Source organism: Humulus lupulus, chromosome 3, assembly GCF_963169125.1.
Source record: "Humulus lupulus chromosome 3, drHumLupu1.1, whole genome shotgun sequence".
NCBI classification, from domain to species: Eukaryota; Viridiplantae; Streptophyta; class Magnoliopsida; order Rosales; family Cannabaceae; genus Humulus; species Humulus lupulus.
The window spans coordinates 246,860,576-246,932,664 of NC_084795.1; the positions used below are offsets into that span (position 1 = coordinate 246,860,576).

Consider the following 72,089-nt stretch of genomic DNA (forward strand, 5'->3'; position numbering starts at 1 on the left):
GGTCAAGCGGACGAATATGCACACGTCGCCACCTAAGCTCTCCAACTCATGGCTGGTCCAACTACCCTTTCCCCTTACCTGCACCACATAGCACCCATGAGCCAAGTCCCAACAAGAAAACTTAAACATGCTCATAAGCAGTGAATAACATGTTATCAAATCATAATAAGCATGTCCAACAATAATAACCCTACTCATGCATGCATACCATTCATATAAATGACTACAGTGTCATATGGGGCCAGCCACCCTAAATAAAATTATTAACTGAATCATATCGGGGCTCGTTGCCCATGTTACATGATTAATAAATCATACTGGGGCTCAGTGCCCTAGGATATGGGACTAATAAGTCACCCTGGGGTCCATTTCCTTATCCTCTGTATAACCAGCTTTAGAGCCGGCCCAACGTACGTGGCGCTTAATTTTCTAGGACCATTGGGTCGGACAAGCGTATAATGCGCTTTTGATTAGGTCTAACCAAAACAACCAGCACTCAGCGCACTATTGCTGCCCTTGACTCATAATTAATGCTTCTCGACCAGCACTCAGTGCTATTGCCGTCCTTGGCTCATAAGCCAATGCTTTTTGACCAGCGCTTAGCACTATTGTTGTCCTTGACTCATAAGTCAAGTCTTTCTCAGTTATATAATGCTAATGGGCATTCATCATATATCAAATATCCATATATAGAGCATTCAGCATGCTTAATCAATAATTCACAGGCATAATCATAATTATGCACATTTACAAGGGTCCAAGCCCTAATCAAATCTATATTCAACATTCGGGCCAAACCCTAATCATGCACATCACATATTGGGTGCAGTTTTCTTACCTCAGGTCCAAGTGTAATGTAAAATAAGAACGAACATCGAGCACGATCTTGATCCCGAGCCCCTAGCAATAACCTCTGATTAAGTCATTTTCCAATTAAATCCTCCAGCTATCAAGCTTCTAATCTTCCCTGTAATCATTACGACTCTAACCTTGCTTGAATTCGAGCCCTAAAACTCGAGTTTCCTTCGAAAATGCAACGAGCATTTAAAGGAGAACATGAGAAAGAGAGAAAGTGTTTGAAAGTATTTCTGTTTCTATCATGTTACTTCAAGCCCAGGTAACCTTAAGTAAATCCCAAGACTTAGGGTCCCAAAAACACCCTCGAGGGTAAAATAGTCAAAATCCCCAAAATTTCCTCCTGATCTCACTAACTTCCAATATATCCTCGAATATTCATTCCCATTACCCAATATCCCAGTAATGTATTAAATACCCAAAACACCCCTTGACTCACCCCGAGTCAAGTATTGGTCCCGTTGTGACTTCCCCGCTAACTTGTTCCCTAGGATCGTCTTGTTCTAGTAACCCAAATATATCCACATAATAATGTGGTCCCACACATATATCACATATATGCCAAATATACCCATAACCAGCCAAATTATGATAGTTTCCCTTCTGATAAGAAACGGGACCACATGCAGGTTTAATACACTTAAACATGCATATTAAGTCATATTATAATATAACTCATATAATCATATAATAACACCCATATATATCACATAAACACGTAATTTCCATCATTTTCCATTATGGCCCCCTAATCAAGGCCCTAAGCCTTATCAGGTAATTTGGGATGTTACAGCCACTCTGGCGGCTCAAGGGCTGCGAGTGGATCTACATGGCAAAGTACCATCTAGGCAGCTAGCCATGTTCCACCCATGCACCAAGCAGAAGTGCCACTTGTTAACACAGCAGGTGTGCCTCCCAAGCACCCCACTGATGTGGCGTAAGATCCACCACCTAGTGTGCCACCTGCGCACCCAGCTGAAGCTGGAGCCCCACCTGCACAACAAGAGCGTGGCAAGGGTAGAGTCGATGATAACCCTGCTCCAGGGCAGAAGAAGGTTCGTCAAGTCCCTGAACACATCAAGGCCCCAAGGCCATCAAGCAAGAAGAAGGGGCAAGAGGCCCAAGGACATCACCAGGCCGCCAACGCTCGTGAATTCACAAGCGTTCCTCCTAGATGCACCAAGATAGGCCACGCTAAGCCTGGATGAGATGTCCCCTCAGCACCTCGCCAACCTTGAAGAACCCCTAGCCCAGGGGCCAACCAGAGGAATGTCTCCATTAGCCTATAGCAAGGCTTCATCGTCTTAGTTAATAACAAAAACATCGAGTCTGATGGGGAGACCAAAGAAGGATATCCCAAGGATGGTGGTTGCCACCAAGGTCAAACAGATCTACGAGATGGCTTAAACACTCGTAGGGGTATAACTGCTTGCCGGAGCAACCCCGGTGAGAAAGGTCAGCCAGACCTCGGAGACAATCTTAATGGTCGGAAGAGAGAACACCCAGCATAGTGTGCTAAACAAGACCGCGAAACTCTCCGCACAGAATTGGAGAGCTTAAAAAGATTATGCTCAACATGGCTCGAAGACAAGGCCAGGACTACGAATCAGAGCATGAGAATGGGAAGTTGTGTGCTCTCCACATAGTGGAAGCCCCGTTTCCACGAAGCTTCAAGATGCCTCCCATCACGTCTTATGATAGCTGCAGTGATCCCATCGACCATCTGTAAAAATTCAACCGATTGATGTCGATGCCACGTGTTCCTGTTGACCTTGATGGGTCCAGTGGTTGAGTGGTTCAAGAATCACAAACCAGGGTCCATTCACTTGTGGCACCAGCTCTCCTTCTCATTTTGAAGACATTTCATAGTGGCTAGAAAGGTGAGCTTTGAGGTCAACGCCTTGGCCAACATAAAGCAAGGACCCCTCGAGACCCTCAAGGCCTACATCAAGTGCTTGAAAGATGAAGTTGCTAGGACCAAGATGGTTGACGACAGCCATAAGTTGTTGGCCTTGCAAGTAGGCATCCGAGAATGATTTCCTTTGTGGGATGACCTCCAGCAAAGGGGATGCCCTAGGCTCGATGACTTCATTCATCGAGCACAATAGTACATAAACTGGGAGGATGCCCAGATTGGGGCATTTGGCAGACCTATCGCTTTCCCTGCTCCGTTAGTTCCGAGCCCAGTGGCTCCGGGGACCCAATACCATCCTTACACTACCGTTCAATAGAGTGTGGTGGGTACCACACAGTTCAGTCTGGTTGTCCAGTCAGATGGCTTTAGTGTCATGCCTCCTGCTGGCTTCAGCACCACTCCGACAGGATATGGAGTCGTGTCCACTAGATACAGTGCTTTTCATCATGCGTTCAGTGCTGGAACTGTGGCTCTAGCCTAGTCAGTTGCACCAAGCAGGACCCCCAGTGAAAGTAAGCGTGGGGCCAGAGGCAAGGGTAGAAAAGCTCAAGGGAACTGGGCAGAATCGGGAGGACAAGGAATGACCCCGGAGGATAAGTATGTCTCGCAGTACTCCAAGTATACGGACTTGGTGGAGTCTTGGGAGAACATCTTCCTAGCCACGGAGTATCACGCCGACTACCAGAAACCACAACCCATCCGGAGGGACAGGGAGACTAAAGATCCCAACAAATTTTGTCGATTCCATAATGACGTGGGGCACCACACTAAGGAGTGTCGACAACTCAAGGATAATATTGAAAACCTCATCAATCTAGGGCATCTGCATCAGTATGCTTGGAGTAGAGCATGTCTGGTTCAGGCCCCGGCCCTCGGAAGTGCTCCCACATCAGGCAACTCCCTAGGATCCAAAAACAGTACCCGCAGCCCCACAACAGAAAATAGTCCATGGGCCTCCCCCAGTGTCTGGGAGAGTGGGAACTATCTCTGGAAGACCTCACTTTGGGGGAAAATTCTGTGGTTCACATAATAGATATGTGCGAGCCTTGAATCATGACGATGAAGTGCTAGCGTTAGTTCAACTGCCAACACAAATGCCTAGGATGATTGACCAAGTCATCACATTCTCCGAGGATGATTCTTAGAGGGTCCATTTTCCCCACCACAACTATTTGGTGGTCGAGAGCTAGATTTCCAATATGATGATGGCTCGGATCCTGGTGGATAATGAGAGTTAGGTTAACATCCTATTTAAGTCAGCCTATGAGAAGACTGGGCTGACCACAAACGACCTGTCCTTGTGCACCTCAACTCTATACGGGTTTTCAAGGGAAGGGCTCATTCCAATGGGGCAAATCAAGTTGCCTGTGACACTCGGAGAAGTGACTCTTCAGGCCTTCAAGTATTGCACCTTCATTGTAATGGATTTATCCTCGGCAAACAATGCAATCTTGGGGCATCCGGTTCTTGTAGAATTTGGAGCGGTCACGTCAATTTGCAACTTGTGCATGAAGCTCCCTATGGAGGCTGGAATCGGCACAGTCCGTGGAGACCAAAAGGAGGCCATGCAATGCTACAACGTGTCCCTTAAGCAACCAGTAATGGTGATTAAGATAGTAACCCCCGAGCAACCTCCTCTCGAGGATATGAAGGTACAAGATATTCAAGCAAAGGAGTCCAATGAGATGGACCCTCAAGTTCAAAAAGAGAGGGTTGTTGCGCCCATGGAGGAGGCCTAGGAGGTAACTCTTGATGTAACTCCCTGGATAACCAAGATCGTTACACTGTGTGTTTAATATAGTGCTTGACTTGCTAAGCAAGTCATTTGAACTTAAATGTGTAATTAAAGACTAAGTCAAGGTCAAGTATTAAAAGATTTGGTCAACAAAATGGTTCTTTTTTTCATTAAAATATTGAGTTTATACATGGGATCCCAAAGTCAGTTTATAGACTTGTAAAAGACAAATAGAATACAATTTAGCCATCCTAAGCAACAAATCAGAGTTTGACCCTAGTTCCTCCCAAGCTATCCCAACTGTGGCGATTGAGCATGCTGCATATGTAAACACCACCCCTGAAGCTCTCCAACTCATGGATGGTCCCACTAACTCTTTCCCTTACCTGTACCACGTAGCAAGCGTGAGCCAAAGCTCAACAAGAAAACTTAAACCAGCATGCACAACTACGCAACAGTATAAAAGCAGTAAATATAAATCATCAAAATCAATCAACAATAGGATATAAATAACCAACCAACAACATTATTCAACTCAGTCAAATATGTAAACCAAACTCATCAATCAATAAAAATGCTTAAGTGTGAACCACACTTCTGTTAATGGTATAGTATCCAAGCCTGACGCCCTTAGGCAAAGTTCCCTGGTCTCTTAGCCGACCTCAACACCCTTAGGCCGGGCTGCGTTCTACACGCTTTCTATCAGTCCTCAGCACCCTTAGGCCGGCCTGCAAACATATACATTTACAATACACAATGGATAGCAAGTAATCAATGGCAGCATATACAAGCATGCCCCTCCAGATATTCTCAGTTACAGAAATGTTCATATTCATAATATATTCATGTAAGGGGGTTTAATCCCCAAACACAACTCGGGTGTAGTTTTCTTACCTCAGGTCCAGAGCAGCTAGCGTATGACAACACCGAGCACGATCCCTAATCCTGAGCCCTTGCGGTATAACCTAGTCATAAAGCGATAGTGGATAACCATTAAAATTCCTAAACTAATTGAAAGCTTTGGAATGAAATACAAGCCTCTAGGACCTCTATTTCTACTAAACCTGGTAATAAAAATCATCCTGAGCGCTTAGGTTTAGATCCCCGAGCCCAAAAGCCTAATTTGGCTAAAGTTGCCTAGGCAGGCCGCGATCTGACCCTAAGGGTCGCGGCGCGCCTCTTGCTTCTGGGGGAGGTGGGCCGCGACTTGCCCCCTAGATTCGCGGCATGCCCATAAGTCAATAGCCCTCCCAGGGCCTTCTGGGGCACCCGGGCCACAGCGCCCATGAACTAGGTCGCGGCGCGCCCCCGTGAACCTAGAGTTCCCTAGGTTTCCTCAACCCTTTTTCCCAGCTACACCCTCTAAATTCCACCCAACTATACACCCATTCCAAAATCAAGTCCAGAATTCATATTATCACTTCAAAACCAACACATATAGCCTATATCACTAGTGTAATCCTCCCCAAAATACCAAATTAAGAAACCTCCCTCAAGATCCCCAACCAGATCAAGCTAGCTAGAAAATCAACAATTTAGAACCAGAAATCACACCTCAGTTAGAAGCTTTAACCCTCATAGATTACTTGCCTACTTCTAGCATCAATCTTTCAGTCCCTAAGCTACAAATTCTTAGTTGAATCCACCATCTCCAACCCCAATTCTAAGCCCTTCCTTCAAGCTTTTATGCCTTAGAGAGAGATAGAGAAAACGTGAGAGTAGGAGAGAAAGGGTGAGCTGAGGCTTCTAACACATTCTAGTTAAGCCCTGAAGGTTAATTCACTATACCCCTTAACCAAAAAGACCAAAATGCCCCTTAACCTATCCCATCTTCTTATTTGCCCTTAAAGGGAAAAATGGTCATTAATCCTGATACCCGCTAATTCCTCAAGTCATCCTACTAATTACTCCTGTCATGCCCAACTAATTACCAAACACTTACCTATTACTCGATATATCCCAAATATACATTAAACTTCCCAAAATACCCCCAGGCTCACTCTAAGCTGAGTATTGGACCCTGTTGTGACTATTCTGCTTACCCGCTCACTAGGATCGCCTCGAGCCGTATACTGCAAATATATCCACATAATGATGTGGTCTCACTCATTTACACACATATAATCACATTTATGCACGCAACGAGCCAATATTACAAATATTCCCTTACTATCAAGAATGGGCCCACATACATATTTAATACACATAAACATGCATTTAAATTCATATTATCATATAAATCATGTATGCCACGCAGTCACACATTTATTCAATTAATTCAACATGTATATCCCATTATGCCCTCCAGGCACTTAGCCTTAATGGTAAATTCGGGTCGTTACACTTGACGCCTCCCTTCCCAACAAGAAGAACAAGGTTGGGAAAAACCTCAAGGCTGAGGTCCGAGAAGTGCTTGTGAGCTTTCTTCGGGACAACCAAGATGTTTTTTCTTGGTCTCACACTGACATTATAAGCAATGACCCGAATATCCTATGCCACGCCTTGAACATCGATCCTAACGTTGCTCTGATTCTGCAAAAGGGTAGGACCATCGACCCAACCCGAGCACTGACTTTGAAGGCTGAGGTGGACAATCTTCTTGCGAATGGGTTCATCGGAGAGGCTCAGTATCCGAAATGGTTATCAAATCTAGTCCCAATGCCCAAGCCAAATGACACTTGGAGGACCTGTATAGATTTCTCCGACCTCAACAAGGCCTGCCCAAAGGATTATTTTCCTTTGCTGAAGATAGATCAGATGGTCAATGCCACCTCTAGATATGAACTCTTGTCCTTCATGGACACATACTCAGGGTACAACTAGATTTTCATGCATGTGGTGGACCAAGAGCACACCAGCTTTCAAACTAACAAAGGAGTGTACTGCTACAAAGTGCCACCTATAAAAGAATGGTAAACCATATGTTCAAAAACCAGTTGTGTTGGAACATGGAGGTTTACATGGATGACATGCTGGTTAAGTTCAGAACGGCCCCTGACCACGTAAAATACCTAGCAGAAGTGTTCTCGGTACTTCATAGGTTCAGAATGAAGTTGAATTCCAAAAGGTGCACTTTTGGAGTTGCCTCCGAGAAGTTCTTGGGTTTCATTGTCAAAGCCCGAGGAATAGAGGAAAGCCCTGAGAAGATCAAAGCTCTTGTTGAAATACCATCCCCACGCAAGCATAAATATGTTCAAAGCCTCACCGAGGGAATCACAACCCTAAGCCACTTTGTCTCCAAGGAAACTGACAAGTGCATACCATTCTTAATCATACTCCAAGGAGGTCAGAGGTTCGATTGGACGAAGGAGTGCGAACAGGCGTTCCAGCAGTTAAAGGCACACATGGCCAATCCATCGATCCTCTCAAAGTCGGTAGATGGAGAACCTCTCATCCTTTATATGGTTGTGTTAGAGAGTGCAATGAATGTCACCTTGGTGCGCAAGGAAGGCTGGGTCCAGCACATCGTATACTATACAGGTAAGAGACTCCTCTGGGCAGAGTCCAGATACACGCTTATGGAGATGTTAAACTTTTGTCTAATGGTGGCTTCTCATAAATTCAAGCTCTATTTCCAGGCACATCCCATCAAGGTCCTCACTAACCATCCCTTATGGCAAGTCCTTCAGAGGTTGGAGTCATCCGGGAGACTCCTTAAGTGGGCAATTGAACTAAGTCAGTTCAACATCACCTATCACTCGAGGACTACCATCAAGGGATAGGCACTGGTAGATTTCATCGTCGAGTGCATGGGAAATCATGAGAGACCTGGGGACACCCCAGTGGTCAAGTATATATGGAAGCTATACATAGATGGGTCTTCCAATGAGAACAGAGCCGCAACAGGTCTGATCTTGGTATCCCCCGAAGGACACAAGTTCCACAGTGATCTGAGGTTAGGGTTCGATGCTTCCAACAATGAGGTTGAGTATGAAGCACTCATTTTTGGAGCTCAAGGCTGAGGGTTTCGAGATCTTCAGCGACTCATAGTTGGTAGTCAATCAGGTGCTCGAAGAGTACCAGGCCCAAGGGACAAAGATGGCTGCTTATCTGGCCAAAGTCCAAGAAATGTTGCACAACTTCAAGAGATTTACCATACGACAAGTGCCACAGGAACATAATTCTAATGTTGATTCCCTGGCTAAGCTGGCTACCACCAAGGACACTGAGTTAATCAATGTAGTCCCTATTGACTACTTGGCTTCCCCGAGCATCTCAGCCTCAAAGAGGTAGAAGCGGTCCAGCCTCAGGATGGATGAATGGATCCCATTGTGAAGTATCTTGTATTCAAGTAGTTACCGCATGACAAGAAAGCAGCTAAGAAGCTTCTTTACCAGGCCTTTGTAATGCCCTGAAATCCCTAATGCGGTTTAATGGCTGGATTAGTAGGCCGGGAGGGCCATAATTGTTTAACTATGCCATTAAATGATTGTATGCATGTTTATGTGAATTATATTATAATATGATGTTGAATGCATGCATGTGGGTCCACATTTGATTATTAGGACATTTTGGTAAGTTGGCCGCTGAGGGCATATTTGTGTATTTTGGTGCATATTGTGATTTATGGATGAGATCCCATTATTATGGGGATATATTCAAGCTATTCAGCATGAGACGGTCTTATATTCTAGATTAGCAGTTTTGTCATAACGGGGTCAATTATTGGGATAGTGGATAATGGGAATGTTTATTTGATGATATATTGAGAGTAGTTGAGATCAGGAGGAAATTCTGGGAGTTTTGACTATTTTTTCCCCGGGGATTTTTTGGGACCCCGAGCATTAGGTTTTATTTGAGGTTACTTAAGCCTGAAGTAGTCTGTCGGAAAGAATCGTACGTTTAAAACACTTTCTCTCTCTCCCGTTAACCTTTGTGACGTTCGTGGCAATTTCGAAGGAATCTTGAGTTCTAGAGTCGGAATCAAGCGAGGATCGAGGCATTGCGATCCTAGGAAAGATTATAAGCTTCTTGACCGAAGGATTTAATGAGAAACAATCCAATCAAAGGTAATTCAAGCTTTATGTTTTGAGTTTTAGAGTTTCTAAGCTTTGACTTGGATTTTGTGTATCGATGAGTTTTTAATTCATTTGAACCTCGAGATTTGATGATTTTGGACCATTGGGAAGTTTGGGAACTTGATTTTTGGATTTGGAGGTGTTTAGATATGTTTTTGGAAGGTTTAAAATTGGAGAAAACAGAGTTATGGTAGGTTTCCCAAGTGGGGTCGCAGCCCTGTTCTTGGGCGCCACGGCCTAAGCTCGATGCTGAAGGAGGTGAGGTTTGTGTGTGCTGGGGGCCGCGGCACTGAGTAGTGGGCACCACGGCGCTTGCTCCTGGTGTGGCTGGGGGTCGCGGCTCAAGATTCTAGGGTCGTGGCTCATGGAGGTTTTTGAGGCCAATTGGGTGTTTTGATCATGGGAACTCAGTTTTAGGCCTCGGGATCATTCCTACTACCCAGATTTGTGGGAGTCGATGTCCCGGAGGCTAGATCTTGGTTCGGGAACCTTTGTTATTCAATTTATTGATGGTATCCCATATTTGGTTATGACTAGGTGACTGCTAAAGGACTTAAGGGTTGATCATTCTCAAGGGTCGTTCTTTTATTCGTTCTCGCTCAAATCAAAGGTAAGAAACTTCACCCTGTGTATATGACATTCGTGGTTGTTGTTGAGGCATGTTGGTTATTAAATGTGGACATTGAGTGCATACTAAATGCTTAGCAAGTCTTGCTTATCTCTGTATGGCACTGACTATTCAGAGTCGGCACTGGTCACGTATTACTGACTTGAGTGTCAGAATCGGCATAAGCATCTTGAACGCAAAGGCGATAAAAGATTAGATCTAATCGATACCCGTGTTGAATGACTCTAGGAGCATTAATGCTGGACCGACCCTAAGGTCGATGAAAATTATAAGCGCTTGACTAGGCTAGGACTAGTTACTCAGAGCAAGGGGCCTAGGTGACTGCTTGTCATGTGGCTAGGGAGAGGAATCCCATGGTTGTGACTCTATGGTCATGCGGTAGGTTATATTGGTGACTAGTTCATCGAGCACCTATCTTGATAAGCTAGTGAAAGGATCACTTATTTGTAAAGCCTAGGTGACCCTATCGTCACATGGCTAATGGGAATGGAACCCACTTTAGTGACTTTTCCAATTGTCACTCCTCTATTTTGGACTAAAAGTCCTGAATGATTATTATGATCATTGTTGATATTATATTCATGCAATATTGTGTTTTCTTGCTGGGCTTTGGCTCATGGGTGCTATGTGGTGTAGGTAAAGGGAAAGAAAAGCTCACCCAGCCTTGAATGGAGAGCTTAGGTGGTGTTGTGTACATATGCGGCTGCTTGACCACCACACCCAAGGAGTTCTCAGAGGAACTAGGGGGTTTACCCTATTTTTACCGCTTGGGCCGGCGGGTTGTAAATCTAAACTGTAATGACCATTTTGAGTTGTAAATAACTTGTAAACATTTTTATGGGCCCATGAACAGTTTTATGTTTTAAATAAATATATCATTTCCTTTTGATTAGTTTTCCACCTTGCCCTATTAATAACACCTAGAAGCACGTTTTTAACCAAAGAACTCAGGTAGCGAGTTAATTTCACGGTTCAACGTTCACCGTAATGGTCTTGGGGTAACCAGGGCATTACAGCCTTGGTACGTCATCATGGATAGTAAGCTGTGCAAGCGAGGAATATTCATTGCCTTTACTCCGATGTGTGTCCAAGCAAAAAGCCAGTCCTATATTCTGGGATGTACATGAAGGCTTTTGTGAGGACCACGCTGAGGGGCAGAGCCTTGCCAAGAAAGTTTTGAGACAAGGGTACTTCTAGCCCACTATGAATAGTGATGCAATGGATTACGTCAAGAAGTGTGACAAGTGCCAACACTTCGCCAACATACCCCCAGCTCCTTCGAATGAGCTCACCCAGATGACAAGTCCATGACCCTTCGCATTCTGGGGCATTAACCTTATCGAGTCCTTGCTCACAGGGAAAGGAGGAGTGAAATATGAACTTGTGGCGATCGAATACTTCACAAAGTGTGTCGAGGCTAAGCCCCTTGCTACCATCACCTCCAAGAATGTGTTGAATTATTCATCAAGAATATCCTTTGTTTCTACGAACTCCCGAGAAAGATAGCCTCCGACAATGGCCTACAGTTCGACAATGAGTTGTTCACGGATTTCTGTCGAAGGCATAGGGTGGTGAAGAGCTTCTCCTCCGTAGCTCACCCGCGGGCGAATGGGCAAGTGGAAGCAGTCAACAAGACACTTAAGGCCACCTTAAATAAAATGTTGGAACAGACAAAAGACGTTTGGCCCGAGGAGCTACCTAAGGCATTGTGGAGTTACTACACCACTGCCAGGACCTCCACCGACCACTCCTTATTCTCCATGGCCTACGGGTACGGACACATGTTCCCAGTTGAGGCAACAATCTCCACACACTGAAGAGATATGTATGATACCACCACAATCACACTTTACTTCGAGAATCTCTGGACCTCGTGGAGGAGCTCCGCGAAGCTTTTCAACTTCTAGTAGCTTCCTACCAGCGGAAAGTAGCTAGATATTTTAACTCTAAAGTGAAAGATAGAAAATTTGGGGTCAGAGATTTGGTGTTGCAAAGAGTTTTCCTAGCCACGTTAGATCCCGGTGCTAGAGTGTTGGGCCCTAACTGGTAAGCTCTGTACCAAGTTGAGAGCATTGTGTCCAGGGACTTACAAGCTTGCCAGACTGAGTGGGGAGTTAGTACCCCAAGTCTGGAATGCTGAGTGTCACCGCCGGTATTACCAGTGATTTGAGCATTGCATTTTTTTTATTATGTAATCATTTTGTAGCCTTCAGGTATAAGTAATGGAAACCGTGTAGACAAAACATGGTAGAAAATTTAAAAGAATTTGACTATATTTTATTTTTCTTTTTTATTCTATTTGTACTACTCGTAGAGCACCCGCTTGCTGGCCTGGACAAGTGAACGCAGACTAGTCTCCAATCACTTAGGGGCATTGAGGTAGGGCAGCCTCGCATAGTATAGTGTCTCGTGGAGGATGACCTAGGAAACTCAACTTGTCATGAGCGAAGTAAGCCTAGTGTCAATACCTAGATAATAGAAAAATCTAGGGCACCAAGCAAAGTCTGGGGAAGTCCATGACTTAAAGATCCTAGTAGCGTGATAACAAACTTTTGGATTATCTCCCGAGGACATTGAGCTCAAGGAGCCATGAACAAAGCCCTTAGATCTCAAGATGCGAACAGAACCCGAGTCATGTGCACTCGGGCCCGAAGCCTCGAGTTTCTAAAACTTGAGCACCGTAAGGCTAATCCTAGCACTGGGAGTCAATGGCCTAGGAACTATGCTAGTCGACGAGCGAAGCAATCTAAGTTTCATGGAACCCCTAAGCTAAGACCTGGGAAAATTCCCAACGTCAAAAAATCGAAGTTATATGAGGTTGGACCTAGGGTATTCTCCCGAAGACAGCGTGCGCCCGAGGAATGAATACCATGTCCCAATACTCGAGATGTGAACGGAGTCCCGAGTAATTTTTACTCATGCACAACCCCAAAACAATCACCCTGGCGATGTGAAATCCAAGTAACGCGAGTGCTGACTAAGGTGTGAATGGAAATCTAACATCGTGAGGCTTGGCCTAAGGACGTGAGACTCAGTTGCAAGCTCCGGGGACTTAGAGCCCATGGACAATGAGTTCATGACTTCCATGTGGCTAAGGCCTGAGTAACTATAAATGGGAGTGAGGGGGTAGGGCGGAAAGCCCAGGATAGCATCCTAGGGACAGTGTGCCCCAGGCCGTGATTACCTCAGTACAATTGACCTCCCAGAGCCTGAGTGATTGGCACTCAAGGGTGTCGGATGGGGTTAAAGTTACTCCCAAGGGTAGCGACCACAGCACTAAATGCCTAAAGCATCAGTGCTGAGATAAGAACCTTAGAACCATGTAGTGTAATAAGACCTCCTAAGGCCTGAGCTGTTGAGACTCGAGAGCGGCAAGTGTCCCACTTGACAAGGCGTTAAAGTTAATCCCGAGGACTACGTGCCTGGGAGACAACACTAAACGCCCGAAGCTTCTAAACACTAAAAAAAGAAGATCTTCAAGCTCTAAGTACAGTTGATAGCCTAGGCCCCAAGATATTGGAACTGGGGACATAGGATTGCATTAAGTGTTCCTACTTGACATCGCATTAAAATTTAGTCCTGAGGACTATGGGCTTGGGGACAACACTAAGTGCCTGAGACTATCCAAACACTAAGAGAAGTCGATAGACTCGAGTCACCAAGATTCAAGCACAATACCTAAGTCCCTATGACTTGAGGCCCACAAAATGTGGACGGGTTGAGGTTTTAGACACTCGTGGCGTTACATTACGTTGAGTACGTGAAAACCCAGCCAGATTAATAAGACCAAATTACATAATTATTAAGTGTTATCATGTTAATAAAAAAAAGAAACAATGGCAAGAAAAGTAGTGTAAGCTGTATAAAGGTTAAAAGGTATTTACAATTGAGCTCGGGGGGCTCGAGCATTTAATTGTTTGCACCCTAATAAACAAAAATGCATGCAGTCCTACTTGATCAAACAAAGAAAAGAAAATTCAAATCACTTCGGGCCTTCGCCTGGAGGAACTTTCACCACCACCTCGATGACAGGATCCATCTTGGGAGTATGACCAATCGTCGTAGCTTCCTTTTCCTGGGCTACCTTGGCCTCCTCGGCCCAAAGACACTCCTCGAGAATCATTAGTATGTTAGGCTCCTCCGTGAATGATAGATCCATGTCCCTATTGCTCTGCCATGCCACAAATAGGGTGACACCTGCCATCACATCGAGATCCCTCTCCAGCTCATCTGCTCAGAGTCGGAGGCTCTCATTCTCCCAAGCGAGGGTCTCGGCACTAGAGGTGGTGAGCACAGCTTCTTTTTTAGTCTTAGAGGCCTTCTCCTAGACTCTCCAGCTCTACGGTGCAAGTTGAGAACTCCTCACAACTCAGGCAGAGTTCCTCTTGAACAACTGTAAGCTCTGCCAATAGCTTGTCTTTGGTCTCTTCCATGGACCGGGTCTGACCCGTGGCATCTTCCAACAGCTTCGTGGAAGTTCCCTTGAGAGATGACAGCTTCGACTACTCCATGGCCAGCCAAGTCTCCATCTCTAAGGCACGGGCCTTGATATCCTCCAAGTCCTTCTAGGGAAGCGAATGCTCCGCCAATGGAACCGCAGTTTCCTTGAGTTGTGCCATCTCCTCCCAAAGCTCCTTCAACTCGAGGGACCTCATGGTCAAGATGTCTCTGAGCTGTTGGTTGAAGCTACATTCTACACCAAAACAATACTTGTTAGCTCGATGAAGATCTGAGACAAAAATAAAAAGGGGAGTTAAAGATTTTTGAGCCATACCCTCAGGGAGATATGGTGACTGGCAGCTATCAGTGAGATATCGTTGTCACTGCCACAACGAGCGAAACTGCAAAAGGGCATGTCGTACAGGGACCCCGCCAATCCCTAGTGCAGCTCCGCGGCGAGGGGGACCGTCCTTTCTCTGACTCTCCCTGCAAGGAGAGGCTTTAGCTCCTCATGGCTAGGAGGAGATACCGGACCCTACGGGTGTTGAAGTACTCAACTACACATCTATGCTTTTCTAAGTCTTCTCCATCGAAGTGCTCGGGAAAGACCACCAGGCGAGGTGTCTTGACCGAAGGACAGTCAGACACTCTAGAAGTGATTGTTTTCCCTTCCAAAAGGGCCATTCATCTCGAGGAGGGGAGACCTCGAGGTCAATGACCTCTTCGGTAACCATTGGCCTCGGAGGAGTGGCCAACGAAGCAGCTTCCGGGACTGTAAGAGCATCCGGAGGTGGAGGACCGACCATCAGAGCCAAAGGCATGGACACCGAGGGCAAGGGCACCGCGGCTGATGCCTTAGGGGTGTCTATTTGAAAGGGGCCCGTCACCCTCTGGCACTTCTACTTGACCAAGTCGGGCAGGCCTATGCTTTCCGCACAAAGAAATAGATAAGGTTAGTCTTCGAAAGAAAAGAAATGAAGTTATCCATAAAAACAACACATTCATGTAGGGCACAAAAGAAATCTCCTCGAGAGCCCCACCACGATAAGGTTCCTCCGGGTGAAGAGCAGAATGGGAAAACTCACGAATGATTCAGGCCATCTCATGTGTTGTGTTGGTTTTGTATTGACAAAACCATATCGTGTGCATGGACATCACCTCGTCCAGAGGCACAAACCATTGGAGGTGTTTCCTCCTCTTCGAATGGCAGAGAAAAACGTCAATAAGGTCTTGGTAGTCCTGATACTCCTCGTCTCTTCCTCAGGTAGTGCATTCATTTTCTTAAACCTTTCGTTGTAGGAGTCAACGAAAGGTGTGCGACGGAAGAGACCTGAAAAGAAACAATTGAGACTAAGGAGTAACTACAGGCGAAGGACTAATAAATTTAATAACCCAAGAAGTGATACTTACCAACCTTGGCGAAGTCTAGGAGAAGAGTCGGGTTGGTCTGCGTGGGGAAGCCAATTGCCCAAAAGAAGTGAATCTGGAATTTGAAACTTCATCCCCAAGTGTGTATGCTTCATCAGCGTATAGTACCCATTCTGCTGGTCCTTCCTCAGGATGGTAAGAAGCTGTAGATGTACAGTATCTTGGTTGGAGAATGAGTGGGCCATTTCTGCCTCTTGTATAGAACGTACAGCCCGGCCAGCACCTGATATCTGCTCGGGGATAACTGGAATAAAGCTACACCGATGAACTTCAAAAAGTTAACATAGTACTGGTGCAATGGCAAAGTTGCACCAGCTTGGAGAAGAGACGCACTCCAGGCCCCGAGGCCGTGGACGCTATCATGCGCTCTCTCATCCTGTTGGATTTTATGCCCTTATAAAACCATGTTAGTTATGTAACATGATTTTATATTAGTCAATATAAGAAGTAGAAATTATTTAGTCTTGTAGTCTTGAATAATGAACCTTGTAGTCTTGAATAATTAATTTAATTATTAATTATAAAAATATCATATTGACTAGTTCAATGGAAATAAATAATGTTAAATTATTTATTGATATTTTGTGAGAAAAGAAATAGAAGAAACTTTGAGGATTTTATTGCAAAGTCTCAAAAATACAGTATTATAGCCAATTGGGATAATTGTGTTAATATTGATAAATTAGTATTAATATTAATAAAATGAATTAAATAAATATCAATATTATAATTGGTTAATTTTGACAAGTATTTAATTAATTATTAAATAATTAAAATAAAATGGGAAACTAAAACCTATTTTATGTCCTAGCTAATTTCCTATATATACTAGTGTTAGAGAATGCATTAGGTTAGATGAATTTGACAAGGTAAAAATTCACTACTAATATTCTATACCTAGCTGCCCACTATCTCTTAGTTTTCTCTTTAGGAATTCTCTTCTCATGTGTTGAGACTTGCCCACACAAACACTAAGTTGTTTTAGAGAAAGACTTGGAAGACTGTGGTCTTGTTTCAAAGCGGTTTGGATTCCTTGCAATACCTAGCATTCAACAAGGGCAAGAGGTTAGGGAATCGGAAGAGTGTAATCATTGTTCCGCTACGCATCTCGTAAGTACTCTAATGGTTTTATTATTGTATTTACATGTCTCTGTAATATTCACATGCTTGTATGTTTCTATAATTTCTACTATGTATATTATTTAGAACATATATTTATAGGGAGCATGCATATAGACTTATATAAATGAGATTTTACAACTAGCTACAGAGATAGGTTGCCAGTTTATATATATATATACATGTATGTGATTTTTTGACATGTTAGATAGGTTAATTGGATGATAGCATAATTGTTTGCATGTTTAAGTTTTATGTATGTATGATGCTAAAATAACAATGTTCATGATTTTTGTATATTTATGATTGTTTATATGTATTTTATTTTGTTATATAAACCTCATAAACTCTATGCTTGAAATCAAATTTCGAAAAAAATTACACAAAATGGATTTTTTTTGTGGCTATTTGTTTTTAGTATATATATATATATTTAATTCCTTCAACCATACGTTTTTTTGTTTCTCTTTTTTGTTGTACCATATTTATTAATATGGAAGGAAATTAAAAAAAAGTCATTTATTTTGAATTTGTATCTTTAATTCCTTAAATGCTATATTTTTGTGCAAGTAAACATCTATTTTTTGGAAAAAAACAAATTTTAAAAAAAAAAAAAAAAAAGAGAATAAAGATTTTTTTTTCAAATGGGAACACTTGAATTAATTTTGATTTGATTAATATTTTGAAGATTGATTGAATTAAAATTAATTGTGATTAATTAACTTCATGAAATTTATTAATTTTTTTTAGCTATACATTTATTTTGGTAATAAATGAGTACATGCATAAATTAGTAACATGTCATATAGACTGTATGCTAGACCTATCCAATTAATTAACATGTCATGCATCATTATAATTGTCATTTTTTGCAATTTTATGCTTAGATGACGGGCTTATAGTGATAGCCCATTGTTTTAGATAATGAGAAAAAGATCAAATAAAACGGGTCACAATATTGATAGGTTTTATTTGGGCCCAATGAAACATGTAAAGTTTAAATTCATCTCTTGTGGGTGATTCCACTTGTGAAGACTCATTTACTTTGCATTACTAGATTGGGTCTAATCAATTGAATAACAATTAATAAAACGAAGATTCAAATTCCTATCTTTTTGGGCTTTGTGTGGAAGTTTGGGAGCCTTAATAGTGGGTACGACATATTGAACCCATCTCTCCTCTATGCAAGCTCAAATTATTAAGGCTCATTTACCTAAGTTTGACTTAATTGTATTAGGTTAATCTTTTAGCTGGACCTAATAATTGATTATAAATAAATTAATTATACTTGTGGATTAATTTTGAATGGTAATTTTAGAATTAATAAGAAAATTATAAACTATGGTTTATTGATTATTTTAATAATTTTGCAAACCTAAGTTGGTAATTTTCAAAAGAATAAAATACTAAAATATTTAATAATGAGTTTTAAAATTTGAATTTGATCTCCACCATTGATTTAACAAGATTAGAGTTCAGCGGGGCCTCATAGCGCTTTGATTTCGTCTCCCTACGGAAGGTGTTCACTAGACTTCTTAACATGGTTAAATTTCTTAGAATGAATGGTCATAGATAGACCTTCTATAGACTCATCCCTACAATGACTATAGGAATTAAATCTATAATAATTGAAACTGTAGGTCAAACTCATAAAGTAAGAAATATTTGTGACTCTCGCTTACCAAGACACATGAGTTTTTGTTACTTTGATCGGATGGATAGGTAGTTAATAAAGTCTAGGAAGTTTTATTAATTGAGATGTTTCTCTATTTAACTAAGTGAATATTGTGAGTCTCGCCTACCGGGACACTTGGGTTCATGGCTAGTTAAAGTACCTAAGAAATAGAAGATAAGTGTTTTAGTATTTTGCTTATTTCAAAACATTTTGTATGTTATGCTATTTCTAAAAATTTGATGAATAAATGTTTGTCAAGCAATGCGTTAATTTCTATATAGTTGATAATTGTAGCTCTAGGCTTCACACTCAATACTCTCTCTAATCTCGAAAAGGTTACTCTATGGTGAGAACCTCACGAAATGTTTGTCAAACACGAGTTCGTGATAATCAAAGATATTCCTATTTTTCTTATGCAATGATCACCAAATCCTTCAAAGAGGATTTTTGATGGTGGATCGAGCAAATGAAAGAAGGCTAATACCACCAAACATACTCAAGGAGAAGTTGTCTTAAGCTTCTTCTTCGAAGAGTAAATAAGGAAGAAATTTAAAAAAAAAAAGAACAAGAAGCTCACTGGCAAGACACCAAATGCTACAAAGCACCTTGGAGCAATGCCTGATTATAAGTACAAAAAAGGAGAGTGTTTCCAACTGCAAGGAGACTGGGAATTGAGACAAGATTACCCGGTACTCAAGGCATATGGAACCCAAGATAATGAAATTTTTGTCTTGGATGCATGTGATTTTATATGATGATTCTTCGGTTTTAGATCGTTGAATCATGATCTACTAAACATGCATGTACTTTTTTACAACTTTTAGCATTAAGAAATCCGTGAAGGATGAAAAGCTAAAGCTTGGAATCTGACAAGGGTTGTTCATATCAGACAAGACAAAAGGATAAGATTGAATGAATTTTAAAAATAAATATATTGTTTTAAGTAAATTTTATTTTATTCAAATTTTCAATGGAAATTTTAATTTTAATTTTTCCTTATTACATTAACAACAATTTGTAGTTACTTTCACAAGTAATAAAATCATATTTCTTTAAATTGATGTGAATTGTGGGATGGATGTATGGAAAACGGGCTATACCTATTGCAACCAAATGAACCTTATGTACTAAATAATGAGTTATTTAAGATAGCTAAACTTAGGACCGCTAAACGACAAAATGTCAATAACGTTAAAAATGGCGTACCTTTGGCATCTTCACTTTGGTCATATTTTCTATGATAGGATTCCAAGATTAACAAAGGCTGGGCCTTTGAGGGAACTCACCTAGGTGACCTACATGTTTGTAAATCTACTCTCGAGGGCAAAATGACAAAGTGACCATTCTCTGTGATAGGAGAAAGGGCCAAAGAACCACTAGGGCTAGTATAATCAGATGTCTGGGGACAAATGAATGTGTCAAGTGAGGGATGATTATGAGTATTTTTTCACCTTCATTGACGATTGCTCTAGGGACTCATGTAAGTACCTAAAGCATAGGGAATTCTGATAATTTATTAAGAAGTTCAAAGAATTCATTGCTATGGCTTTAAAACCAAATTAGGTAAAACGTTAACGATCTTGCGATCTGATAGGGGTGGAGGATATTTGGATAATCAGAACCAATATCATTTAATTGAACTTGGAGAATTTTCTAAAGCAACTACCCCAGGGACTCTGCAACACAGCGGTTTTGCTGAGTGGTGTGAATCGCGCGTTTATGAAAATGTGTGTTCTATGATAAGCTATTCAACTCTATCGACCTCTTACGCATATCTTTTTTGAAGACATAGTACCTAGACCGCATATGATATTTTTTAAATGTTGTGCCATCTCAAAGTTGTCTCCAAGTCACTAGATTTATGGAATGGTTGTGAACTTAGTTTGCGTCATTAGGGAATTTGGGGGTGTCATGCTCAAGGTTTTGAGGAAAAAGGTAGGAAAGCTAGAATAGTGAACTAAGGTTTGCTTGTTTGTTGGCTATCCTAAAGGTACTCAAGGTGGTCTATTTTATAGTCCAGTAGACAAGAAAGTGTTTGGCTCTACAAATGCTATTTTTCTAGATAATGATTACATAATGAATTTCAATCATAGCAAAATAGTATTAGATGAAAAACAATAAACTATTGCTCCATCCTCACCGACGCAGGTCATGAAAACAAGGTAGATTTTGAAACCACTAATCCAAGTCAAAAAGTTACGGTGTCTCGTTGTAGTGGGAGGGTTTCTCGGAACCCGGTACCTATGAGACGGATAGTGAAACCCACAAGCTGGTTGGGGACACATGTAAAAATGATTTGTTGGCCTTTATACAAGCAATGGGTAGGTCTGAAAGGGATCTTTGGCTTGAAGCCAAGTACTAGGAAATTGACTCTAAGTACTCTAAATTTATCTGATATCTTGTAGATGTGTCATTGAACTTTAGGCCCATGGGGTGCAAGTGGATCTATAAGAGTAAGAAAGAAGCTAATGGAAAGGTTGAGACATTTAAGGCTTGACTCGTGGCAGAGAGAGAAAGTTGACTTAGAGAACTTTTTCTCTGGTATCCATGTTAAAATTCATTTAGTATACTCTTATCTACAGCCACAACTCTTCATTAAGAGATAAGGAAAATGGACATCAAAGAAGCATTTTTAATGGCTATCTTGATGAGACCATTAACATGGATCAATCAGAAGGATTTAAAGTAACTGGACATGAAAGTCGGCATGTTGAGTAGGTCAATCTACAGACTTAAACAAGTTTTGCGCTCCTAGAACTTAAGGTTTAATGGAAACATTAAGACCTGTGGTTTTGAACAAAATGTAGTTGAGCCTTGTCTTTAACCAACTTAAGGAAAAAGATATTGTGGTATTCTTAATCCTTTATGTAGATGATATCTTACTCATTGGAAACAATGTCAAGAAATTATCAGACATAAAGTACTGGATGGAAATGAAATTTTAGATTTCGTTGTAATAATTTGTGTTCTTGGTATCCAGATCATCAGGGATAGAAAGAACTTAATTCTAGCTCTATCTCAAGCAACCTACTTAGGTGAGGTGCTTGGGCGTTACTCTGTAACAAATTCTGAGAAACGATGTTTAGTGTCTTGACATGGAATTTATTTTTCTAAGCAACAATCTCCACAGACTTCCCAAGAGAAAGAACAGATGAAACGAATTCTTTATGCATTTGAAATTAAACGTCTAATGCATGCTATGTTGTGTGTTGTGACTAGAGATTTGCTATGCAGTGGGAGTGGTGAGCAAGTGCCAGTGAAACCTTGGAAATGAATAATAGATAGTGGTCAATATCTTACATGGACTATAGACTATATGTTAGTCTATTCTGGTGGATCTTTGAACCTGTTAGGCTACACGGATTCAGATTTTAGACTGATGTTGATGACAGGAAGTCTACTTCTAAAAAAGGTGTTTATTGTTGGGGGTGGAGCTATGATTTGGAGAAGCAATAGGTTGTTTTCCATTTCAGTAGTTGTGATTTGGAGAAGCGTTAGGCTATTTTCCATTTCAGATTCCACCTTGGAGGCTGAGTACATAGTTGCATCTGTGGCGACTTAGGAAATAGTCAGGCTGAGAAAGTTCTATACAGATCTCGGTGTTATTCCAAAAATGGATAAACTGCTCATTTTGTCTAGTGACAATAATGAGGCAATAACGAATTCAAACGAACCTCAAAGCCATAAAAGAGTAAAGCATATAGAGAGAAAGTACCACATTATCAGAGATGTGTGGCGAAAGCGTGATGTGAAGGTGATGAGGATAGCATAGGAAGGCAATCTTTCATATCCCTTTACAAAGATATAAGTAGAGAGCATAATTGTGAAGCGTATAGAATGAATGGTATTGAGAAACATGTTCCATTTTTTTAAAAGGGCAAGTGGAAGTTTGTTGGGTTTTATGCCATTATATGTTGGGAATAGTGCCCTTAAAGAAATTTTAGTTAACAATGGTTTCAATGAAATGAATAAATGAATTGAATTATTGTGTATATGTAGTTTATGTACTATATTATTGTTAATAATATTAAGTAAATATCAGAAAATCCCCAAGTTTATCTATGTTGTCTCAATCTCATATTGGTATGAGAGGATCGAGATTGAGACAATGAACTTAAATAGTTCCCAGTATAATAAAGTGGTGGAATCTTTAGATTAATTACTGGTAGTACGGTCCACTAGTATTATGAATACATGTGACCTAGATTCGGGTTACTAGTGTAGTATGACACTTTAGTGGATGTACTCATACTGAGAGTATGTAAAATTGGACCATTTGTGATTTGATAATACTTGTTTAATAACCGTTTCGTAGTATTATAAAACACATCAACTGATGATCATATACAAATTATTCTTAATCCTGAAGTTACTATGAATTCCTATATATATCATTTGATCCTTCGATTCATGCGTTACGGTTTATCAGAATGATCAGGCTAAGAACTATTGTTTTGGGGACTCAATGATGTAAATGGCTGAGGACATAGCTTAACAAATATCGAATCTATACCTTCTTATAGATTGAATGATGGCTCCCTATTGGGTTGGCTTTTGGAACTGAAAAGGTTATTGAAGTAAAATTCATAATCACATTACGAATTAACCTTCACTAGTAAAGCCAATGGCACACTAGGAAACAAGATAAAATTAAAAGAGTAAAACGATACTTTTATTCCCACCTAATTATGAATCATCAACAAATGATTAATTTGTATGTAATGATTATATCAATGTACACTTTATGGTTACAATAAAGTACTCACTAAATACATGTCTTTAATTCTCAAGAGTACAGTCTCAGATTTATAGTGGAGTGATCATGAGATTAATAAATATGATTATTGAATCAAAGAGTTTTGGTTAATAATCTATTATTTATTGGAGCTTAGAATTATTGGTCCATAGGTCCCCGAGGTAGCTCTATCAACACTATTCAAGGTAAGAGTTGATACAATGGTCAAACTATGAATGAGCTATTTGAGAGAATATTTATTCTTCGGAATAAATATACAATTATGTGATAATTTAAGTTTCACAATTTATTATTGCATTAATCCAATTTTCAAAATTGTATAGAAATAAAAGAAATTGATTTTAATCAATTATTTTATTTAAGTGAGATAGGATAAATATGGATAGTCAAAATTGGTTTTGATTATTATATTTATTTAATTGATAATAAGATGATAATGAAAATTCAAATTTTGAATTTTGAAATTTAAGTTGTTATCTTTTCCTTAAAAAGATGATACCTTATTTGAATTTCTAATTATTAATTAATTAAAATAAATATGTATGAAAAATCAAATCCCCTTATTTTTAGGAAGTGTTACACGCATAGGGTTTTTTGGACTGTTCTATGCGTGTACCACTACTGATGGTGATTAGTTATTGGTTTTTTCTTTTATTTAATTAATTAATAAAACATTTTGAAAATAGTTTTAAAATAGAATGTAAGATTTTGTCTTCAATTATTATTTATTATTATTATTATTAAAATGATCACTATTATTTTATAATTTATAATTATTATTATAATAATACCTATATATTCTATATGATAGAAAATAGGAAAATGAGTAGTTTTTAAAGTGTCAAAAAAAGTGATCATCATTTTCTCACAAAAGAAAAACCTCTCTTTCTCTCTAAGCCTATAATCAAGAGTCTCATGTGTTGAGAATACTTTTGATTCACAAATTTGATTCTTGTTCTCTATGTGCCCACCCACATCTTGAGGTGTAGGAACATCTTGGAAGATCTTGGTGTGAGTACTCTAGCGAGGATAGGAAGATCGAATTATATATGAAAAGATTCAAGGACTCTTGATAGGCTACAAGAGGTAAATCATTTCGTATCAATTTTATGTATACATATTTTATTGATTAACATATTGCATATTAAAGGATCCTCATTTAAAGTTGTTTATATGAAAACTTTTGTTGTAAACAATGCTACCATTACCGCAATTATTGCTGCGCACTAGGAACAGTGTTAGGAGTATGTCCTAAAAGCATGTAAAAGATATTTATTATTTCGATGAATAAATAAATACAATGGTCTATTATTATTATATTTATATTATTAAATTATTGTTTGAATAATTTTGTAAATATCAGAAAAATTTCATATTCATTATTGAGGATGTTATCTTGTATTAGTACGAGAGAATTAAGATCACATGAATGAATAAAAATAGTCAACAACAACAAATTGAAGTTATGGAATTCTTTAATTGGGGTTGTAAGTACAGTTTGCTGAGTATCATGTTGATACAAATAATCTAGATTCGGATTATTGATATGGTAAGACATCTCGGTAAATGTGCTTTATATAATATGATTATATATGACATGGACCGATATGAATAAAAGTCTTTATCCAAAGACCATTTAATAATAAAGATTTGTAATTCATATCATAACTGATGATCATTTATAGATCAACCTAAATCCTGAGTGTTCATGAACTCCTGTTCATGTTTATTAAATCTTTTGATTCATTCGTTAAGGTCTCTTCATAGAATGAGACTAATGACTTTTGTTTTGGAGATTTAATATCATAAATGGCTATGAACATGTATTAACAATACGGAATCTAATCTTTCCTAACAGATCTTATATTGGTTCCCTTAAGGGTTAATTCTGGAACTGAATGATTTTGAGCTCAAATCTATAATTAGATTATACATTAATTGTTCACTAGTGAATTAATGGTACTTAAGGAATAAGAAGTAAATTAGAAAGGTAAAATGGTAATTCTTCTATTCTAATTTATGAACTAATTAATTAGAAGGTTGAACTATTGTAAGATGGTTATATCAATGGACAACTTAAAATAAGATTTCTGTAAAAGTATATCTATAACATAAAGAGTTCAATTTTAAATTTATAGTGGAGAAATATCAGAATTAATAAATTAACAATTATAATTAAAGAGTTTAATTATTTAGTTTTAATTTATTGGAGCTTAATGTTATAGGTCCATGGTCCCCGAAATGGCTCAAGCAAACACTGACAAAGATAAATACAAAAATGGGCAAAATGACTTATTTGATAAGTAAAATATTTTTCTATGCACTAAACATAATTATTCTATAATTATGTGTAATTAATTAATTATTTGATTTAACAAAAATATAATTGATTTTGAATTAATTTACTTTTGGAATTTTTGGTATTTAAATAATAATAAAAAATTGAGAAAAATCACATGCCTTCCTTGGCATGTGGTACACGTGTAGCACAGTGCACAGTCACTGTGCTACACGCACAAAAAGCTTCTAGAAGTTTCTTTGTTCTATAATTTTAGTTATTTAAATATTAAATAAATAATGAGATATTTGTAATATGGTTAAAATATTATTATTTAAACAAAATCTGAAAACTGATTAATTATTTTTAAATTGTTTAAAATAACTAATATTTTATTTTTAATATATTGGATATATTAAATATAGGAGATCAGTTTTTTAGAGTGATACTTTTCAGTGATAGAAAATATATCATGAAATCTCTCTGAGAGAAATAGAATAGTGATACAAGCATATGTCACTATTCTTCACAAACTTAGGTCCAAATTTTATCAGATCTCATGTGCTGAGAACATCTGATAAATATATTTTGCATATTGTTTTGTATAGCGAGCCCACACTCGTTCTTTGTGTGTTGAGAACATTTTGGAAGATCTTGGTGTGTGATCTCAAGGATTTTTGTCGTACAAAAAGATAGCAGCAAGGAAGGACTTGAGGTAATTTTCTATTCATCTATTTGATTCAATATATATATGTATGTGAAGAAGTAGATCTAGAAATCTTGTGGGTTAAATTAACAATTTTGATTGTTGTTCAGTTGCGTATAATATTTGATTTGATCTATTAAAACCAACAAATAATTCCTTTCAATTGGTACCAGAGCCATCTTTAATCCCTGCGTATGTTAATTACTATGTGGATATTGTATGCATTTTTTATATTATGTGAAATATATGAATGAATGGATGTTTATGTATGAATTATTAATGTTCTTAAGGGTTGGTTTTCATGGTGCTTTTGAGTCAGAAAAAGTTCTTAAATTGCTAGATATACAAAAATTGTAAGCCATTATGGGGAATATAATTTTTTTTGTAATTTATTTTATTGTATTTTAAATTATAAAAATATTGTAATCAATGGCCCGCACCGGGAGGAGACTTCACCACCGTCGGGTCCTCCTCCGTCGACCGTGGCCGTGCACAAGTGCCAAGGTCGTTCGGCCTTGGTGCTCCGTCCGCCCCTTGAGTGCATGGTGGTTTGACCACCTCTCGACCTCCTCTTACCACACGCACCCCAAGCCACGTGAGCCTGCCACCAATGGCCTGTCGTGCCCTCCTCCACCATCAGGTTCCCTTGCCGCCACCCACCATGACACACCCATTACGGTTTGTGTCATGCAAACCCTAATGGATGTGTAGTTATCCCTTTGGGCCATTTTGAGCCCAATATAATTAAAAGTGTTTTAATTATAATATTTTGAATAAATAGTGGTGAGTCCAAATTCCAATTGGGCCTCAATACCTTGTTGGGTATTAAAACCCAAAGTTTGATTATTTTAAAAATTGTTTAAAATAGTAAAAAAGTTATTTAATTCATAATGGATAATTAAAATGGTAATGGCTTAAAAACTAAAAGAGAAGGCCCAAGATCAAAGGAGTTGCTCTTCATTAGGCCTTAATTAGTTTAATTACTTTTTGTGTATTTTTTGCAAGTATTGTGATTTTCTAGAAATACCCAAAGCACCCAACCCACATTTATTTATTTATTTTCTTAACCATGATTAAATTTTTTAATATTTTATCATGCATTGTAACATGCCATATTGCCCACACATTACATATTAAGCGTGCATCTCAATTTTTTTTTTAGAAACATGCTTAGGATTAATTATATATTTGTATTTGATAACTCATATAATTAATTTAGTCTTAATTAGTTAAGATGGTAAATATAATTTAAAAGTTGTTTATTTTCTTATTTAATAAAAATGTTTTATTAAATTAAAATGGTATTCTTTTTTAAAGCAAAATAAACTTAATCTAGGGCACGATTATTTATTTTGCAAAATTAGATAAGTATTTATTAGAATATCATTTTGTAAAATTAATTTAATTAGTTTTACAACTAAATTAAAAAATATTGATTTTGAGAAAAAACACATTCTTTTAAAATAGTGAGTGGGAGAGAGAATTATGACAATAAGTCTCATGGTCTCCATTATTGGTTGAACACCGAGAGGCATAGGAAGGGTCTCGTGTCGCCTCCGTTTGCGACCTTCCTAAGGAAAGGCTTCCGAATATGTTTATTTTATCTCAAGGTTGACTTCTCCTATGATAATAAGATCAGTGATGTATTTCAAGTTTGGCTGTCCTAGCTAATTGCCTATATATACTAGCGTTATAGAATGCATTAGGTTAGATGAATTGGACAAGGTAAAAATTCACTACTAATATTCTATACCTAGCCACCCACTATCTCTTAGTTTTTTCTCTAGAAATTCTCTTCTCATGTGTTGAGACTTGCCCTCACAAGCACTAGGTGGTTTTAGAGAAAGACTTGGAAGACTGTGGTCTTGTTTCAAAGCGTTTGGATTCCTTGCAATACCTAGCATTCAACAAGGACAGAAGGTTAGGGAATCCAAATGGTGTAGTCGTTGTTCTGCTACGCATCTCATAAGTACTCTAATGGTATTATTATTGTATTTACATGTCTATGTAATATTCACATGCTTGTATGTTTCTATGCTTTCTACTATGTATATTGTTTTGAATATATATTTATAGGGAGAATGCATATGAACTTATATAAATGAGATCCTACATGTCCTTCTAAGACAGGCGCACTCATATGGCAGTGGTGTCCACCTCGTGGTGGGTTGTAATCCTATCCAAAGCTCCTCGGTGTCTGAGCTAGCTGGGGGTCACCTTTGCCTCAAAACCTGCGGCGATATGTGTTTTATCCGATGATAGAGGGCCCAAGTTCGCCTCTTCCTCTGAGAGACCGTGTCTGTTATACCCAAAAAATAGGAGAATGCATCCTAGGAGGCTAAGGAGAATGCATTCTAGGAGAGCTAAGGGGAGTGGTCCTAGGAGACCCCAAGGAGGATGTGGTCCTAGGAGACCCCAAGAGAGTGATCCTAGGAGAACCCAAGGATGAGGTCCGAGGAGAACTCAAGAAAGTGGTCTTAGGAGACCCTAAGGAGAAAGTGGTCCTAGGAGACCCCAAGGAGGATGTGGTCCTAGAAGACCCCAAGGGTGTGTTTGAGGGAAGCCTCGCAAGGTTTCCTAAGTGTTGGCTCGAACGTGTCCAAGGTAAGTAGCTAAGGAGGAGGAGTCCCATGCAAGCCAAGAATGGAGACTTAGATTTTGCCAAGGAGAGCCTACACAATGTCCGATCGGACATAGTTGGGAGATGCTAAAGGGGAGTGCCTCAGGCTTGTCCAAGGTGAGATGTCAAGGAGGATGCCTTGGACCACCTTGGTCCAAGGAGAAGGCAAGAGGAGGATGCCTCGAACCACCTTGGTCCGAGGAGAAGGCCATAAGGTCCGATCGGACCTTGATTGGAGAAGGTATGCTCGGACTTGTCCGAGGTGAGAAGCAAGGGTGTTAGCTAGGACCACCTTGGTCCGAGGAGAGCCAAGCATGCATATATCACCTTGGTCCAAGGAAAGCTTGAAGGAGTCACCAACATGCATGTGAGACTACGTCAAAATCCCCGGAACGACTCTAACAAGAATTGGTCTAGGCACCCGGGAATCTCTCATTTCTCACTCAAATTGAGGAATCAGTTGTATTTTAAACATTTATTGTAATATAAATATAAGATGAATAATAAAATATCCCTATCATAAGGGGATATCAGTTGAGGATCCCAGGCCTATAAATAGAGAGCTTATGGGATGAGAGGGGGGCTTCTTCTTTCTAGAGAGAGAAAATTGGGTCTGAGTATTCTAGAGAGAGAAAGTGCTAAAATAAGATAGAATTATTGTATTTTTGCAATCTGTACTGAAGAAACTCAGTTGGCTCAATCCATCTGATCTTGAGTATGGATCTATAAATCACAACTCTAAGTGGATTAGGCTATTACCGACAATCGGAGCTGAACCACTATAAAAATCTCCTGTGTTATTTAGTTTTCTTGTTTATACCGTCTGTTGTCGTTTATATTCTCTTGAAGACTTGTCCTATTTGACGTTCTCACGTCGTTGGCTAAAAAGACAGTCAACAGTGTTGGTGAGGCCTCTTCGCCGCCGGGGAGTTATCTTCCCTTACCATAAGAGCCCGACTACTCTCTGTAGCATCCCAAATTTGCTAATAAGGCGTGGGGCCTTGATTAGTGTGCCTGGAGAGCAATAAGTGATTTATTGTTATTATATGTGAATTTGATGAGTATGTGATTAGAAATGCATGTGTTAGGTGAATTAAATATGCATGTGGGCCCCGTTTGGTTATTAGGGGCATGTTTGTAATTTTAGCCCGTTAAGGGCATAAATGCAATATATGTGATATTTGTGATATATTTGTGATGCACGATTCGAGACAGTCTTAGGGAGCTATTTAGCTAGAAAGTCACAACGGGGTCAAATACCTGGCTCGGGAGGAGCTTAGGGATATTTCGGGGATATTATAATGTGTTCGGGAATTATTTAATAGCGGGTAGTAATTAAGTAATAGTTGGGATATGTCGGGATTAATAAGGATTTATAAGACTACTCGAGGACTTAGCGGGGTATGGAAAATGACTGAAGTACCCTTGGGTTACTAAAGGATTAGGGAAAAGTTAAAGGGCTATTTTTGTCATTTTGGATAAAGGATAGGCTTATGTTAGGCAGCTAGAATTATCCTTAGTTTATAGGCATATTCTGGAAGGGAAAGAAAGAAGTAAAAATCAGAAGGAACTCTCCTTCTCTCCCACGTATAACTCTCTCTCTCTCACTCTCTTGAGGCTTGGAAGGTTTTTGGGATTTTTGGAGGAGAAAGCTTTGAATTTAAGCTGAGAGTTGGGGAAATCAAAGCTTAGAGCAGATTATAAATAGCTAAGGGTCAAAACCATTCTTGAGGTAAGGATCTAAGCTTGAATTCTGTCTAATTTTCCTCTGTTTTGCTGAAGTTTGAGGGGTTAAAGCTCAGATAACTGAACTTGAGTTATAGTAAGATTTTGGTTGGTTTCTCTGGGCTTATGTGCTGCTTAAAGTGTATTAGGATCATTATGGGACTCAATTCTGTTGTTGGGGTGCGTTTGGGATGATTTTCAGGGGAGTTAGCTTGTAAAAATTGCATGGAATTTCTGGGTTTTAGGGTTGAGTTGCGGCTCTGCTCATTAGCGCCACGGCCCTCTTGAGTTTATAGGCTAGTGGGACTTCGAGAAATTTCCCAGGCGCCGCGGCGCAAGGTTTGGGCACCGCAACCCCTAGGCTGGCAGATGTGAGGAAATTTTGCCTCTGTTTTGGGGCGCGCCGCGACACTTAAGGGAGGCTGGGTCGCGACCCAAAAGTGGATTTTTGGCAAATGAGGGTTTTTAGCTCAAGAACTTGAACGTTAAGGCTCGGGAAGGTTTCTACAACCCAGTTTAGTAGAAACCAAGGTCCCGGAGGTTAGAATTATGTCTTGAAACTATTTAATGGATTAGAAAGTGTTGGTTGATTATCATTCATATGTTGTGACTAGGATCTCTCTTCAAGGCTCGGGTTAGAGGACTGTGCTCATGATCGCGGTGCTCGGTTAACTTGGGACACAGGTAAGAAAACTGTTGTTCCCGTAGAGCTTGTGTTGCAGGGCACGGCCCCATATGATAGTGTTGCAGGGCTCGACCCTATATGATTGTGTTGCAAGGCGTAGCCCCTTTGATTGAGTTTATACATGTTTAAGTATCTGCTTAATTATGCTATGTGTGCATATATGTGAATGAACGGCAAGAGCCGGGAACGGCGAAGGCCGAGAGCGGCAAGGCCGAGAACGGCGAAGGCCGAGAGCGGCAAGGCCGAGAACGGCAAGGGGCCGGGGGCAGCGTTTATCACGCGGAGTGCAAGTTGCCAGGGCGAGACCCTAAAGGATACCTGGGATATCCTCATGATGTGGACCGCGAACCCAGGGCCTGGGACGACATGGGCGTATGTGGTTAACCTGCTGATGGCTTGTTTATATGTTAAGTGTTTAATATGCATATGTTATCTGCTTGTGAGGGTTTTCTTGCTGGGCTTCGGCTCACGGGTGCTCTGTGGTGCAGGTAAGGGCAAGGGGAAAGTCGACCAACCATGAGTATGGAGAGCGTGAAGCGGCGCATACATGTTTGGCTTGCCTGGCTGCCACGGCCAGGGGTATTTTGGGAGACGGTTGTACTAAACCTAGATTTTTTCGTTTAGCCGACTTTAGTTATATTTTTGAGTTGTAAATATTTCCAAACAGTATTTTGGAATCCCAAATGTTAAATGCTTTATGGTTTTTCAATGAATGGAATTATTTTCACAATATAAGGCTCTATTTATGGTTTAATCACACTTTTGCTTAAAACCTCGATTAGCGAGTTAATTGCACGTCTTCAACTCACTTAGTAACGACTCTAAGGAAGTAGGGCATTACAACTCTTCGTCTGTTTTCTCTTCTTGGGAAGTCTTCATGCCTCTCGGGCCATCTCCAGTATCTTGGAGTCAAATGCATAGAATGCCTGCTGATGTAGTTGTTGAAGCTCCTCGGACATCTAAAATAAGAAACTAAACAATTAGCGTCATGACCCAAAGAAAATAGGCCAATGACGAGAACTCCTAAGACTACTGCTCAGGAAGATGAGAAGGAAAATTTCTAAAGGGACTAGAGTTTCTTCGGGGCCAAAGGATGGCCGCCAAAAAGCACCATATGAAATTATGAACATCGACAGAATCTGGAGATTTTCCAGATTCCAGTCGAATGTCCAGAAATGCGAAAAGTCACATACATAGTGTAAGCGACCATTTTGACCGTTTTTTATGTTGAAATGTGCCCAAAGTGGTCTAAAATAAGTGCAAAAAAATTCAAAATCCTAAGCATGCACCTAAAACCCTCAACAGAATTAAAAAATGTGCTCAAAGCCAAATAGGAGACAAGAGAAGTAAGACCTACTCAAAATGAAACGCTTGCAAGTTCTGAAGTGAGTCTGGACTTTGAAAAACTATTTGCTGTCTGACTAGAAGTATGATGATTCTCGCAAGTCGTCTAGGGCGTCGGGAACTCATTTATATGGGGGAAATCTGGGAAACAAGAAAGTGAAGGGAAAGAGAGGTTTTGAAGGTTTTGAATTTCGAATGCTAAAAGTGATTTCTGAGAGATGGTTTCAAAGTTTTATACTTGAACAACTTGGGGTGGAAGCAACTCCACCCCGACTGTTGATTACCTACGACATAGGCACTCAAGAGCAATCCAATGGTCAGAACTCAAGAGGCATGGATCGTGATCATTAGCATGGGACAAAGAAGCCTCAGATACAGAGTGAAAGGACACCTACGGTACAGATTAGATGTTTTGGGTAGTGGAATGGACTCCTTATTAATGGCACAGATTGATGGGCACATCAATAGGGAGTCGACACGTGGCACTACCTTTTCCTAGAGTGACGCCATGAAGAGCCCAAGCGTATTCTCTCGAAGACCTTTCAAATTACTCTTCTCAATCTAAGTCTCCACTGTCCAAAGACAAGTGAAGACTTGGGGAGCAAATGTTGTTCGTGTTTTCACTAGAGGGCACATGGCATTCATTATAGGAGTAATTAAACTCCTTGAGCGCTAGTAAAGTTTCGTACTATGATCTGACCCAACACATGTCTCCAAGTGAGGCCACGCTCCGAGGTCTGTCCTTGAGGCATGGATGTCTCAAGGTGAGGCCACTTCCCGTGGCCCATCTCCAAGGTGTGGATGTCTCCCAGTGAGGTCACGCCCCGAGAACCATTCAGATGGTCCTCGCTCTCTTCATTCTCAAATCTCCCAGGTTTAGTATTCTTGTCCTCGGAGCTGGAGTAGCTGCTTGGTGTCAGTCGTCACAGTTGTGGTCCATCAGATCATCTGACAACTTTTGGTGAGCCTCAATTGTTGGTGTTAAGTTTGTACCCTTGACAATCAGCATTTCCCACAACGTCACCTAACATGGGCGAACATGCACCGTATCCTGACACAGTCAGATACTTGTTCCCATTTTTTTTTTGTGATGGCGAAAGTACATTTTGTTAATAATTTGTTGCACTGTTAACTGTGTTTTTTTAAATTAAACTGATTCTAAAAAAAATAAAGAATAATATAGTTTTAATGATCTTTTTTATGTATGCATGGACATATTTAAATGATTTGGCATTAATCATACTATCACATGAGTGAGATTAGTGCCACATTAATAGAGGGAGATAATGAGAGCAACAAATTATTGATGGAAGATACTTTTGCCGTCACAAATTAAATTTAGGTACTTAAGTCTAACAAACGTGATAATTTAAGTATTTTTGTCGCAAATATCTCAATTTAAAAATTATGTTGAACTTTTTATTATGGGTTATGTGCTACTTGTGAAATAACAATAATAAATTTTTAATATACTGTAGCATAAATAATACATATATCGTGTTAATAATAATAAAAATAAATGACCTAATTTTGATATAATATTAACTATATAATTTTGATATATTATATTACAAAAAAATAAATATTGGGTTGGAAAATAATATACCAATAACACTTAAAAAAAATCAATATAACTTTAAAATAAAATTAATTAATTAAATTTAATATAGATATACTAATTATTAATATATTTAAAATGAAAGAATATAAATATAACTTGCTATATAAAAATTATATATTTAGTAAAAAAGTGTGTTAGGTCATTTTTTAAAATATGAATATTTATTTAATTAATGAATATTTTTGAGACTATTATGCTCCATGCCTCCGATAAACTATATAGCCCAACTTTTGGGCCCTAAATTCTGACAACTTGCGAACCAAATGCTATTTCAATATCTTATTTTTACATACATAGGTTTAGACTTTTGTAGTGGCGTCCAGAATTGATAGGGTTGTTATTTTGACTCAAAAAACAAATTTATGGCTTTGATATTGAAAATTAACTACCCAAATTCATTCATATCATGATTAATCACAAGAGCATCCCAATAAATGCTTTAAAATGACATTTTCTTCAAAATTTGAAGAATCAAGCACTAAAAATGCTTCCAAGAGATACTTTAAACCCATTCTTTATTTTATATCACTCCCATTTTACATCACCCTTACTCTACATATAAAACAAAGTTTAAAGCATTTTTAAACATTTTTTTTTAATGTTTTTATATACTTTTACCTCTTTCTCTCTTTAAATTAATTAATATTTTATTATCTTTTTCTTTTTTATTATTTTAATTAATAAAATCATTTAAATATATAATATTAAACTGATTTAAAAAAAATATAGAAAAATTAGTGTATGATATAATGTAAATATTTGATGTAAAATAAAAAAAAAAAAGTGAGATTTAAGTGATGTTTTCTGAAGTGTAGAGTAGAGATTCAAATGCACATAAATTTGCAAACAAGACGCCACCCAGTGTATTCATTTCTCAAATGTATTCACTTTTTTCCAATTATATCTATAGTATTCCTTCAAAGAAAACGCCACCCAAACAAGACGAATAACCATAGTAACCAACATATTTCGCCTTTAGATTACAACCATATATTGTAATTAACTGTTACATATAATCCAATTTCTAATGCACATAAATTTGCAACAAAAGAGTCCTCTAGCTAGTGTATAAGGATTCTTATATTTTATAAAAATAAATAAAAGAATACATCGTAAAAGATAATCCTGTGCCCTCTTACACACATAAAATTGATAAGAAACTCAAAGTTTTACAATCTGATGATTAAAATTGAAATATTAAATAAAATTATGAAAAACTTTTTCTTTTAGATTAAATCATCACTGAAGTAGAAATCATAAAATTTGAAATTAATTTCTAAAACATCTCACAAAAGTGTTTTTTTTTTTTTTTATGAGACAAGAGTTTTGATTGCAAATGGAAAATAGGATCATTGAGCGAATTGAAAGCAGCCTCAATAGGGTCCAATTAATTTTTAGTTGACCCACCTATCGTCTTTCTTCCATGTGTGACCCATTTATCAAATCAGAAAGATAAAATTATACAAAATTTTCTTTCACACCAAACAAGATTTGGGACATGGGCTTTTTCTTGGGTATGGTTCTTGATTTAGCAGTTTAGTTCAGGCATTAAAGTTTGAGATAGTGCATGAACACTTTCATTGATTTTTTGTAAATTTGGTCATGATTGAGAATTTATGAATTATTAATTTATTAAAGAAGGGTGCTGATTTTTATGACCACTAGAGAGTAGGACAAACCAAGATCTTTTCATTTAATTATTTATTATTACTATTTTTTAATCTAAATGTAGAGGATTTTTGGAGGATCTGTTGAATGTTAAACAATGATTGAATGCACTTCCAGCTAAGAATACAAACAGTTAAAATAATCTAATAGAAGAGGTAAAATTGGTACCCGGAGCAAACTATAAATAATCCATTATTATGGAAGCTATTTAAAGAAGAAAGATAGAGAGAAAAAAAAAAAAAAGCAAGATCCTTTGCTTTGATTTTTTTAGAGCAAAATTGAAGATGGGTTTTAATTTTTCAAGAAGCAAAAAAAAAAAAGATAAATCACTAAGAAAAAGAAAAAAAAAAAAAAAAGCTTAAAACTGATAAGTATAAGTACAATAATAAAGACATAATAATAGAAAATATTAATATTAAAAAATAATTAAAGGTAGAGGTGGACATATAATATTCCTCATCTTTCTCTTCCATTATCATTATTTTTCTCTCTCCTCTCCCTCTCTCTCTCTTTCTCTCTCCTTTTCTTGCTCTTTCTCTTTTCATCATTGAATTCTGGGAGTTTTATCTTGGTGTTTGGTATGGATCGCTAGTTGGGTTGTTTTCTGATTGGGAGGCCAGAAGTTGATCTGATTCATTTCATGGCCGTTCTCTGGTCTTCTTGATCCATTTTCTGGACCATACAAATATTTTATCTAGTTCTTTTATGGAGGTACGCCCATGAATTTTCTATTTAGCTCTTGCACTGTAATTCATAAGATTCTTTCTCTTTCAGCTAGTTGGTTGTCTGAATTTTGAAGTTATTTAATTTGATTAATTTTGTTTGTGTATATACTAATTTTGGATTATTAAGACCATTTTCCTATCTGGGTTTTCCTTATATTTACTGCTTGTGATTAGACTTTTCTGAAAAGATTACTGCTATGTTGATTTTGATGTAAAGTTTTTTTCGTTATTGCGAATTTGCTATATAGATAATATTTCGGTATGAAATAAAATAAAAATAATGATTTCACATTGTCTTCTCATCCTTCTGTTCTTCAAGGTTTTCTGGTACAACAACAATTAAGCTATGTGCCTAAAATGAAAACCTTGTTATAGTTTTTGAGTTTGTGGTGAACAAGCTGCAAGCAATGAAGATATTTAATGCTTTAAATCCTGACTTAGTTGGTATGCTACTGATTGTCAAAAACCTTTTGGAGGTAACTAATAAGATGGAAGAAAACACATTATTTAGTCAACCTCTATGAATCAAGAGTGATCATTATTCAAATAAGCAAACTATTATGAGGGGTTTTAGTTAGTTTCCCTATTACAAATAGGATCTAACTTTCTTGTTTTTGGTGGGTTTTGCTTTTTATTTTTACCTTGCTCTCTATATTTCAGGGCTGAAGTTGGGTATAGCTTTTAAAATGGTTTCCTTTTTCTTTTGCCTTTTCTTTTATCGATACTGTTTTGATTTCTAAAAGTCATTGATAATGGTCAATGTTTGAAAACTTTGGTTGTTAGTAATTTCTGTTGATGTATATTGCATTTTCTTTTTAAGGTTCATGAGATGGAAGTAGGAAAGAATGTTGAGAGTCACTTGACATCGCCTGCGGCATTTGTTGATGGGGGAGTACAAGATCCCTGTGAAGACACTTGCAGCATATGCCTTGAGGAATTTTGTGAAAGTGAACCATCCTCGGTAATAATTCTTGTAATTTTATTTTATTTTATTTTTCTTTTCTAATTCTTGAAAGCGAATGCCTATTGTGGCTATATATCTGATTACATATTACTCTACACTAGAATTTCTGTCTTGGTATTATTTTACTACTGTACAGGATAAATGTGCCTTCAGTTAACGTTTTGTCCTTGGCCTGCAGGTGACTATTTGCAAGCACGAGTTTCACCTCCAGTGCATTCTTGAATGGTAATTCAATCTTATGTTACTGTAATTAGAATCGTTATTTTGTTATTCTGCTTGGACATGTGTCGTTTTAAAGGAAAGTAACTGTTATCTTCAATTTTTGCTGTTATTTCTCTTATGATTCATGTTGTCTTAGCTAACTTTCCTTATTTGCATTACTCCATTGTGGTATTCCAATCGTAAACTCAAACTTTGGTGTTGTAAGTTTTTTATTTGATAAAGCACAGTAGTCTTTCCTGGCTTTTTAAATACTTCATTGTTTTTCCTTTTTATTTTTCTTTTCTTAACTTTCTACGAGTCATCTTTTGTTCATCAATCATTACTATATTGTGAAAATTGTGTATAAGTTTAACCTGCTCAAGCAATTATTGGGTGCATATACTTGAAATCTGACACGAAGCTTAATCTTCTAGGTGCCAGAGAAGTTCCCAGTGTCCCATGTGTTGGCAACCCATTAGCCTGAAGGATCCGGACAGGTTTATCTTTTTCTTTTTCTTTCTGGATTGACACACTATCGATAACCTGCAATTACTTATCTGATGTGCATATTGGCAGTCAAGAATTACTTGAGGCAGTGGAACGAGAGAGAAATTTCAGGGCTGCTCCATCGAGAAATGCCACTATATTTCATCATCCCACCCTTGGTGATTTTGAGTTGCAGCATGTTCGTTCTCTGACTACCCTTTTTACTTTTTTTTTTGGCTGCTGAATTTGTTTGGATATTGAAGACATTGCAACTTTTGGAATTAATATAGAAGTAAATAAATTGGACAAAGATATGTATTACATTAACTTATATTATTTGTTCCATATGCACAGTTACCTGTTGGTGCAAACGATTCTGAACTTGAAGAGAGAATAATCCAGCACTTGGCTGCTGCTGCTGCAATGGGAAGGGCACACCACATTCGTAGAAGGGAAAGCCAGAGGGGTAGATCATCTTCTCATGGTCGTCCGCAATACTTGGTGTTTTCCACTCATCCTAGTGTACCTTCTTCTGGTTCTGCTCTGGAAGAGGACCCCGAACCAACTGCAGTTTCAGTAGCTACTCCGTCTACCCCTCTTCAGTCTGGTCGAGATGAACATTCACGGCAGAATCCACACTTACCTTATGTTCAAACTGATCAAAATTCTTCTTCAGCATCTGGATCCAATTTACTTCCAACAAATCGTCAAGGAATTTCCCTTATGAACCGGTAGTCTATACTTTTCATTTTAATTGGTTGAATGTTGTTGGATAGATATATGTTTTATGTGCTTGTAGAGAAAATACCTGTTTTTATTTAGGTGATTACTTATCATCTGTCTGTTGGAACTCTGTTAGTCATTCCTCACTACCGAATCAAGATGGATCAGGACCATCAGAATTCCAGTCATTCTCTGAGTCTCTGAAATCTAAATTCAATGCTATGTCAATGAGGTATGATACATGCAGAAGCCAGTTTCGTACTAGATACATTTGAACGATTTTTGTGGTTGTTTATCTCAGACGATCTTACCTGTATGTTTGGCTTGTTGTGTATAAGATACAAAGAGTCATTTTCAAAGAGCACAAGAGGGTGGAAAGAGAGGCTGTTCTCTCGAGGAAATTCTATATCAGATGTTGGTTCGGAAGTTCGAAGTGAAGTAAATGCAGGAATTGCTAACATATCTAGGATGATGGAGCGTCTTGAAACCAGAGAAAATGATACTGCCAGTCGAGGTGCTGTTGCTGCTAACTTGGCCAACGGTTCTAATACAGAAACCAACCAGAGCAATCCGGAGACTCATGGAGAAAGCTTGGTGAATGAAAGCAACACAACGGCCAGTTGTGCTGCGAGTTCGACTTCCCGTTGAGCTGTTAAATTGTTTCAGCAAGAGCATCTATTTTCAGCATTTCAAATTTTGAAGGTCAGTTGTGAACCATGTTTTTCACTTGTCTTTTTTCATCTTAAAATACAAAATCAATTAGAGTGAAGTTCCTATTAAACTTTCCACCTAAATACCAAAACCAACAAATTGCAACTAATTTCCACCAGTAGTAATAGTGGTTATCAACATCACCGGATTCTAGATTTTATCAATATCTAAATGTCTGTAGATGTGTATCTATGTGCCATGACTGTCTAGTTTTATATATTTTTGAAGAGCAATTAGTGGTAGTTGCATTATCATATTCCCCATTTACTAGTTTAAATTCACCAGTTATTCTCCTGCAGATAGATATTTCATTTGTTTATGCTGTTGATGTTTTGAATGATATGTAGATATTTCCATATTCTATTTATCATACAGTATGAGATGAGCCCTTTTCTCAAATCACTCCAAACTTATGCTCAGAGTTGAAATTGTGGATTTTCAGGTGAACCCTTTTCTCCAAACATGTCATGCTGAGGATGAGATGCTTTTTGCACCAGTAATATTTTCAGGTACCAGTTAGTCAATGATGATTATGATTTGTTCTATCCCAAATAAGAGAGCAAGTGTGGGAGAGAAGAGCTTCCCATCTGGACACTGACTTATAAACGCAGTATTTGTATGTAAATTTGTTTATATATATACACACACATATTAACCCGAAATTCAGTGGGGGAATATGTCTGGATGGTCAGATGATGGGATTTGATTATTCTGAATGTTAAGGGTAAAGTGTGAAGCTTGATGGAATCCCTTTAATGAAATAGTTTCACCCCCCAACTCTTCTTTTTCTATGCTGATGAGGGAATTTTATTGCTCTTTGGTTCCTATACAAACACACACCTTTATTAAGAATTCTTTTTAAAAAGGTAATATACAAATTTTAATTATATTTTTTAGGGGTTTTTTCATCTATACGGATATAGAAAATTCTTTATTCATTTATACGGTTTTTTAAAAAATGTTTCATTTATCTATAATTCTTAAGTTTTTATTTCTAGAATACGGTTTTAACTTTATTCTTTAGTTTTTTGGAGGCTTTATTTGGTTTTCTCAACCTAAATTTACATGTTTTTCAACTTTGATAATGAGTCATGTCCTTTTTCATATTTTTCTCTATCATTCGTCTAAATTAATCACCCATCACAGTAATGATCAATAGATTAGACCTTTCACTTTAATAACTTTATATATATATACATATATAAAAATATATGTATATTCAAATTTTTAAGACAATTAATGAAATATTATATTTTTTACCATGATGGAATCACATATGTTCAATGCTTTCTTGTGACCTTTCTTCATTTGAAAGCCAAAAAAATTTGATTTACATCATAATGTACCAATATGTTGTAAATTGCATATGATATTTTGAAGTTGCTTTAGTTGCAAATGAAGATTTTTTTATGTTGCTTTAGTTTCAAATTAGATTGCTTAAGTCATTGAAAATTGTATATGAATTTTTTTAAGTTACTTTCGGTTGCATTGGATTTCATAATGATGATTAATTTACAATATGAGGTTGCTATAGCTGCTTAACATGATAAAATTTGCATGAGTTTTTAAGATGCTATCGATTAAAATGGATTGCATAAGGTTGTATAAGAATGATTAATTTACATAATGAGATTTATAAATAGTTGCTTAACATGCTGAAATATATAAATTAATTTTTATAAGTTGTTTTAGGTTGCATAGCAAGTTGTAATTTGCATTTGAGGTTGCATAAGGTATTTTGAGTTGCATTAGATTGCATTTGAGATTGTAGCGAGTTGCTTTAAGTTGCATTGGGCTTGCATTTGAGGTTGCACTTGGTTAAATTTTAATAATTTATTTTGCATTGGGTTACATTTGAATATGCATTGGGTTGCATTGGGGTAGGTTACGCTTGCATTAGTTTCAATGAGCATGTATATAAGGTTGCAGATGGTTGCATTGGGCGTGTATGTAAGATTCCATTTGAAATTGCATGTGGGTTTTTAGGTTGCATTAAGAATTGCATTTAGTTGCATTCGGTTGCATAGAGGTAACTTAGGCTTTCTATGTGTTGCTTTAGGTTACATGTGGTTGCATTCGTAATTCATATGGATAACTCACATTAGGAGTTGCATTGGGTTGCACTTGAACTAGCCATGTGTTGATAACTCACATTAGGAGTTGCAGTGGGTTGCACTTGGACTATCCATGTGTTGTTTTAGGTTGCATGTGGTTGCATTCGTAATTCATATGGATAACTCACATTAGAATTTGCAGTGGGTTGCACTTGGACTAGCCATGTGTTGCTTTAGGTTGCATGTGGTTGCATTCGTAATTCATATGGATAACTCACATTAGGAGTTGCATTGGGTTGCATTTGGACTAGCCATGTGTTGCTATAGGTTGCATGTGGTTGCATTCGTAATTCATATGGATAACTCACATTAAGAGTTGCATTGGGTTGCACTTGGACTAGCCATGTGTTGCTTTAGGTCGCATGTGGTTGCATTCGTAATTCATATGGATAACTCACATTAGGAGTTGCATTGGGTTGCGCTTGGACTAGCCATGTGTTGCTTTAGGTTGCACTTGGCTGCATTAGGTTCAAATAGGCTTGCATTTGAGGTTGCATTTAAGATGCAAAATTAGAGCAATGTATGAAACCTCTTCAATGTATGTTTCAACCAATTTTGAAACATGTGCAACTTTTGTTGTAACAAGTACAATATTGCATGGAGTTACATTTGAATATACATTGGGTTGCATTGGGGTATGTTACGCTTGCATTAGTTTCAATGAGCGTGTATATAAGGTTGCAGATGGTTGCATTGGGCTTGTATGTAAGATTCCATTTGTAATTGCATGTGGGTTACTTTAGGTTGCATTAAGAATTGCATTTAGTTGCATTCGGTTGCATAGAGGTAACTCAAGCTTTCTATGTGTTGTTTTAGGTTGCATGTGGTTGCATTTGTAATTCATATGGATAACTCCCAGTAGGAGTTGCAATGAGTTGCAGTGGGTTGCACTTGGACTAGCCATGCATTGCTTTAGGTTGCATGTGGTTGCATTCGTAATTCATTTGGATAACTCATATTAGGAGTTGCAGTTAGTTGCAGTGGGTTGCAGTTGGACTATCCATGTGCTGCTCTCGGTTGCATGTGGTTGCATTCGTAATTCATAAGGATAACTCCCATTAGGAGTTGCATTGGATTGCACTTGGACTAGCCCTATGTTGGTTTAGGTTGCATGTGGTTGCATTCGTAATTCATATGGATAACTCATATTAGGAGTTGCAGTGAGTTGCAGTTGGTTGCACTTGGTCTAGCCATGTGTTGCTCTCGGTTGCATGTGGTTGCATTCGTAATTCATAAAGATAACTCACATTAGGAGTTGCATTGGATTGCACTTGGACTAGCTTTATATTGGTTTAAGTTGCATGTGGTTGCATTCGTAATTCATATGGATAACTCATACTCATAAAATTGAGCTAAAAATGTTTATTTTCTATGATGGTAGCTCAATTGAAGTACAATAACAATTTATGAGAGTCAGCCTTCTGAGTCATTAGTAGTACAAATCATAATATACAAGAGTCTAATGAGCCTTGTAAATTGCTCCTGTTAATGCATAATCTGAAACGTGGTCTGAATATTATGCAATGTCATACACTCCATTTATCTCTGATATATTTAGCCATTCACATGATTTGGTCTGCCCTTCAATTCTTTCCTCAGTTTATAAACATGTCACCATGTGTCTATATCAGTATTATTAGGCTCTCATCTCAGCTACAAAAAAGAATAAAAAAAATGTAGATAAAACTTTAGTTTAGAAGCAAAAGAGGCTTTTAATGACTCTGCCTCGGAACCTTTATTGACTATAAATATGATGAATTAAAATAAACTTAATGAGTAAAGTTGTTTACTGGTATGCATTGGCTTGTAATTCCCTTGCTTTATAAGGTGGAAAAATGTGTGACATAAAAGTGATATAAGAGATTAATTAAAACAAAGTTGATATGCTTAGAAAGTTATCTTCATGAAGTACGATTTAAAAGCTTAAGAGTATGCCTAGACATACTATAATTTCAGATACCAGTAAAACTTGCCTGCAAAATAAATAGATGAATTATAATGGAGAAAGAGAACAAGGAAGAAGTGACTAGTTTTATCATATAGAATAATGGAATTGATTGAGGCTGATAGTCCATAAGATCACTTGCATGATTGTACCTGCATAGACATAGCCCAATACAACCATGCATATGAAGAAACCAAGTCCAGAATGAATTTTCAAATTTGAAGAAAATGGTTTAGACATCTCAGTTTCGATAAGGAAATTAATGTCCATTTTCAAAATTGAATGTGTACCTTTCTTCAAACATGTTTGCTGATATAGTTACCAATAATAATGTTTACTGGGAGCATACTAAATAATGTCAAGTAAAATCTCCATTGCATAGTTGAGCATAAAGTATATAAATAGTTGAACCTGGTTTCAAATAGAATGACTCAAGTGAGAGAGGTGATCTATATGTTGAAATTTAGAGCAAATAACTGGAAACGAAAAGCATAAACATACAAGTTAATACAAACTTAAAACATAAACATACAAGTCAGTAATCTATATACTGATACAATTGAATCAACTGGCTTCTGTATTTTGTTGTCAGAATCTTCATCAGCATCGTCACAATGTTGGACATCATCATCATCATCTTCTTGGTTAGCTTCAGAGTTCATTAGTAATGGTTGTGTGCAGTCATCCCCTACAGCAACTTCAAGATAACTGATTAGTAAGGGATCAAACTGAAAGGCATTTAGAAGTAAGTTCATTCGTTTGAAGCTGTATTATCTTATTTAGAAGTAAGTTTCAGGTGAAAACCGGTTTAATGGAGAAAACTAATCGGACAACAAAAAGAAAAGCAGAAGGAAAAACGGTTTAATGAGAAAACCGTATAAATGAAATATAATAATAAACTTTTACCTAAAAATAGAAAAAAGAAAATATAAAAATGAAAAGCAAAAAAATTTACCGTAAAAATAAAAAAATACTTAAAAAAACGGTATATATGATAATTTCCTTATTTTTTATTCTCGTCTTTAGTATATATTGATTAATTTAAGTGAATTAAGATAGTGAATTCGGTGTGGAGACTAATATAATAGGCTGATGCTTATGTCAAGGGTGCTCTATTTACACTTTTTTTTGGTCCTCTACACTCCATTCTAAATGACCTCTGATAAAATTGCAATCGGTAAATTGTTGTGTAAAACAAATAAAACATTTTTGTCACTTAATTAAAAATAATAATATTGTTAAGAATAAACAAAAAATAAGCATAATTTTTAATTTTATATTTGAGCTTAAAATAAGAAATATATAAACAGTATAATTTAGAATCACAAAAATTTATCCCATTAGAATTAAAATATAAGTGATATATTCCGTGTTTGGAGGTGTATTAAAAAAAATATATTGTTCCTTAATATTTAATAAAAATATTTATGTTAATTTAGTGAGACAAAAATAAAAGTTTGGCTCGTGTGCTTTTTTTCAAATGTGCAATCGGTTTTTGGTTTTGTGTTTTGTGAAATGACAGTTCAGATTTTGTATTTTGCAAAACGGATCAAAATAGTATTTTGAGTATGTATTTGGTCAAACAATATTTGAGCATGATTAAAATATCATTGTGTTATATTTAATATTTAATTAATTAAATAATTAAAAATAAATATTAAAAAAAATTTATTAATTAATTTTAAAATAATTTTTTTTAATTAATTTAGAAAACATAAATACTTTTAATTCAAAATAATTTTGTTAAAAAAAATTATCTAAAATTTTAAAACAATATTAAAGTAAAGAAAAAATTGAAATAAAATAAAAAAAAATCTAAATTACAATAAAATTAAAGTGAACCCTAACCCTAAAGTTATCATCCTCTTCTTCTTTTTCTTCTCTTTCTCTTGTAGGTGGTCGGAGTAGTGTGCAGGACAACTTCATTTGGCAGATGAGAGGCACAGATCTAGAGCTTGGGGCACGGGGGAGGCGTAGGGACATAGGGCAGAGACATCCTACTCTTCTTCTTCTTCTTCCTTGCAAGTGGTCGGACTTGGGGTGCGCGAAAACTTTATATGGCGAAGAAGATCGGCACGGATCTAAAGCTTGGGGGAGTCGGGGCAGTGCTGGTGTGACTAGGGCAGATCTGAAGTGTTGTTATGCGAGTGTGATGGTCAGATCTAGGCGAGGGGTAGGGGTTCAATGGCTAGGTTGTTCTTGCCTATTTTTTTGTTCATGTGTTTCGCTTAATTTGTTCATATTTTTCCCGGGTTTGTTCATGTGTAGATTTGTGTATAAAATTGGGTATGTAAGAAAGAAAATGCTTCGATCATAGGTTTGAGATCTTGATTTGTAATATTGTTGAAGTTTTTTATTTTCAAATATGAGTTCAACAAGGCTGAACTCAATAACAAAAACTCAATTTTTTATTTATTTAAGTTGGATTTAGGATGTATTGATTTGAGATAAATTTGGGTTTCATAGGTTTAATCTTTAATTTTTATTTTACTTTTTTTTAATTAATTTTGTTTAAAATTATATTTAAGTTTTAATTAGTATATTTTTATTTTATAATTAAAATTTATATTTTTTAAATTAATTTTTTTTTTAATATTTGAAATTTATTAAGCAATAATTTAAAATTCAATATTAAATAAACTCATGAGTATTTTAGTTATACTGAATAATTATTTGACAAAAATGGAAATCAGTTAAAGTGTCATTTAATAAATTATAGAGACCAATAGTATTGCAAAAAAATACGGAAACCAACTAATATTTACTCGTAATAAAATAATATCTGAACATAAGCTTAGTTCAGTATGGTAACACACGTTGCCTCCTACGTTGAAAGTTACAAATTCAACCCGCCAAGTAAAAAAAAAAGTCATTTAGATTTAGGCATATTTATTATTTGTATTTTGGAGGTTTTGTTCTATATAAAAATACTAATAATATTATGTGGAAGACACAATTATTTATCATGTGGCATCTAATTTGTAACATGTTCGTGTGTATATGTTGATACTTTTTTTTACCTGCTTAACTCTATATAAATAATATTTTTATAACAAAATTCAAGTAACATTTATCTTGTATATAAAACTTAAAAAATTAAATATAAATAATTTTATATATGATAATGTAAAATTCAAAAATAGTTTTCTAATTGAATTTTTTTTTAAAAGTTATATTTTAAAACATAGTAATTTGTGAATTTTTTTAACTACACAATTTCTGTCCATGATATGCTCATGTATATTAATGCTCACGCAATGATGTTTGTGTGACAGTAGCCTACGAGTTTGGGAGACGCAAAATTTGTGGCTTTTCAAATTCAAGTCATTATTAGAGATATTTTGAAGGAAAAATCTTTCAGAATTGGAAAAAGCACGCATATAGAAGAAAATATTATTTTTTTACTCGAATTTAAATTGTATTTTATTATTATAGTTGTAAAAAAATACTCTTCTTTTATAGGAAAAGTCGATAATGATTCTTTCAATATTGTTACTCTGTCAAATTGTAGACAAATAACATACCTTTAAGAAAAAAAGACTCATTGAAGCATCAATAGTTTACTGTTCTTATTCATTTATTGACATTTCATTAAAACTTTGTCATGACATTTCTTAGTGTCAACACTTTCTTTAGAGAAAATGTAATATTTTGTTTAATGTGTGTTTTTTTTTTAAAATTATCTTAACGTTATAGTAATAGTTTTAATTGTTTTTAAAATATTATATTCAACAATGAAAAGTATTCTATTAAAATTATCATTTCTCTAATATAATTTTAGTATAACAATATCATTATTTGAGTATTATTTGAACTTTGAACATGCTTCAACTTAAAATTATTGCATTTTAAGCACATATAGTTGAAATTTAGCAATTTAGAACTATCAAACTTTAAGCAACCAAAGTAAAAAAAAAAACTAAATATTTAACATTTAATAATTTAAACATTATTGGACTTTATGCACCCAGAATTTAAACGATGATAATTTAACATTTACATCTCTTGAATTTTTAAGGAGACAATTAAATTTTTAAAATTTAATCTTTGAATAACCAACATTAAACACCAAAATGAAATCTAAAATTTAAACCCGAAATCTGAGTTTTTCTCTTAACTCCATTAACATAACACAAGACACAAACACAACTTAAAAAATAGTAGACATAACTATAAAATTTAATTTTGCCAATACAAAAACACTACACTAACATTATCCCCTTTTGGCAAAATTAACAAGGACTAATACTGCAAAAACAACTATAGTTCAAAGGTATATAGATCAATACAAAGTAAGTATCACAAAACAAAAGATGATACTAATATCTCCCCCTCCTTGTGCTTAATTTGTGCCAAGTTAATACTTTTGGCCGCGAGGTGATCGACGAACAATTGGAGGCTAATTGGTTGAGAAAGGTGATGGAGCGGAAGCATCAACAACAGAAACTGTCTCAGCAACAATATTATTGGGATTCTTCTTAGTAGCTGGAACATCAATTGGTTGAGCCACAACAACATGCAAAGCAACTTATGAATCAACAACTGGGGTAGATTGTTCCCCCTAAGTGTGATCAAGAACTTGTGCTGGTTGCTCTCCCTGAGCATGAGCGACAACTTTTGTTAGAATTTTTTGAATTGAAAAATATAGTAGGAATTAGTCTCACATTGGTAATGAGAGGATTTTGACCTCCTTCTTGGCCTATATAAGAAAGTCTCTTGGCTTAGTGTTTTCTACATCAAAAAATCCTTTATTTTAATGTATAAATGTATTAATTATATTTATATTATGCTTTTAGTTAAAAGTTTCATATTCTTAGTATGGTGGAGTTCAGACATATTTAGTTCGGTAAAGTAATTGAGTTGTTTGTCTTTTTCTGTTGTATCCTAGGAAATAGGCGTCGAAAAATCTTCATTGTATCTTGAAAGACAGGCGTCAAAACCTTTTCGAGGCGGCGAATCTGTTTTAAGGAGCCTTAGTTTTTATTTATTTTGTTGTTATTATTGTTCGTGATAATTATTGTCTAGATTAATTATAATTGTTATTTATAATTATAATATTTATTCATCTGTAATTTAGTATATATAAATATTGTATTTATTATATTGCATTTATTCAAGTATTAGATTTACGTTATATTTTTCCTACAATCTTAAAGCATATTTTCGTTTAATATAATATTTGAATGTTAGATATATTTTAAAATTTTATATTATTATAATATTTAATACCATATCTATATATTAAAAAATATTGTTATCGCGAAAAGTTCGTTTGAACTTAAGTCTTACTAGAGAAGTTTTGTCTAGGAAAGCTAGGTTTTAAATAGGACCTTTTGTGACCCCTCTAGCCTTTCCTGGGAACTGAATATTTTCAAACAAACTAGATTGTTGAGGCAGGGGCTAGACCCTCCTAGTACTCTTTGGAAATTATCTAGTACAGATATTTGTATTTGGGGTTGGATAAATACTCTACAAGAGGCTAGACCACAAATGGTTGGGTTTTGACCCTTCCAGGCTAGCTTGAGAATTATCTTTAAGTATGATCTAAGCGAACTCGTATAATTTTCCGTTGTTAGGAAAATTACACTATTGGTTTTGTGATTTCAGACAAAATGACAACTGAAGCAAACCAAAATGGCAGGAATAATGAGGTGACAGCTAAGTCACTAGCCTTGGCAGTTCAAGCTCATACCCAATGGGGTACTACTATGGTTCGTACAAACCATCCTCTGAGAGTTGGGGAAATACTTGAAAAATTCAATGGGCAGAATTTTAAAAGGTGGTAGCAAAAAATCTTGTTCTATTTGATTACGATGAATCTTGCGAGGTTCGTTACTCATAATGAACAAAATCTCAAAGAAGATGACAATGATATCCATGCCTGTCGACGCAGTTTTTCGCCAACAGATAATTATACGAATAAATAGGATGGATTAGTGCTGATTGATAAACCGTAATATGAAAATGATAGTAATCTAGAATGTGGAAATTAATTGAAAGGAAAAAATGGTCACTCCTTTTTTTAGGTGGTTCGGAGGTTAAAATCCCCCTAGTCCACCAGTCGATATTATTGATATCTCCTTACTATTTCTTACAAAGTATTTTCTTTACAAGAAGAAGCCAACCCCCTGCACTACTTAGGGTTTCAGTATTTATAGGAGATTGATCCCTGAGTAGGTACTGGGGTCATCCCATGATCTAATCATCCATCGTTTCATTTATGTGACATCGATGATTAATTCCTAAACCTTACAGTGAAGTGTGGTCTAATCAATAGGTAAGGATGGGTAATGGGCCGCATGGCCCAAATCAGGTGCGGCATGCCTGGACGCGCACGTTTATACTGCATATCCGAGAATTTAGGAATAGAACAGACACGTGATGTCTGATATATGCACGTTTATATTGCGTGGTTGACTTTACAAGGATTTGGGGGTGTCAGACCTCTGATGCATCACGAGCTTAATGCAGCGCTAGCTTGTGGCTTCTATTATGCCGACACAATGGCTCCAAGGAGCAGCTAAATGATCCACCAGCTCGGGCTGGTCATGTAGGGGACTGTAACAAACAGCTCTGGATGGACGGTTGACACATGGAAGATCGAGTTAGGCCATTTTCTAGCTCGCCAAAGTGTGTGCAGATATTCAGGACGTACATTTGCCCCCCAAGCCCCTGCTTGTGACCTATGACGTCATCTCTGTTCTTCACAGCGGGGGCTTTTAAACTTCCCTTTTGACTCTTCATGTCCTGCCCACTATATGGGTATCAGACACGTGGAACGCCGTGGTTGGCGACTGTTCGGATTCCGAGAATTGCATTAAATGGCCTAGCCACCTTTCTGCCGTCGTTTCGTCTCTCGAGTTATGACCCTCGTATCTCGCATTAATTTGATCGGATGATCCTCGTTTCTTTATGCCTCTTACGTATATATAAGGTTGGCAACCTTCAGTACTAGTCACTCTTCATTCAAATTTTTTTCCTTATTTTCTCTCTTGTGAGTTTCAGAAGCTCTTCTTCTTCCGGTCATAATCCCAAAAATCCCCACATTCTTGCCATAAGAGCCTTTCAGAAGTCCAGCTTTAAGGATTCCACCAGGATTCCTATTCCTACGCTGCCTGCCCCTTTCTCTTGGAATATACATTGTAAGTTCCCTATTTGTTGTATGTTTTGATTTCCTTGTTTCTTTGTTAGGCAAATCTACTTCTTAGTCGCAAACAATAGGTTGTTTTTGGCGCATAGGTTTCGATTCTAGGCATATTGATTATGTTTTAAAAACATGTCTAGGAATGTGATGTTCATAACTAGGTAACTTCTGGGTAATTTTCTGGGTAAATTTAGGAAATGCCTGTTTGGAAAATGGAAGGTGAGAGGTTTTTAGGGTGCAAAACCGAGTAGCTTAGGGGTCATGCTTCCTAGGTGGTTTTCCTCTCAAGACTTCCCCTTCAAGGCAAGCAATAATCTGCCCCTCCTGACAAAAAGATCGCTGGAGATCAGGGATCCGTTTGAAACGTGGGCGCGTGACTATGGCAACGCGTGGCTTCACACACCGCAGGCTGAGATTACCTTAGCCCGTGTATGAAAATCACTTCTTATCACGCTGTTTTTCCTTTCTTACTTTTTAGGTCGCCTATTAAGTTTTTCCTCATTCTTGTTCGCTAGGCGACCAGATGGGACCCAGAAAGAACGTGTCCAAGAAAAGCACAACCGGTTCGTCGTCCTAGCAGTCCAACAAAGGGAAAGAGATCGAGGTGGAGTCTCCCATCCCCTAGTTTGGTCCCACGGTGGAGAAGGAGGTCGAGGTGGGACCTGACGCTTTCTTCGAGGCGGAGAGGATAGCCTCAAAGATCACGACCCAAGGGAGGGTCAATAAGATTATGCTGTCCCATAACATCGAGATTGGGACTGGCGCTCTTATTGCCCGACCTCCCTTTGAGGGGGAGAGGAGCTGCGCGCCACTTGAAGAGGAATTCGTGGCCTGGAGCGATGAGCACCTAAGGGCCTGTGCCTTCCTCCCCCTCGATCAATACTTTGCCGACTTCCTCAACTATGTGAAGCTTGGTCCATTTCAACTCCCCCCGAACTCATACCGTCTGCTGGCCGGGCTGAGGTATCTTTTCCTGCAACAGATGTGGGAGGTCCCCACCCCTGCGGACATCCTTTATTTCTTCTGCCTCAAGGCTATCCCAGATCAACGGGGACGAGGCGATGGGTTCTACTACTTGACCCGCTTCCCGAATTCTCCTCCAATCATCGAACTGCCCAGCCATCCCAACGACTTCAAAGACCAGTTCTTTATGTCAAACGGGTTTCGCAACTGCGAACATCATTATTTCAACCGTCCTCGTAAGTTCTCTCTATTCTCATCTCGCAAAATCATCATGTTATTTTATTCCTTTTCGCGTGTACTGACTTGAGCATCATCGTGCAACCATTTTTGCAAGGACGGCCAAATCAGTGACCTTTGGGGGTCAATACGATACTTTGGCAGGGCTTCCGTCTAGTGAGAAAGACTACTGCCAGCTCATGTATGATGAGACGATGCTGGCGTGTAAGTTAATTTCTGTGGGCCAGACTCTGGCCTTGAGGAGGACGCGGGCTAACTACCCAGTAGCTCGCGAGCTGGTACCTATCCCCGAGGGGGATGCTGCAGACAGTGATGGCGACGAGCAGGACGAAGAAGATGAGGTGCCGCTTGTGCGACGAAGGCGAGCTCCTGAGGCTACTCAGGGCCTCGATATGGATCAGGTTCAGTCGGGGGCAGCAGCCGGCCCCTCCGGCCAAGGTAACGATACCCGTTTAGGGACCTAGACAGGGCTGCCGCAGACCTTAGGCTTGTTAGGTTTAACCCAAACTAGCTCGTACATCGTCATCGAGATGACCTGGAACTTAACATAACCCTACTCCAGTGTGTAGACCAACTAGTGTTATGCCATGATATGGGATGTCCTCGGGGCACCGTAGTAGTAGACAACACTTTGTCCTTTAGGTCGGCCTTCTTTGAGGAGTACGGGACCAACCTTAGGTCGTGGCCCTCCCTTCTGGAGGGTGTAGTCGCTCCAGGGCTTAAACAATATGTAGAGGAGTCCAGTCTTGAGGTAGACCCTGACCCAGAGCCCTCTCTGATCCGTGAAGTAATAAACTTAGATTCTCCTATAGAAGTTCCGAGGCCGGAGGTCGTGGCAATAGATTCCTCCTCTAGCTCGGAGGGTAGGACTTTTTCAACACACCTTTAGATTTCTCTTGTAATAAAACAACCTTACATGTATACTAACGTTCCTTTCTTTTTGTTTCAGGCAAGGAGATGGCACAACCCGGAGACAGCGCCCTGCGATCCATCTTCCAGGGGGGGAACCCTCCATCCGGATCATCCGGGCCATTGGTCAAGAGACCCCGGCTGGCCAAGAAGACTTCTGCCTCCGGGACAACCTCCAAGTCCCCTGCAAAGGGGAGGAGTCAGATCCCCGCAGCCACAGAGAATATGCCTCCACCTCCCTCGCGACCTCCAGCCCCTACTCGGGAACAGGAGGCACCAGCTGGAACTTCGCCAGTCCCCACTCCCATCGTGCGCATCTCGGTTTATGCCCAGGACTTGGAGAAAATCCCAGAGACCTTCCGAGGGACGGTCTATGAGACCGCAAGCTATACGGTGGAGCATTATTACAAGGCCAACCCAAGGGACTTGAGGGAGATCGAGGCGAGGAGCCCCAAGAATGTCATAGAGTCCGCGCTGTGGATGAACCTCACGGTAAGTTTACCTAGTTAAATTTCTTTGCTTTCTTCCCAGCACATGCCTTACTCTCTATGTCTTTGCAGATGGCTTTGGCTCTACACCGCAACGTAGCTTGGTCCAGGGCCAGGACTAACGAGCTCAGGGGTGAGCTCCAGACTGCTCTGGCCGCTCTCGCATCTGCCCAACAACAAGAGAAAAGTGCCAAGGTTGCCTTGATGGCTGCCAAAGAAAGCGAGAGGCTGCGCAGGCCGCCTTGGCTGCTGCGAAGGCCGAGCTCGAGGAGGCCAAGGCTATGCAGTTGGAGGCCGAGGCTGCCACCGTGGCCGAGAGGGTGTCCTCCATCTCCTCCATGGAGGCCATGCTATACCATTGCTGGGCCTTCAACCAGGACGACGACTTCTCTTTTCTGGCGCCTGAGGTGTGGGAGCCATTCCTTGAGAAGTTCAAGGCCTGTCTTCAACAGGAGCCGCCTTCTGAGACTGGGGAGACTTCCGCTGCCGGCGAGCAAGAAACCGAGGGGGTGACCTCTTCAGAGCGACCTGTGGGGGCTTAGAATTTTTGTATTTTTCATTTTTATTTACCTCTATAATTATCTACCACGAGGTTTTTCTCCTCAAGACAATTGATTTTAGTTACCCCGAATTTTATTTCAATCTACTTTTTTTTTTTTTTTTTATGATGTGTTTGGTAAAAACTTATTTCGTGTTAGTTTATTGACCGTTTTTCTTTGAGATTGCAAAGTACTGCTAGTCAATTTTAACCAACTTCTAAGTTTTAGGACCTAGTTGTGTCCAGGATATTAATTTAAAAACTTAGTTCACGTTAGTTTTATCGACACCTCATGCTTTTTAGAAAAAACACTGGTTAATCAATTTAACCAACTTCTAAGTTTTAGGACCTGGTTGTGTCCAAGATATTAATTTTAAAAACTTAGTTCACGTTAGTTTTATCGACACCTCGTGCTTTTTCGAAAAAACACTAGTTAATCAATTTAACCAACTTCTAAGTTTTAGGACCTGGTTGTGTCCAGGATATACACCCCCCAAGTAAGCAGAAAGAGATCTTTCTCGGTTACTTTGAACACACTCTTCTTTGGCAGCCCGAATCGGCAGACAATATTCTTAACCACAAAGTCGAGGACTCTTTTTGATGTAATTGTCGCCAGGGGCTCTGCTTCTGCCCATTTCGTGAAGTAGTCAATAGCTACCACCACATAGCGAACTCCTCCTTTTCCCGTGGGTAGGGCACCAACTAAGTCAATTCCCCAGACCGCAAACGGCCACGGGGACGAGATCATCTTTAGCTCAGCTGGCGGAGCTCGGGCAATCGTGGCAAATCGTTGGCACTTGTCACACTTTTGGACGTAATAAATCAAGTCCTTTGATAGAGTGGGCAAATAATATCCTTGCCTCAATATCTTCAAGGCCAAGATTTGCCCCCCAGCGTGATCCCCACAAAAGCCTTCATGCACCTCCAACAGAATAGTCTTGGCCTCATCTGGCAGAACACATTACAGAAGAGGCAAAGAAAGGCCACGTCGGTACAACGTCCCGTCTACGATTGTATACCTCGGAGCCTGGTAAAGTATTCTCCTAACTCTCTGATTGGCGAGCTGGGCAGTTATCACTAGAGGATCGTTATGTGGAAACTGGACATGACTAGCGTCCTTTTCGGTAAAATTGATTGGTTGCCTCTCCAATCACCGCTGTTTAGGTAGATGCTGCTTTGGGACGAACTCAATTCCGTTATGAGACCTCAGTTCATTGACGTACCTCTTCTGGGCACCTCTGCTCGTGCCTGCCAGATGAGGTCCTCCTGAGATAATGGCTATCTCTCCTCCTATTATGGGAGGAGGGGTATCCTGATTCACTCGGGCCCCGGGCTAATTTATGGGAGCCTCTGGAGCTTGCTGACTGGTAGGGACTTGATTCCACGCATACTGAGCCAAAGGTCCGGATCTGATGAGTGTCTCGATCTCATCCTTCAAATGCCTACAATCGTCTGTGTTATGGCCGATGTCGTTGTGGAATCGACAGAATTTGGAAAGGTCTCTCTTGGCCTTCTGATTTTTCAAGGGCTCTGGCTTTTTCCAGGGAAGGTGGGCAGAATTTGCTAAGAAGATGTGCTCCCTAGTGTTTGTGAGCTCAGTATAAACCACGTAGATTGGCTTAAACTTTTCCACGGGCTTGTTCTTCTTTGGACCGTGCTGGGCACCCTCGCTGTTCCCCTTTCTTTTGCCTCCACCCCCTTGGTTATTCTGGGCAACAGTTTGAGTCATTTTCACGACGTTCGTTTCCGCTCCAACAGCCTGGTCAGGGGTTTGGCTGGTTCCTGCGACCGATGCTCGCGCATCTTCCAAGTTTATCCATTCCTGGGCCTTGTTCAAGAAATCATCCACAATGCTGACACCTCTCCTCTGGATCTCTTTCCACAACCCGCCCCCAACAAGGATTCCAGTCCTCATAGCCATGAGTTTGGAACTATCGTTCGCGTCCCTAGCTCGGGTCGCAACGTTTGCGAACTTGCTCAGATAAGCTTTTAGGGGTTCCCCGGGCTCTTGCTTCACGTTTGCCAGGGTGTTTGCTTTGACGCGAGCCGCTTGAGAGGCTCAGAATGCCCTCTTGAAATCAGCAGAGAAATTCTTCCACGAGCTGATCAACTGCTTCTTACACTGCTTGAACCACTGCCTAGCTGGCCCGATCAAAGTCGAAGGGAATATCAAGCATCTTAGCTTGGGACCAATATTATGGGCCATCATTAGGGTATTGAACATCCCCAAGTGATCCGACGGGTCCCTGTCCCCATAGAATTTGGATAGATGGGGCATCCGGAAACCAGGCGGGTATGTCGTGGCTGCTATGTTGGGGGAAAAAAGCTCGAGCTCGTCTCCTGAGTCATATTCGTCTTTGCCTTTTTCTGATAAGAGTTTCTTCATTAGCACCTCCATCTGAGCTAACCTTTCGAGGGTCTGATCCTTGATCCCCTGGTTGTTCAGGGGCTGTTCAACAGCTCCCATTCCATTGTACGAGTTAGGCGGGTTATTATCCCTCCAAGCTTAAGCTTGGTTTGGTGGGATACCCCCACCGTCACGTATTTCGAAAGGACTGTCTTCTTGACGAGTATGAATTTCATTTATGGTCCTATCCCCCCTCTGCGAGTTGAGGCGATCTCGAAGGTCAATTCTCGAGGCGGGCCGAGGGCTTTGCGCCGAACTCAGATGATTGCGCAGGTCTCCACCGGATACGCCACTTCGGTGGCTCTTGGTCCAATAGCTCGCATTGGAAAAGCTTAGAGCCTACTGCCGGGGGTGAGGATCCGGGACATTTCCGTGCGCTCGCGGGCGATGGGTAGGAACGGCAGGAGGAGGATTCCTTCTGCTGCTCCCATGCGCGGGAATATCTCGAGCAGGATGAGAAGGAGATGGGTATCTTATCAGCGAAAGGGGATGCCTAACTGGTGAAGCAATCCTAGTCCCGTCTGGCCTGATCAAACTAGCTCACGGTCGTTCTACTCTACCGCCTCCAGCTTCCTGCGCCCGACGGTCTGACTTCGGCACGGGAGGACCGGCCGGAGCAGTTTGCCTGTACGAGCTTTCCCCGGACCTCCTTCGCGAGCTGCCACAAGCTCTTCTGGGTGCGTTCGATGGTGGGGCTGAACTTGGAGTTGAAGTTTTGACTGACCGGCTGACTTGCTGATTGGCCCTGGGAAACTCCTCAAACATAGTTTCCTGGTTATGGTGTGACATGGGCGCAGAACTTGAGGTTTTGACCGACCGACTGGGTCTGGGGCGACTATCCCTGCGGGACTTGTGAGTCCTGCTTTCCCTCTTTCCTACGTTAACGTCGGTTGCAAGAGGGGGTAGTCGGGCCAAGACCTCCTCAATTTTCTTATTTGCTTTGGATAGATGACTCCTCAACTGCATGTTCTCCAATTCTATCGCCATCAGGTAACCCGGGTTCGGATTTGAAGGTGAGGGCGCCGAACTTCCGGTGTCATCGTGGCCTATCGGCTGCTTTCCTGATCGCTGCTGAACCTCTGGGTTTGGTTCGTTGGATATGGCGGCATGGTGGGCCTCCTGCCCACTATGTTGATCCGCCTCGTTACCATGCCTCGAACGAGTAACCACCATGACCAAACTTTCGCGATAACACTAATCTAAATTCCTCTAAATGAAAGCACTAAATTGTCGACGCGGTTTTTTGCCAACAGATAATTATACGAATAAATAGGATGGATTAGTGCTGATTGATAAACCGTAATATGAAAATGATAGTAATCTAGAATGTGGAAATTAATTGCAAGGAAAAAATGGTCACTCCTTTTTTTAGGTGGTTCGGAGGTTAAAATCTGCCTAGTCCACCAGTCAATATTATTGATATCTCCTTACTATTTCTTACAAAGTATTTTCTTTACAAGAAGAAGCCCACCCCCTGCACTACTCAGGGTTTCGGTATTTATAGGAGATTGATCCCTGAGTAGGTGCTGGGGTCATCCCGTGATCTAATCATCCATCATGTCATTTATGTGACACCGATGATTAATTCCTAAACCTTACAGTGAAGTGTGGTCTAATCAATAGGTAAGGATGGGTAATGGGCCGCATGGTCCAAATCAGGTGCGGCATGCCTGGACGTGCACGTTTATACTGCGTATCCAAGAATTCAGGAATATAATAGACACGTGATGTCTGATATATGCACATTTATATTGTGTGGTTGACTTTACAAGGATTCGAGGGTGTCAGACCTTTGATGCATCATGAGCTTAATGCGACACTAGCTCGTGGCTCCTATTATGCCGACACGATGGCTCCAAGGAGCAGCTAAATGATCCACCAGCTCGGGCTGGTCATATAGGGGACTGTAACAAACAGCTCCGGATGGACGGTTGACACGTGGTAGATCGAGTCATGCCTTTTTCTAGCTCGCCAAAGTGTGTGCGGATATTCAGGATGTACAATGTCATTAAAACTGGATAAATGATGATTTTCTCTGTCGAAACTACATTTTGAATGGTTTAGAAAACTCTTTTTATGTAGTCTTTGATACAAAGAAAACAACTAGATAATTGTGGGAGTCCTTAAACCGGAAATATACATCTGAGGATGCTGGTGCAAGAAATTTGTGGTTGGACGGTTCCTAAATTATAAAATGGTAGATTCCAAAACTGTGAGTAGTCAAGTTCATGAATTCCAAATTATCTTGCATGAGATTCACTCTGAGGGTATGATCTTAAGTGAGACCTTCCAAGTAGCTGCATTGATTGAAAGTCACCCCCTGCTTGGAGGGAGTTCAAGAGCTATCTGAAGCACAAACGAAAAATAGGTGAGCATTGAAGAATTGATTGTTAGACTTCGTATTGAAGAAGACAACAAGATTTTTGAAAAAATAAGTTCTAAAAAAGATGTGGCTAAGGCCAATTTGGTGGAACAAGGTCAAAATTATAAGGGAAAAAAGAACTACAAACCCAATGATAAAGGGTTCAAGTTTGGGCTAAAAGGAGGAATCTCCAAAAAGCCGTTCAAATTTCATGGCAAATGCTTTAACTGCAACAAGCCGGGTCACAAGTCCACAGATTGTAGACTGCCAAAGAATAAACAAAATAATGAGGTTAATATGGTGGATAGCATCTCCAAGGATGTTGATCTAATTAATCTATCAGCCATGGTTTCTGAGACAAATGTAGTCAATTTTAATCCAAAGGAGTGGTGGATTGATCCTGGTGCCACTCGGCATGTATGCTCAGAGAAGAGTTTGTTCAAATCTTTTGAATAGGTGGATAATTGTAAGAAGCTTTTCATGGGAAATTCTACCACATCTCGAATTTTGGGTCAAGGAAGTGTGATCCTGAAAATGACTTCTAGAAAGGAGCTGACTCTGAACAACGTGCTGTACGTATCAGAGATCCGTAAAAAACTAGTGTTTGGTTCACTGCTGAACAAACACGGATTTCGTATTGTATTTGAGTTAAGAAAAGTTGTTCTGTCCAAAAATGGAATGTATGTGGGAAGGGGTTATGTAATTGATGGGTTGTTTAAACTCAATGTAATGGTTGTTAAACCAAATGTCAATAAAGTTAATAACTCTTCTACTTATTTGCTTGAGTCTTCTAATGTTTGGCATGGTAGACTAGGACATGTTAATTATGACACTCTACTGAGATTAATTAACTTGAACCATATATCAAAATTTCATATTGATTCAAATAATAAATGTGAACACATGTGTTGAAGCAGAACTAACAAGGTCATCCTTCAAAACGATTGAAAGGAATAATGAACCCCTAAATTTAATACATAGCGATGTATGTGATTTAAAATTTGTTCATACAAGGGGAGGCAATAAGTATTTTATTACTTTTTTCAATGATAGCACTAAATATTGCTATGTGTATTTGCTAAAAAGCAAAGACGAGGCTATAGAGAAATTTGTTCTCTATAAAATCGAAGTTGAGAATCAACTTAACAAAAGATTAAGGTGTTGAGAAGTGATCGAGGTGGTGAGCGTGAATCATTATTTCGTGAATTCTGTGCTAAACATGGCATCATCCATGAAACCACTGCACCTTATTCACGTCAACAAAATGGTGTTGGTGAACGGAAAAATCGTACATTGAAAGTAATGATGAATGCAATGTTGCTTAGTTCTGGATTGCCTCAGAACATGTGGGGAGAAGCTATCTTGTCAGCTAATAATCTTTTAAATCAAATACCCAAAAAGAAGAAGATAAGATCCCTTATGAGTTATGGAAAGGAACAAAACCTTCCTTCAAATACTTAAGAGTGTGGGGGGTGTCTTGCCAAAGTGGTTGTACCTTTACCAAAAATGGTAAAATTAGGTCAAAAAACTATTGATTTCATTTTCATTGGTTATGCACATAATAGTAGCGCGTTTTGGTTTCTGGTGCACGATTCTAAAATATCTGACACACACAAAAACACGATAATGGAATCCAGAAATGCGTTGTTCTTTGAACACATATTTTGATGTAGATCAAAAGAGGACTCAAGTTCGTTACAACGAACACATGAGACTATTGCTGAAAATAGTCAGGATCAAAATCAAGAGTTTGAGGATGAACATAGACGTAGCAAAATAATTAGAACATAAAAGTCCTTTGGTCCAGATTTTCTGACCTATTTGCTAGAAGGTGAACCTCAAAGCTTTGATGAAGCTGTGAACTCCACTGAAGGCTCTTTATGGAAATAACTATTAATAGTCACATTATGTGGACAAAATTCTTGAGAAATTCAACAAAGAAGATTCTGGTGGATCTAGAACCCCTGTAGATTCGAGTCTACATTTGTTCAAGAACAAAGGGGAGAATGTCTCTCAGGTAGAGTACTAAAGAATTATTGGAAGTCTAATGTACTTAATGAGTTGTACAAGACCTGATATAGCCTACGCAGTTAGTAAACTGATTAGATACACGAGTAATCCAGGATCTGACCACTGGAAAGGAATAACAAGAGTACTTAAGTACTTGCGATTTACTCGTAGCTATGGGCTGTGTAACACCCTACTACCTTAGAGCCGTTACTAAGTGAGTTTGAAATGTGCAATTAACTCGCTAAACGAGGTTTTTAGAACAAAAATGTGATTAAACAAAAGTCAAGGCTGTAATCTTGGAAAATACTCTATTTCATTGAAATTTCAAGTGTCTTACATTTGGGATCCCAAAATAAGGTTTATAAAATATTTACAACTCAAAATGGGTTTACAGATAATTAACTATCAAAATCACAGTTTAATACAGCAATTCCTCAAAATGCCCCCAACCAAAGCAGTCGGGCCGGCCAAACATGAACGCGCCGCCTCACGCTCTCCGCACTCATGGCTGGTTGACTTTTTCTTTGCCCTTACCTGCAACACAGAGCATCCGTGAGCCGAAGCCCAGCAAGAAAACCCATACAGCACATAACATATGCATATTACATAACCATTATATCAGAAAATCCACAGATAAACAGATAGTTCATCAAACTAAACATATACGGCCATGCCGTCCCAGAAGCATTACCAAAGTCTGGGATCTCGGTCCTCACCGTAAGGATATCCCATGTATCCATTGGTGTCTCACCCTAATATCATGCACTTCGCATGCCAAATGTTACTCTCGGCTCCACTGCCGTTCTCGACCTTCGCCGTTCTCGGCTCCTTTCCGTTTCTGACTCTTTGCTGTTCATTCAACCATAATCACATATAGCATAACTCAAACAATATTCAAGAATATAATAGTTCAATCAAGGCTACACCCTAACATGTAATTCAATATAGGGTCGTGCCCTGCAACAACACTATGGGCCCAAGCCCTGTTCTACGGGTACTACAGTTTTCTTACCTGTATCCCGAGCTTCTCAATGCACCAAGGTCACGAGCACGGTCCTCTAACCCTAGCCTCTCCAAAAACCTCAATCAAGAATTCGACTTTGAACCCTCTCCAATTCCAGCTTCAAATCAATCCCTCTTGATTACCAAGCTCTGAACAATCTTGGTTTATGATCAACTAAATTGCCTTAAACCACCTTGATTCTCCTCCTGGGTCTCCCAATTTCAGCTCCCTTCTTCTTTTCCTTTCCTTCTAGTTTCTCTTCCAATTTTAGCAAGAGAAAAATATGACTAAGTGTTAGAACGTGAATCATCTTTTCCCTCAGCTGAAGGTATCTATATCCCTGCCAAAAGACTATTTCACCCCTCAATGCAATTCCTTTCCTAACTAAACCTCAAGGGAATTTTTGACATTTCACCTTCCTTACAAATCTACCACTTTTCTCATCTAAATTTGTTACTCTTAATGATTACCAATGATCACTCAAGTTACTCAATTACCATTAACCATTAACTCACAAACTCAAGTTATAAAATTCCCAAAATTCCCATAGGCTCCTCCCGAGCCGAGTATTTAATCCCGTTGTGACTTTTAAACTAATTGGCTCCCTAGGACCGTCTCGACATGTGCATCACAATAATATCACCACTCACACGTGGTACTAATCATATTTCACAATTATTACATTTATGCCCTCAACGGGATAAAATTACCAATTTACCCCTAACAAACAAACAGGGCCCACATGCATATTTATTCCACCTAAACATGCATTCTAATCACATATTTATTAAAACTCATATATTAACATGTTAATTCATTTATTGCCCTCCAGGCACACTAATCAAGGTCCTAAACCTTATTAACAAATTGGGGATGTTACAGGCTGCACTATACTAAATATCCATCAGTACTTGAAGGGTATTGTGATGCTAATTGGATATATTATATGAAAGACTCAAAGTCTATGAATGGATATGTGTTCACACTCGGTGGTGCAGTTGTATCATGGAAATCTTCTAAACAAACGGTAATATCTAGATCCACGATGGAATCTGAGTTTATTTCCTTAGACAAGTGTGGTGAAGAAGCTAAATGGCTTCGTCAATTTTTAGAAGATATTCCAAAATGTCCTAAACCAGTGCCAGCTATTAGCATACATTGCGATAGTCAATCTACAATTGGTAGGGCACATAATAATTTGTATAATGATAAGTCTAGACATATACGTCGTAGACACAATACCATTAGACAACTACTCTCAATTGGAGTTATCTCTGTTGACTATGTGAAGTCAATGGATAATATTACGGATTCACTAACCAAAGGGCTAAATAGAGAGTTGGTTGAAAAATCATCAAGGGGAATGAGACTAAAGCCCATGAATGAAAAGTCAATAAAGTAGACACCCAGCCTAGTTGATTGGAGATCCCAAGATCTAGGTTCAAAGGGACAACTAAAACTGTAAAGACTATGTTGGATCACTGTGGGGGTTATCCTCATTGTCCATTCCTATGATGAAATAGTGATAACTGTAAGGAAAAGGTTAAGCTATGCTTTTAATGATTTCTTATGCGCTGAAATGTCAAGTAGAGTAATACAGGTTACTCTTAATTAAGAAAATCACCTACGTGAGAGAGGAGATGGGCTGCTTCCATAGGAATTGAATAGGGCTCAATTCCTAGAACATCTCTTGCAGAACTAAGGAAATATTCAGGGCCAAAACGAGCATAATATTGAGAACCAAAATATGTCAGGAAAGATTCTTGTGTGTGGTATATCATCGTTTAAACGAACGAATGAACAATTCAAAGATACTGCGTCTACTGATCAGCCAATAAAGTAAATGTACTTACACAAGGGAAGCTTCAAAGGGTAACACCTACCTGTCCTATGCGGATTTCTAACATTGAACTCTATCACCTAGGTCTAATTCTTTTGTTGTTTTTTTTTCTTGAGTCAGTTTGTCATTCATGTGGGGGATTGTTAGAATTTTTTGAATTAAAAAACATAGTGGGAATCAGTCCCACATTGGTAATGAGAGGATTTTGACCTCTTTCTTGGCCTATATAAGAAAGCCTCTTGGCTTATTATTTTCTACATCAAAAAATTCTTTATTTTATGGTATTATAAATATATTAATTATATGTATATTATGTTTTTAGTTAAAAGTTTTATATTCTTAGTGTGGTAGAGTTCGGGCATATTTGGTTCGGCGAAGTAATTGAGTTACTTGTCGTTCTCCGTTGTATCCTGGGAGATAGACGTCGAAACCTCTTGGAGGCGGCAAATATGTTTTAAGGAAACTATGTGCTGCACAGGCCTCAGTTTTTAATTTTTTTGTTATTATTGCTCATTATAATTATTGTCTAGATCAATTATAATTTCTATTTATATTATTTTGTTTATAATTATAATATTTATGTATCTTTAATTTAGTAGATATAAATATTGTATTTATCATATTTCGTTTATTCAAGTATTATATCTAATTACGTTATATTTTTCCTACAACTTTCAGAGCTTGGTCCTCCTCAGTTTGACCAGCAACTGTTGGAGATTGCTCCCCCTAAGAAACATCATCAATATGCTTGGAAGTTAAGTTTTCCATGAAAAACTATTTTAATTGTGCTTGTTGTAACGGCCTACTACCTTAGAGTCGTTACCAATTGATTTTAAAATGTGGCATTAGCTTGCTAGTCGAGATTTTAAAACTGAAAAGTATAATTAACTCGGAATAAAAACTCATTTAATGAAAATTAAGTATAAGAGGTTTGGACATCTATTAAAGTTATAAAAGTGATACATTGGGATCCCAAAATACTATTTCAAAATATATTTACAACTCAAAAGTTAGAGTACAGTTGACCTAAGTGACAAAACCAAACATTCACATCATGTCCCTCAAACAACCCCAACAGTGGCGACCAGGTAGGCCAAACATGTACGCGCCGCTCCTTTCCCTCCAACTCATGCTTGGTCGGCCTTTCCTTTGCCTTTACCTGCACCACAGAGCACCCATGAGCCAAGGTCCAGCAAGAAAACTCCACAGATAGCATATGGCAATTCAATCCAGTAAATGCACAACTTTAAACAGATAACAGACTATTCACATAACGACCTATGCCGACCCAGGTGCTTTACCAGGCACTGGGTTCACGGTCTTCACCGAACAGGTGAGTACAATACCCTAGATGACCATGCCATGGTGGCTTGCATTCAACATGCTTGTTGCCATTCGGCTGCATTTAGCATGCTTATCGTTGTTCCCGGCCTTCATCGATCAGTCATAATTACACAAACATAGCATAACAATCATAAACACTAACACATAGCACTAAACACAGATAATCGGGTCATGCCCTACTCTACGGGCACAAATAGTTTTCTTACCCGTGTCCCGAGTTGACTGACTAGTGTGATTTCGAGCACGATCCCCTAAACCCGCCCTTGGCGGTAAAACCTAGTCACAACACATTAATAATAAACATCCATCAAGCCCTTAACCAATTTGAAACTTTGGAATAATATTCTAGCCTTCGAGACCTCAAATTCTACTAAATTGGGTAGTAGAATCCTTCCTGAGCCCATAAATTTGAGTTCCCGAGCTTAAAACCCTAATTCGACCAAAAACCCCTATTTGCGCCGCGACGCCCCCACATTTAGAGCCGCTACCCTCTTCAACTCAAAGAGCCTAACTCTCATTTTCTCTGGGCACGCGCCGCGGCGCGCCTTGCCCAAAGCTGTGACACTGAGGCGATTCAGCGAGTCCCCTAAGGTCTTTGAGTTCATGCGGGCCGCGACGCTCAAGAACAGCGCTGTGGTGCGACCCCTCAAACCCAAAATTTCTAGCGTTTTCATATTTCTAAACCCCCTTCAAATCGATCCAAACATGTTCTAATGCCAGAATTGAGTCCCAAAAATACTTCCAATACACCTAAAGTAGTACATAAACCTGAAAACTTAACCAAAAACCTCACCACAACCTAACTTAATCTCTTGAGTTCAAAACTCCCAAAAATACCCCAAAACTTAATTAAATTGTGACCTTGAACTGCCTAAGACTTCCTCCTAGCTTGATTTCCCCAAGTCCCCAACCTCAAATCCTCAGCAAACTCCTTCAAAGTTCCCAAAACTCCTCCAAGCACAAAGAGAGAGAGAGAGAGAGAGAGAGAGAGAGAGAGAGAGAGAGAGAGATCAGCTGAGAGTGTTCTGTTTCTTTCCTAATGTTCTGATGAGATAATTCCAACTAAGTCTACCCGTTAGCCTCAAAATGACCAAGTTACCCCTAAGATCAATCCTAGCCCTTTAATACCACCAAGGGAAAATTTGTCATTTGCCACATCCCCTTAATTCCTCAAGTATTCCTATAGATCCTCAATTAATCCTGGAATACCCAAATAATTGCTAAATGACTATCCATTACCCGGTAACCTCGAACACGTGCTACACTCCCAAAATACCCCTAGGCTTACCTCGAGCTGGGTATTTGACCCCGTTGTGACTATTCTGCTATTTTGATCCCAAGAACTGTCTCAGATCACACATCACAAATATATCTCCACAATACTGTGGTCTCAGTCATAACACACACAATTTACATTTATGCCATTGACGAGCCAAAATTACAGATACACCCTTATTAACACGAACAAGCCCACATGCATATCTAGTCATATAATAATTTAATTCAAGTAATCACATACTGATACACATAAATCACAATTAACCATGAAATAACACAATTAAATCAACTATTGCCCTCCCGGCACACTAATCATGGCACGAAGCCTTATTAGCAGTTTTGGGACGTTACACTTGTCTTTTGCAGAGTAATACCTACTTCACAACAAGTGTCTCTAATTTGAAGGAGATACATGATAGCATGCAAATGGATTAGAAGGACCAGACTTAGTAGACTAAGTGGTATTACCAATATCAAATTTTTTGAAAGTTTTCTGCTTAAGCACTTTAATAGGATGTAAGATATCATGAGATGTGGTTGGAACACCAACTTTTTCACACATCCAATAGGTGAGACTAGGAAAAGGTTATTTCCATTTCTTACTCAGTGATTTAGCCTATAATCAAATTTTTTCAAAGATATGATTAGTTAATTGAAGAGTTTTACCTGTTCCTATAGCATATAGAAACCCAACCTTATCTTTTCGAACAATGGACTTATGACTCGAAGAATTCCAATTAGTAAGGGAATTTTTTTTCCAATAGACAATAAGAACAAGTAAGACAAGTGATTGGAATAACATTGTCAGATGGCCAAGTCATAGTAGAGTCATCAACGAGAGTTTGAGTAATTAGATCAAGGTTAATGTCAGTGTACTAAGTATACTCAGGATCATACACTTGATGCATTTTCAAGGCTTTCCTAATATAATGAGGTGCACCCCTAACAAAAACCCTAAATTTGAGTTTTCCTCTAAACTCTATAAATTAATTTTTTTGATACAACTAACAGAGATGAAAACAAGCTTTTTATGGTCTAACTTATATAGCTCATACCCCAACAATTTAAAAGAAAAAGAAACAGACATAGCAACTGTTGGGAATTTATGGCTCACAATAGCATATATCAACAATGAATAATAGGAATGTTTCAATATTACAAACCCTAGATGCTAATCAAGAACCATATTCAATATATGAATGCAAATCTTGATAATTAAATAACCATATTCCAAGTATGAATGCAAATCTTGATGGTTAAAGATTAAGTGATTAAATGATTGTAACATGAATTTAGAAACATTTAATCATCAATATTAACAATAATAAACACAATTAAAGAAGTAAATCACAATAGAATAACATAATTACAAAGTTAAGGATTAGAGAGATACAACTTTTGTTTTGAAAACCTAGGCTTGCCACAATATGTATATTGATGTCCAAAATCTCTATTCCAAGTCTTCCCTTAGTTGCCTGAAGCTTCACCAAAATGGAATGAGAAGTGGGATTAAAAAAGCATTTGAAACTCACATGAGTCAAGCAATTCTTGATGAGCTTCTTAGATAAAACTTATGATATTTGAGAGTTAGAAAGACAGTTGTAAAGTGTGATCAAGACTTTACAACTCTAATAACCCTTATTTATAGTGTAGGCATCATCATTAACTCTAACCGTTATGATTAGAGTTTTTGAACACATCATTAGGAGCTAAAACAGGTAACTGTACGAACACGTCAGACGATGCATCACCTGACTATAGGCAATGCAAGTCGTCTCCCTGCAAGCAATGCATCGCCCGCAGTGTGTCATCAAATATTTCACACTTTAGGCGATGCATCGCCTACAGGGAGGTCTAACTTCTCAAAAGTGACCTTAAACATCTCCAAATGCTCCCAAACTTTTTGGAAATGCTAGATTCCTCATAGTATCACTTTAGACCAATAAAAGTCAATTATAGATGCCTACAACAAAATCTCATATTTTCACTTCAACTTAAGGGAAAGCCGTTAAGTATTTTACACCACTTTGTGTAAGACTACTAAACCATTACATTTATCCAGTCTTAACGTTCCCCCACTTGGTTAAATATAATGCTTTCTTCTCAGCTCAAATAGTATTAGTGCATAAAATAAAGTATCTTTCGATTTGAACTTTACCTTAATGAAAGCAGTACAAAGCTTTATCGAAATACTTGTCTTAAAGATTGAACTAAGGATCCCTAGTGATAAAACCAGTAATGCCTCACACACCTCCACTTGACCATTCATCATCCCACTCTGCACACTTAACACTATTAATGGCCTTGTGATTATCCATTCATGAACTTTCGGGAGAGAAACTCCAACTCCCATGAGAGGCGACACTACCTTTAAGCTCACATAGGTAAAGTTATTACAACACCTTTCCTACATTTAGAGATGCTTGTTGCTCTTCAACTGAACTTCATTAAAAGCCTTAGGCTGAACTCTCATGTCTGGTAGCAACCAACACTAACCACCCATGGATGGGAATCATGATTATGTTAGTGTTGAAATTATCCACTTATCAATGACTTGTTCTTTCCTATAGCATCCCAAAACTTCTAAATGAGAATTAATATTTTGGTTAGCGTGCTGGGAGGGCACGTGGGGGTAATTATGTGAATTGTGAGAATTATATTATCATATGATTGAGTATGCATGATTATGTGTATTAAATGTGTTTAAAGACCCGCTTTTGTTAAGAAATGGCCATTTTCGTAATTTTGACCAGTTGATGGTATATTTGAAATTATTGTGTTATGTGCATTGATCCCACATTATTATGTGGATATATGTCATATTTGTCATGAGTGGATACTCTTGAGCAATTTTAGCGGAAAAGTCACAATGGAGATAAATTCTCGGCTCAGGTCGAGTCAAGGGGTATTTTGGGAATTTTAATATTTTGGGATTTATTGGTAATGAAACAAATTGGTGGAGTAACTATGTTTGAGGGTTTAGTTAATATTTGGGGATTAGTGGTGTCACTAAATTTCTAGACAAATGACCAAAATGCCCTGAGGGTTAGCTTTGAGGTTAAGTGCATATGAGGGCAAAATGGTAATTTGACAAATAATTAGACAAAATTTTGGCTAAGTTGTGAAGCACTTCTTTTGTATGCTCTAGCCACTTCTCCTTATTGCCTTGTCTCCTCTTTAACTCAACAAAGCTCAAAGAACCACCTAAAGCTAAGATCAAAGTTTCTTGAATTTTTGAGGTTACCTAAAGGGAATTGAAGCTTACAAGATGGGTTTAGCAAAAACCAAGCCCTCAATCATGCTAGAATTTTTGAAAATTTAGAGCAAGGTAAGAAAGTTTTGTGGTTTTTCTTCTTTTTCTTGAGTGTTCTTGATGGTTGGGGATTTGTAGTGGGTTTTTGAAATATAAAGGCTATAGGCTGTTTAGATGGGATAGATGAGAATCAAAGTGACTTTAAAAACTATTGTTGATGTTGAATGGCTGCCGATTTGTGTGATTGAGTTTGAATTTCGGATTTAGGGAAAATGGGGTTTTGGAACCCTAAAGTTTCAATTCTTGATTTTGGTTTGAATTTGATGTTTGATTGGTGTTTTAAAGATGTATATGGGGTGCTTTAGAGCACAAATTATGAGTTGAATACATGTTGGAACGAATTTGGATGAGTTTGAGTTTTTGAAAATTGTAGAAATTTGCTGGACTTACTCTCTGACTTGAGCCAGTCAACTGGCCTAGGGTACCCAGTCGACCGGCCTGCGATTTGTGGTCGGCTGAGGCTTTTAGCGACCGGCCTGTACCAGGCGATCGACCGGTTGGTGTTGGCAATCTTGTTTTTGGGTTGTTTTCAATGGATTTCGATGGGGAACTTTGGGGGATCATAAGCTAAGGTCCCTAGGACATAATTTATCCTATTTAAGGTGTAGTTAGGGCTTAATAAAGCTTATAGAAAAGTTATGGTAGGTTGTGGTTATGGAGAGACTAAACCTACATCATTTTGTTGTGACTAGGGTTTCTGAGAGGCTCATGAGAGGATCACACTTGAGGTCATCCTAATTCTCACATCAGACCCGAGGTAAGAAAACTAGCACATGCACCTAGAGTTGGGCATTGGCCTTGGTATATGAACGTGGTTATAACCATGCATTGCATTTGTCTAGGGTTATGCAACATGTTTTATAACTGAATTAACTAAACATGATTGCTTGTATTTATCTGTGATTGATCGGAGTGGGCCAGTATGCAGGCTGTGATGGCGGGGCCACCAAGAGGGTGTTGTACCCACTCACTCAGCATAGGTTGTGTAAATGATTTATATGTTGATATGAATTATTTATTGTCTATGAAGTACATTGTTTACTGGTTATCTTTTATTGTATATTTATTATGCCATGATGGTTTTCTTGTTGGGCCTTGGCTCACGGGTGCTCTATGGTGCAAGTAAAGACAAGGGAAAGGTCAACCAGCCATGAGTCAAAGGAATTTGGAGCAGCGCATACATGTTCGACCTGCTCGGCCGTCACGGCAGAGGCATTTTGAGGGACTTAGGATATGAGTCCAATTTTTTTGCTCAGGCCGAATGTTTTTGTACCTTTGACTGTAATTATACTTTGTTTAAACTCTTTTTGGGATCCCTTGTATACATTTAAGGTTTTAATGGAAAAGTTCATACCTTTTGACCAAAATTTTTAATACCTAACCTTTATTTAACTTTAATTACACTTATTAGTCCAAATGACTCACTTAACGAGTCAAGCACTATTTTTAAACACACAGTGTAATGACCTTGGATTAGTAGGGTGTTACAACTTGGTATTAGAGCTGTCAAGGCTTTATGGTTCCTGAAGATCGACTGAACATGTACGCTCGCTGCTAAAGAAAAGCTCGACTCACAATTCGATGGGTGATGTGTTAAATACGTGTTTAACTACTTAAGTGAACTATATGCCTTATCTGCATGCTAGAATAGGGAGCATGAAATATACTGATAGGGCCTGACTCTTGAATGCTATGTGACTATGGAAGATATGCTTATTAGCCTTATTGTTGAATGTGAGTGTGATAGAAATTCTTATTAGCATTGTTGTTGCATGTGGATGCTTTATTTGTTTGATTTTGGACCGTGGAACAGTTTCTGGATACTATTATCATTGCCTGATAAGATGAGTCATTGATTGCAGAAATACTTGGAAGTTATGCCTCCAAGGTGGTCAATCATAATCCGCAGTGAGAATATCGAGGCCAAAGATGATAGCCAGGGCCATAACCCTCCACCTATCCCTAAGAATTGGCAACAAATGTTTGCATATATGCAAGCGAGACTTCAGCGGCAAGAGAAAGATATTAGATTATTGAGGCAACAAGTTCTACCAAGGAACGCTGCACCATACATGCCTCCTGCAGTGGTACCATTTTTAGCACAGTCAGAGATTGAGAACAAGTGGGAACCATTGTATGAGAGGTTTTGAAAGCAGCACTCTCCAACC

General features: G+C 38.5%; 1 protein-coding gene and 1 long non-coding RNA gene across 2 annotated transcripts; both read left to right on the plus strand.

Moving 5' to 3' along the window:
• The first annotated feature begins 36,679 nt into the window (after positions 1-36,679).
• Positions 36,680-40,803, plus strand: LOC133823544 (E3 ubiquitin-protein ligase RHF2A-like). Its single transcript, XM_062256377.1, has 9 exons — positions 36,680-36,927; positions 37,762-37,902; positions 38,084-38,130; positions 38,541-38,603; positions 38,683-38,791; positions 38,947-39,323; positions 39,452-39,547; positions 39,654-40,017; positions 40,469-40,803. The coding sequence occupies exons 1-8, from the start codon at positions 36,922-36,924 to the stop codon at positions 39,961-39,963; spliced, it is 1,149 nt and encodes a 382-aa protein (XP_062112361.1). The 5' UTR covers positions 36,680-36,921; the 3' UTR covers positions 39,964-40,017; positions 40,469-40,803.
• A 3,884-nt stretch (positions 40,804-44,687) lies between these two features.
• Positions 44,688-46,564, plus strand: LOC133823546 (uncharacterized). The gene is made up of 2 exons (XR_009888415.1): positions 44,688-44,830; positions 45,981-46,564. It is a non-coding gene; the product is annotated as an uncharacterized LOC133823546 (long non-coding RNA).
• Positions 46,565-72,089: the final 25,525 nt, after the last annotated feature.

Excerpts from the sequence above, each read along its gene's own strand:
- LOC133823544 (XM_062256377.1), top strand. Across the intron at positions 38,792-38,946 it reads GTGATTTTGAGTTGCAGCAT|TTACCTGTTGGTGCAAACGA; the intron begins GTTCGTTCTCTG and ends CCATATGCACAG. Across the intron at positions 39,324-39,451 it reads GGAATTTCCCTTATGAACCG|TCATTCCTCACTACCGAATC; the intron begins GTAGTCTATACT and ends GAACTCTGTTAG.